The 72,089-nt window shown below is 43.1% G+C and overlaps 3 protein-coding genes across 6 annotated transcripts; 2 read left to right on the top strand and 1 right to left on the bottom strand.

The window, feature by feature from the left end:
* Positions 1-10,826: 10,826 nt before the first annotated feature.
* OR7C19 (olfactory receptor family 7 subfamily C member 19) lies at positions 10,827-14,324 on the top strand. 2 transcript variants are annotated; one of them, XM_059887912.1, is made up of 3 exons: positions 10,827-11,019; positions 11,398-11,450; positions 13,342-14,324. In XM_059887912.1, exon 3 carries the CDS (start codon positions 13,354-13,356, stop codon positions 14,290-14,292), a length of 939 nt encoding a protein of 312 aa, XP_059743895.1. In that variant the 5' UTR covers positions 10,827-11,019; positions 11,398-11,450; positions 13,342-13,353; the 3' UTR covers positions 14,293-14,324. The 2 variants fall into 2 exon arrangements, with proteins under 2 accessions (XP_059743895.1, NP_001377673.1); NM_001390744.1 differs by lacking the exons at positions 10,827-11,019; positions 11,398-11,450 and having other exon boundaries at positions 13,354-14,292.
* An 11,361-nt stretch (positions 14,325-25,685) lies between these two features.
* On the top strand, positions 25,686-26,711 carry OR7C2 (olfactory receptor family 7 subfamily C member 2). The gene has a single exon (XM_002688606.4). The coding sequence runs from the start codon at positions 25,686-25,688 to the stop codon at positions 26,709-26,711; it is 1,026 nt and encodes a 341-aa protein (XP_002688652.2).
* A 7,341-nt stretch (positions 26,712-34,052) lies between these two features.
* SLC1A6 (solute carrier family 1 member 6) lies at positions 34,053-60,103 on the bottom strand. Of its 3 annotated transcripts, none has more exons than XM_024994454.2 (10): positions 59,947-60,036; positions 51,611-51,822; positions 50,351-50,488; positions 48,333-48,537; positions 46,690-46,732; positions 45,934-46,277; positions 40,766-40,999; positions 39,319-39,513; positions 36,645-36,779; positions 34,053-34,403 (listed from the first exon to the last, which is right to left on the bottom strand). In XM_024994454.2, the coding sequence occupies exons 2-10, from the start codon at positions 51,813-51,815 to the stop codon at positions 34,208-34,210; spliced, it is 1,695 nt and encodes a 564-aa protein (XP_024850222.1). In that variant the 5' UTR covers positions 51,816-51,822; positions 59,947-60,036; the 3' UTR covers positions 34,053-34,207.
* Positions 60,104-72,089: the final 11,986 nt, after the last annotated feature.

Genomic DNA, 72,089 nt, shown 5'->3' with positions numbered 1-72,089 from the left:
AACTCAGGTGTCCCTCATTGCAGCGATTCTTTACCATCTGAGCCACCAGGGAACCCCAGATAGGTGAGGTGCATATCAAAGGAATAAAGTCTCATGCTTTGTCAGAATGGATGTCTCCTCAGACAATTCACTTCTGAGTGTTAGACAAAAGCCCACTCTCAGGCCCCAGAGGGGTCCCCCTTCCTGCAACAGATTACTCCTGGAGGCTCCAGGGAAGAATCCATTTCCTGTCCTACTCCAATTCCTAGAGAATACTTGCATTCCTTGACTATCGCCGCATCACCAAAGTTAGCAGCAGTTAAGATTTTCAAATATCTCTATGAGTTCAATTCTTCTGCCTCTCTCATCCATGTTTAGAGGATCACTGATTAATAATCATGGCTGCTCCTGCTGCTACTAAGTCGCTTCAGTCATGTCTGACTCTGTGCGACCCCATAGACGGCAGCCCACCAGGCTCCCCCGTCCCTGGGATTCTCCAGGCAAAAACACTGGAGTGGGTTGCCATTTCCTTCTCCAATGCATGAAAGTGAAAAGTGGAAGTGAAGTCATTGAGTCGTGTCCAACTCTGTGTGACCCCATGGACTGCAGCCTACCAGGCTCCTCCGTCCACGGGATTTTCCAGGCAAGAGTACTGGAGTGGGGTGCCATTGCCTTCTCCGATAATCATGGCTAATTGTCTTAAAATGACTTATTAGGAACTTTATTCAACTAACCACCTTAATTTAAACATTCCTGCTATGTAAAATAACATATTCAAAGATTATAGGGATAAGAACGTGAACATCTTTGGGAAGCCCTTATTCTGCCCACTACACCAACTTTTCCAGAAGTGCATTATTTGGGGTGATTCAAGGGCCCTTTTTTTGCCTTTTCATACTGTTCATGGGGTTCTTGCAGCAAAAATATTGAAGTGGGTTGCCATTCCCTCCTCCAATGGACCATGTTTTGTCAGAACTCTGTACTATAACCTGCCTGTCTGGGTGGCCCTGCATGGCATGGCTCATAGCTTCATTGAGTTACACAAGCCTACTTGCCATGATGAGGCTGTGATCCATGAATGGGACACAAACTGGATGCAGATTTTCACAGCCTCTGGAGTGAATGCACATGCTTTTCTTCAAAATTTCATACAAAGATGATTTGTGATAGAGAAAATGTAAAACTCTGTAGAAGACTCTAAAACATAACCACAGCCTTGTTTACTCAACAATGGTCAAAATCCAGTACCTGCATCATCAACACCATCCAGGAGTCTGTTGACTCACCAGGCAAGATCTGTTGATCAGAAAGTGCATTTGAACCTGCATCTGGGTGACTGGTATGAACACCAATGTGGGAAAGTGATGGTCTAGGTTAGGTTTAATCATTTTCTCACTGTTTTCCTTTTGGGCAGGATCATTATTTGTGTTGGCTGCTGATTGGGCATTATATTATAGATGTTTAGCAGCACCCCTGCAGACATGACCAAATATCACCCAGGGTAAAAGCATCTCTGACTGAGAACCACTGGCCCAGAGTTTGAAAGCTGGAAACAACTGGGGAATTCCAGAAAAGGTCTCATACCTTACTCAGATTATAACTGGCAGATCACTAATCCCTATGAAGCTCATTTCTGCAATGGAAAATGGAGTTCATAGAAGTACTATCCTTCCCTGGAGGCTCAGATGGTAAAGAATCTGCCTGCCTATGCAGGAGACCCAGGTTCAATCCCTGGGTTGAGAAGATCCCCTGAAGGAGGAAATGGCAGCCCACTCCAGTATTCTTGCCTGGAGAATTCCATAGACAGAGGAGCCTGGCAGGCTACAGTCCATGGGGTCATAAGAGTCAGACACGACTGAGTGGCTAGCACTTTACACTTACCACATAGAATGGGGTTTTCTAAAAATTAAGCTGTAGAAACCCCAAAAGGAGGTAAGATCTATGAGTTTCTTATAATTAAAAACATTTTCTAATGCAGAACTACCTGATTTAACTTTTGCACTTAACTTCTGCACTTAACTTTTGCTTTAAGTGCAAAATTGTTAACATTTTTTACAAAACTGTAATGAATTCAAGCAGTGTACTGCCCCAGGTTTTACATTAAAAGAATAAATTTATCCCACTGTTTGAAGGTGAGAATAGTAATTTTCTAGAGATATTAGGGGCTGGGACCCACCAGGAGTAAACGCTTTGATCATGGACCCAGTCAAGACAGAAACCTCGATCTTAGACTCTGGAGAAAATGTGAACTCAGAGTTGGGATAGGACCTTAAGTTTTACTCCCCCAGAAGGACAGGAAAGATCATGGAGAGAAGTAATAAATACTAAATCCATCTGACACTGTCACCTAGAAACAGAAAATGGAAAGAAAATATTCCTATCTGTCCAGACCAGTGTCCCACAGGGATATCAATTATTAGAGATGGTACTAACAGGTGGGAATTATACCTAATGAGCAGACATGCTGCTGCTGCTGCTGCTAAGTCGCTTCAGTCATGTCTGACTCTGTGTGACCCCATAGACAGCAGCCCACCAGGCTCCCCCACCCCTGGGATTCTCCAGGCAAGAACACTGGAGTGGATTGCCATTTCCTTCTCCAAGGCATGAAAGTGAAAAGTGAAAGTGAAGTTGCTCAGTCGTGTCCGACTCTTAGCCACCCCATGGACTGCAGCCTACCAGGCTCCTCCACCCATGGGATTTTCCAGGCAAGAGTACTGGAGTGGGGTGCCATTGCCTTCTCCAATGAGCAGACATGGGGAGCTGTAAATATCTCCTCTGCTGCATCCCTCAGCCTGGGCAACCTTGGAATGGACAGGGCATAGCTGTTGCTTGCAGACTCATAATTCTGACTAGAAGACCAATGCTTGACTCCATCCCATTGTCTTGTCCGGAAACAGAGCCTCTGTCTCCATTATCAGTCATCCAAGAGCACCTGGGACATCTATGTTGCAAACTTCCCCTCAGAGACTCCACCCAGGTGAGTCCAAGAGTCCAGGAAATACTGAAGGAGAAGGTCAAATGGAATGGAGGCAAGAACATTTACCTGAGTTCACCTGAGCCAGTCTGAACTAACTCATAACCAAGATCACTGGGGTTGTTTGTTTACTTGGTTAATTAATGTTTTAACTTATAATGCAAAAAGAAATGTAAATATTGAATTACTGGTGGCACAGTGGTAGAGAACCCGCCTTCAGTGCAGGAGATGCAGGTTGGATCCCTGAGCCAGGAGGATTCCCTGGAGAAGGAAATGGCAACCCACTCCAGTATTCTTGCCTGGAGAATCCCATAGACAGAGGAGACTGGCAGGCTACAGCCCATGGGGTTGGAAAGAGTCAGACATGAATGAGTGACTGAGAAGTGCAAGGGTCAGTGTTGGCCATTAAATGATGGACATAAAGGCTCCATTAAGAGAGTGAGTTGGAGGTGTAAAGCTTCCAGTAAAAGTAGAAACAAAGTCCAAGGATTTTTGCTATTAACTGAAGTAAAGATACTGAGTATTAGCTGTGGAGGGTTGTACAGACACGTAAGGACTTTTATTTTTTAAGATGGAGCCAAGTGACTACAATGAGAGGGATCCAGACAAAGGAATACTGGCAAATATTTCCCTACAAAAGTAGTTCATGAGACATACCTTTCACAGTATCTCCTCCCTCCTAATATTCAAATTAAAGAGTATTTATTATGTAAAAATGGACATGCTAATGAGCTTACTTTGCAATTATTTCATTACCAGTGAGGCTGAATATATTTACATATTAATAAGAAAGTTAGTTGAAAATTGTCTGTTCAATTCCTTTGCTTTTGCATCATGAATTTGGCAGGATTCTTGCTTTTGATTGTATTCTTTCAAAGACTAAAATTTTTTTCATCTTTTTTGCTCTTTGCCTCTTAGTTGTTTTATGTATGTATACAAGTTTTGTGCAGAATGTCTGAGAGTTTATAAATTTTGTGTAGTAAAATCAATGTCAGTTATATTCTGTTCTTTTCATTGCTTTTTAATTTTTTTAACTGAAAGAATAGAGCAATCACTTACACATTCTTCACTGCTTTCACCAAAAATGAAAATGAGTGTTCTTCTGCATTGTGTTGTTGAGGTTGCGTTACTTGCTCAGTTGTGTCCAACGTTTTGCAATCCCATGGACTGTAGCCTGTCAGGTTCCTTTGTCCATGGAATTCTCCAGGCAAGAATACTGGAATGGGTTGCCATTCCCTTCTCCAGAGGATCTTCCCAGCCAGAGACTGAATCCAGGTCACCTGTAATGCAGACAGATTCTTCACCATCTGAGTCATGAGGGAGGGCTTGATGCTAATAAATCATACTTTATACATATTTGCAACTACTTTTCACATCCCTTATTACTTGCTTTTGTTCTTTGTGATTAGACATTGCATTTTTATTTCTTAAAGTTGTACCATATTTCTAAAGCTTACATTATATTCAGCCACCATTTGGAAGGCATTTCTCTTTACATTTGACTAAAGTTCACCTCTATCTTCCATATGCATATTTGAATCTGTATGTTTCTGTGCAAGAGGAAATTGTAATTTAGATACTGCTTCCTCCCCACATTTTAAAAGACCTTCTGTGGTATTCTCTTATTTCCAAGTTTTTGGTAATCTAAAATTAGCCAGTGACCCAAGCTTATATAATTAAAACATGTTGCTGTTCAGTGGCTAAGTCATGTCTGACTCTTTGTGACCCCATGGACTGCAGAATGCCAGGCTTCGCTATCAGTATCTCCCAGAATTTGCTCAAACTCAGGTCTACTGACTTGGTGATGCTATCTAACCACCTCATCCTCTGCCATCCCCTTCTCCTTTTGTCTTCAGTGCTTCCCAGTTTCAGAGTCTTTTCCAGTGAGTCACCTCTTTGCATCAGGTGACCAAAGTGTTAGAGCTTCAGCTTCAGCATCAGTCCTTCCAATGAATATTCATGGTTGATTTCCCTATGGATTGGTTGTTTGATCTCCTTGCATGCCAAGGGACTCTCAAGAGTCTTCTCTAGCACCGTAATTTGAAAGCATCAATTTTCCAGCACTCGACCTTCTTTAGGGACCAACTCTCACATTTGTACATGACTACTGGAAAAAAACATAGTTTTGACTGGACAGACCTTTGTCACAAAATGATGAGGAAAATATTAATAAAACATTTATTACTACACAAAAGATAGTTGTGTATATGTGTAAGTGTTTGTCGCTCATTGGTATCCAATTATTTGCCACCTCATGGACTGTAGCCACCAGGCTCCTCTGTCCGTGGGATTCTCCAGGCAAGAATACTGGAGTGGGTTGCATGCTCTCCTCCAGGGGATCTTCCCAACTCACGATAGAACCCAAGTCTCCTGCATTGGCAGGCAGAATCTTTATTGCTGGTGCCACCTGAGAAACCCAATACATATGTGTCTCTATTTGTATACATTTCTCTTTCAAATAACCATGCTCACACACACATATGTACATGCACACAGAATCATTTATAATCCAATTTATTCTATTAAAAGAAACCTTACAAGACTGTTGGAAGGTAAAGAAATTTTTAAAATGAACATTGCATAGTTAACATGAAGTCCAAGGAAAGTAGAAATTTAAACACAAAGATTTAAGGTAGAATGGGTGATCTAATTAATAATTTTAATTACTTTTTCTATCTTAACACCTCAAAGTTCTCAAAATCAAAACCATATTTACACTCATGCAGTGTGGGATTCCCTGTATCAGTTAACGGAAGCAACTATCTCCAAATTGACTCAAATTTTCTTCATTTAAGGTGGGATTTCAATGGAAAATACTACCTGGAGGAACCTAAGTGAATAAATTGAGAGGCTTAAACTCAGTTTTTTGAACAAAATCTTATTGGATAAAAATATATGATTTATATTTTACTGGGGTGTCCCAGGTGTCAGAGTGGTAAAGAATCCATCTGACAGTGCAAGAAATGCAAGAGAATCAAGTTCAATCGCTGGGTCGGGAAGATCCCCTTGAGTAGGAAATGGCAACGCACTCCAGTATTCTTGCCTGGAAAATCCCATGTACGCTGAAGCCTGGCAGGCTACAGTCCAAGAGGTCCCAAAGAATGGGACACAACTGAACAACTAAGCATGCACGCATGCTGCTGTAGCAAATTATACCATTATAACTATGTATATATGTTATATATGGCTGTGTATATCCAAAGATAGATAAATAGATAGGTAGATAGATAGATGGATAGATCAGTTCAGTTCAGTTGCTCAGTCATGTCTGAGTGTAATCAATGAAGCAGAAGTGGATGTTTTTCTGGAACTTTCTTGCTTTTTTGATGATCCAACAGATGTTGGCAATTTTATCTCTGGTTCTTCCTCTGTCTTTTCTAAATCCAACTTGAACATCTGGAAGTTCTCAGTTCACATACGGTTGAAGCATAGCTTAGAGAACTTTGAGCATTACTTTACTAGCATGTGAGATGAGTGCAATTGTGCTGTAGTTTGAACATTCTTGGAATGAAAACTGACTTTTTCCAGTTCTGTGGCTACTGCTGAGTTTTCCAAATTTGCTGGCTTACTGAGTGCAGCACTTTCACAGCATCATCTTCCAGGATTTGAAATAGCTCAGCTGGAATTCCATCACCTCCACTAGCTTTGTTCATAGTGATGCTTCCTAAGGCCCACTTGACTTCACACTCAAGGATGTCTGGCTCTAGATGAGTGATCACACCAACATGGTTATCTGGGTCATTAAGATCTTTTTGTATTGTTCTACTGTGTATTCTTGCCACCTCTTCTTAATATCTTCTGCTTCTGTTAGGTCAATACCATTTCTTTTATTGTGCCCATTTTTGCATGAAATCTTCCCTTGGTATCTCTAATTTTCTTGAAGAGATCCCTAGTCTTTCCCATTCTATTGTTTTCCTCTATTTCTTTTCACTGATCACTTAGGAAGGCTTTCTTATCTCTCCTTGCTATTCTTTGGAACTCTGCATTCAGATGGATATATCTGTCCTTTCCTCCTTTGCTTTAACTTCTATTCTCAGCTATTTGTAAGGCCTCCTCAGACATCCATTTTGCCTTTTTACATTTCTTTTTCTTGGAGATGGTTTTGATCACCACCTCCTATACAATGTTATTAACCTCTGTCCATAGATAGATATAAATAGATAAATAGATAATGACTTGAAGTTCTATGGATCCAAAGCTCAAACTAGAATGGGTCTCAGGGGGCTAAAGTCCACATGCTTGCAGTGCTGGGATCCATCTCGATGTTCCAGAAGAGAATGCATTTCCCTCCTAAATGACTTTCTGGTAGCCACCTACATTCCTTGGTTCATGGTCCTTTCTCAGTCTTCAAAACCAGCAGCATAGCATATTAAATGTTCTTTGACCTCAATTTTCTTATTCTCATTCAGTATTTAGAGGACCTTGTTATTACATTTCACTAACTTGGATAACCTGGGCTAATCTTTTTATCTTACTATGAAACAAAGTCTTTTTCAGGTGTATGTTATTTGATGACACTGAAGAAACTTCAGGTTAAAGGATCAACTACTGAATGTATCACCGCCTTCATAATAAGTGAAGTGCTTTTCTTTCAAAATTACATACAAATAGCAGAAGAAGGGATAAATAAATGTGGTGTATATACACACACACAAACACACACATAGTGGAATACTACTCAGCCATAAAAAGGAATGAAATGGTGCCATTTGCAAAGGCATGGATGGACCTAGAGACTGTCATATGAGAGATATAAGTCAGAAAGAGAAAAACAAATATCATATAATATTGCTGTTATGTGGAATCTAGAAAAATGATATAGATGAATTTATTTGCAAAGTAGAAACAGACACACAGACATAGAGAACCGACATATAGGGATACTGGGGAGAGAGCGGGGAGGAAGGGGGATAAATTGGGAGATTGAGACGGATATATATACACTACTATGTATAAAATAGATAACAAATGAGAACCTACTGTATACCACAGGGAACTCTACTCGATGCTCTGTGAGACCTAAATGAGATGGAAATCTAAAAAATAGGAGATATATGTATACACATAGCTGATTCATTTTGTTGTACAGCAGTACTTAACACCACATTGTAAAGTGACTCCAATAAAAATTATTTTTAAAAAAGAATAATTGAATCTATAAATTGCTTTGAGTAGTATACTCATTTTCACTATATTGATTCTTCCAATCCATGAACATGGTATATTTTTCCATCTATTAGTGTCCTCTTTGATTTCTTTCACCAGTGTTTTATAGTTTTCTATATATAGGTCTTTAGTTTCTTTAGGTAGATATATTCCTAAGTATTTTATTCTTTCCATTGCAATGGTGAATGGAATTGTTTCCTTAATTTCTCTTTCTGTTTTCTCATTATTAGTGTATAGGAATGCAAGGGATTTCTGTGTGTTGATATTATATCCTGCAACTTTACTATTGTCATTGATTAGTTCTAGTAATTTTCTAGTGGAGTCTTTAGGGTTTTCTATGTAGAGGATCATGTCACAGAGCTAGAACAAATAATTTCACAATTTGTATCGAAATACAAAAAACCTCGAATAGCCAAAGCAATCTTGAAAAAGAAGAATGGAACTGGAGGAATATACCTACCTGACTTCAGGCTCTACTACAAAGCCACAGTTATCAAGACAGTATGGTACTGGCACAAAGACAGAAATATAGATCAATGGAACAAAATAGAAAGCCCAGAGATAAATCCACGAACATATGGATACCTTATCTTTGACAAAGGAGGCAAGAATATACAATGGATTAAAGACAATCTCTTTCACAAGTGGTGCTGGGAAATCTGGTCAACCACTTGTAAAAGAATGAAACTAGAACACTTTCTAACACCATACACAAAAATAAACTCAAAATGGATTAAAGATCTAAACGTAAGACCAGAAACTATAAAACTCCTAGAGGAGAACATAGGCAAAACACTCTCCAACATACATCACAGCAGGATCCTCTATGACCCACCTCCCAGAATACTGGAAATAAAAGCAAAAATAAACAAATGGGACCTAATTAACCTTAAAATCTTCTGCACATCAAAGGAAACTATTAGCAAGGTGAAAAGACAGCCTTCAGAATGGGAGAAAATAATAGCAAATGAAGCAACTGACAAACAACTAATCTCAAAAATATACAAGCAACTCCTACAGCTCAACTCCAGAAAAATAAATGACCCAATCAAAAAATGTGCCAAAGAACTAAATAGACATTTCTCCAAAGAAGACATACAGAGGGCTAACAAACACATGAAAAGATGCTCAACATCACTCATTATCAGAGAAATGCAAATCAAAACCACTATGAGGTACCATTTCACACCAGTCAGAATGGCTGCGATCCAAAAGTCTACAAATAATAAATGCTGGAGAGGGTGTGGAGAAAAGGGAACCCTCTTACACTGTTGGTGGGAATGCAAACTGGCACAGCCACTATGGAGAACAGTGTGGAGATTCCTTAAAAAACTGGAAATAGAACTGCCTTATGATCCAGCAATCCCACTGCTGGGCATACACACTGAGGAAACCAGAAGGGAAAGAGACACATGTACCCCAATGTTCATCGCAGCACTGTTTATAATAGCCAGGACATGGAAGCAACCTAGATGTCCATCAGCAGATGAATGGATAAGAAAGCAGTGGTACATATACACAATGGAGTATTACTCAGCCATTAAAAAGAAAACATTTGAATCAGTTCTAATGAGATGGATGAAACTGGAGTCTATTATACAGAGTGAAGTAAGCCAGAAGGAAAAACACCAATACAGTATAATAACGCATATATATGGAATTTAGAAAGATGGTAACAATAACCCTGTGTATGAGACAGCAAAAGAGACACTGATGTATAGAACAGTCTTATGGACTCTATGGGAGAGGGAGAGGGTGGGAAGATTTGGGAGAATGGCATTGAAACATGTAAAATATCATGTATGAAACGAGATGCCAGTCCAGGTTCGATGCACGATACTGGATGCTTGGGGCTAGTGCACTGGGACGACCCAGAGGGATGGTATGGGGAGGGAGGAGGGAGGTAGGTTCAGGAAGGGGAACACATGTGTACCTGTGGGGATTCATTTTGATATTTGGCAAAACTAATACAATTATGTAAAGTTTAAAAATAAAATAAAATTTAAAAAAAAGAATAATAATCAAAATATTTACATATACATCTTATGATCTGGGATCAATTTTTTCTTGCTGTTCATAATTCAAGAACTAACTAGATTTCAATAGTGATGGGGCTATCTGGTTTTTTAATTATCTTTTTCTTTTAGAGACACATGCTGAAGTTGCTTAAATATTAATAGGTAAATGATACTATATGTGGGAATTGCTTAAAAATAATCATCTCGTGTGAACAGGAGTAGTATGGCCAGGTTACAGGTCAGTAACTTGTGAAACCCATTGATGAACTGATGAGTGTTCATTATACTCTTCACTACTCTTCACTTCTGTATATGTGTGAATTTTCCATAATAAAAAAGTTTTAATTGTCCCAGTGGGAGAAGACACATTCTTCCAATATATACCCCTGAGGACATAACTGCAATTTTTTCCATTTTGATTATGGTCCCCATATTCCTGCAGTTATATTGCCCCAAGCTTACAAAAATAAAAAATTTTAATGAGAAGCTTTGAGAATTCAGCTTCTGGAGCTCAATAAACTTTGCCCCTCACCTTCAGTTCACAAATATGAGGGAAAAAAGACATTCTCTCATGCTTCCTAGAAACATCACCATGGTTCAGAGATCCACATGCTGTTAGTTGTTCAGTCGCATTCGACTCTTTGTGACACCATGGACTGTAGCCCATCAGGCTCCTCTGTCCATGGGATTCTCCAGGCAAGAATACTGGAAGGGGTTGCCATTCCCTTCTCCAAGTGCCTGGCACCATCTCCCTCATGTTAGAGACATGACTACTGGCTACAAGATTCACTTTCCTGGGATGAGTCCATCAGACTGGAAATAACAACACAGAGCATCCTCGGGAAATAGAAGAGAGGAATTTCCCCAGGAGCACTGTCAAGAGTAAGAAAATTGAACAAATCTATAGATTAAAAATGATTCAGAAATGTTCAAGTGCTAACCAAGAAGGAATCCTCAAGTTTAATTACAGCCTCTTCTCTCTCCTCATCTCCCTTGCCTTCTGCTCATTCCCACATTATTTCTACAACCCTCTCCTAACTCATCAGGAACCATCTCTCTCCTAGTTTTCTCTTGGGCTACACTGGTCTCCCCCTAACATTTTACCCAGTAACCAGTCTCCTCCTGCTCACCTTACTGTAACTCGCACATCAGAGGGGCCACACTCTTCATTAACTTGTGCATTTCAGCGAGCACACACAGCCACGTTCAGGTGTCTCTGATGGACATGAATGACAGCACTCTCATCCCATTTGTTTCCAGGGAGATGAAATGAGACCATTCGGGAGAAGAGATTAGCATGATTCCTGTACCTGGTAAATTTCATAAATATTAACTGCTATTTATATCATTTCTTGAGTGCCTTCAATTAGCCAGACTGTTAGTCTGTGTATGTCATATGTGTTAGTCACTCAGTCGTGTCTGACTCTTTGCAACCCCATGGACTGTAGCCCACCCCTTTCCTGTGTCTATGGAATTCTCCAGGCAAAAATACTAGAGTGAGTAGCCATTCCCTTTTCCAGGGGATCTTCCCAATCCAGGGGTCAAAGCTGGGTCTCCCATGTTGCAGGCAGATTCTTTACCGCCAGAGCCACCAGGGAAGTCCTATTTTTGTACAATTTCAAATAGGATTTTTTTCTATTATGCATCTGTTTATTGCTGGAAATGGGAAAGAAAATGATACATGTTTATATTTTGATCTAGTTTCACCAGAAGGACTTCTTAGATGTAATAGCTTTGCAGTTGATTCTAGGTAGCCAGGTTTTCATCTGAAAATGTGATCAATTTACTTTTACCCAAGATGTGACCCTATGATTGTTTTTTTATTTTTTTGGTCATATTGGTTTGAAATTTCAGAACAGAATTGGGTAGTGGCAGTGACACGCATACTTGTGTTCTGTATGATCTTCATGTAGATTTCTCAAATATTTTCATGTGAGGGTTGACATAAGCTGATGACCAAGGAAATTATTTTCATAGTAATGAAACCCATTTAGTTTACTCAGAACTCCTTTCAAGCGGTATCTTTAGCATACAATTAGACTATCCAATTTTTTGGATGATTTTTTTTCTACTTATTTGCTCTACTGTAATAAATACATTACCAATATGAAATGCTGGTTGCTTTCTAGGGTTAAATGTTACCCAGGCATAGTATTTGGTTTGCATGATAAACTTCTAAATATTTTTATATTTTATTGCTATTTTCTTTGGGTTTTTTAAATAATATGCTAATTAGAGATAAGTCTCTGGTTTTTCTTATACCACTGCTATTGTAGAAGGCATGTTGTATCCTGATTAAAATAGCTCTAGAAAATTCACTGGAACACTTATTTTCATGTGCCTCCAGATAATTTTTATGTATTTCAAACAGGTTTTGTGAGATTTCAAAATTAGCAATTTTTCCTGGGAAAAATTGATAACTCCATATCTTATTTCATGATTGTCCATTATACATGTTAATCAATTGAGTAGAAAATACCATGTCATTATTATAGCTTATGGAAATTATACACAGACTCATGCTTTTTTAATTAGCATTTAAAGTAATAATTTAAATAAAATTAATAATAATTAATGGTATTTATTGATTAATTATAAATTAATGATAATTAAATAAAATGAATAATAATTTAAATAAATAATTATTTTATTATAAAGGCATTTAGTAATAAAGTACAATTTAGTTCAAAGGCATCTGAGAAGCCTGGGTGACCAAGGGTCAAGGTAGTCAAACAAATGAGATCTTCTTTGGGTGCAAAATTAGTTTTCATGTGAAACCTTTCTAGCTACTGGTGGCAACACAGGAGAAGATGATGGTATTAGGAGACCTCAAACTGACAGACAAGAGAGAAGAGACCATTAAGCAAAAGCATTGTCTCATCAATATATTGAGTTCAAGCTACAGTGAAGTGAAAGTGAAGTCGCTCAGTCATGTCTGACTCTTTGCGACCCCCTGGGCAGTAGCCTGCACCAGGCTCCTCCTTCCGTGGGATTTTCTAGGCAAGAGTACTGGAGTGGGTTGCCATTTCCTTCTCCAGGGAATCTTCCCAACCCAGGGATAAAACCTGGGTTGTAGACAGACAGCGCATTGTAGACAGACGCTTTACCATCTGAGCCACCAGGGAAGTCAAGCTAAAAGTGACCACATTTCTAAGATGCCTGTTGATTGCCAATTAAATCTTGCTTCTGCTTCTCTCATGGCAGACAATCCTTCACATGCAACCAGGAAACCACTCACAGCTTCCAATATTTCTCCTCCTGGGACTTTCTGAGAAGCCAGAGATTCAGTCTGTTCTCTTTGGGCTCTTCCTCTCTTTGTACCTGGTCACCGTCTTTGGGAACCTGCTCATCATCCTGGCCATCATCACAGACTCCCACCTCCACACCCCCATGTACCTCTTTCTCTCCAACCTGTCATTGTCTGACATCTGTTTCACCTCCACCACCATCCCAAAGATGCTCCTGAACATCCAAACCCAGAGCAAAGCCATTACCTACACAGGCTGCATCACCCAGATGTATTTTTTCACAGTTTTTGGACTTTTGGACAACTTACTCCTGACAGTGATGGCCTATGACCGCTTCGTGGCCATCTGCCACCCCCTGCACTACATGGTCATCATGAACCTGCGGCTCTGTGCACAGTTGCTCCTCCTGACCTGGCTCATCAGTGTTCTGGGGGCCCTTCCTGAGAGTTTAACCATGTCCTGGCTCTCTTTCTGCACCATCGTTGAAATCCAGCACTACTTCTGTGAACTCCCTGAGGTCCTCAAGCTTGCCTGCTCTGACACCTTCATCAATAATGTCGTATTGTATCTTGTGACAGGCCTTATGGGTTTTTTTCCTCTCACCGGCATCCTTCTCTCTTATTCTCGAATTGTTTGTTCTGTACTGAGGATCTCAACAACAGGAGGGAAGTATAAAGCATTTTCCACTTGTGGGTCTCACCTCTCTATGGTCTCCTTGTTCTACGGAACCTGCCTTGGGGTCTACCTCAGCTCCACATGGACACATGACTCTCAAACAGGGGCGTTTGCCTCTGTCCTGTACACCATGGTCACCCCCATGCTCAATCCTTTCATCTACAGCCTGAGGAACAGAGACATGAAAAGAGCTCTGAGAAAGCTTCTCTGCAACACATTGTCTCCCCAATGACAACATTGTCCTGGAGCCTGGACACGTGTGATCAAGAGCAATGGAACAGAACGCTTAAGAGTGTGGACTCTTAATTTTTCAGTGCACTTAGTTCTGAAGTTGGAATGAATCTGTTGAGAGAGGCAAGGGTGGGGAAGCAAGCTAACTGTCCATCCTCAGGACACTGGGAACAGGTGTAGACTAGAGATGGAGAGGTGTGTGTTTTTGGGTGGACAGGTGGAGTGTGTGTGGGTGTGTTCGATCATGTCCGACTCTTTTAGTGACCCCGTGGAGTGTAGCCTCTCAAGCTCTTCTGTCGATGGGATTCTCCAGGCAAGAATACTAGAGTGGGTTGCCATTTCTTCCCCCAGGGGATCTTCCCAACCCAGAGACTGAACTCAAGTCTCTTGAGTATCGTACACTGGAAGGTGGATTCTTTACCACTGCACCATCAGGGAGAGCCCCAAAATTTTCCTGAATTCAAACGGTGATGCCATCTTAGTAGATGGTGATTTTTTTCTCAGTGATAAGATAAATATACTTTACTGTATTTTTTTTTATCTTTAGTAGATTTTTTTCTTTTAAAAAAATTTATTTATTTTTAGTTGGAGGATACTTGCTTTACAATATTGTGTTGGTTTCTGCTATATATAACATGAATCAGCCACAGGTATAGGTATCTCCCCTCTCTCTTGCACCTCCCTCCCACCTCCTATCCCTCCCACAACTCTAGGTTATTACAAAGCATCAGATTTGAGCTCCCTGCATCATACAGTAAATTTCCACTGGCCATTCTAATTTTACATCTGGTAATGTATATGTTTCAATGCTATTCACTCAGTTCATCACACCCTCTCCTTCCCCCACTGTGTCCATAAGTCTGTTCTCTATCTATGTCTCTATCGCTGCCCTGCAAATAGGTTTATCAGTACCATCTTTCTAGATTCAATATATATGCATTAATATATTTGTCTTTCTCTTTCTGACTTACTTCAGTCTGTATAATAGGCCCTAGGTTCATCCACCTTATTAGACCTGAGTCAAATATGTTCCTTTTTATGCCTGAGTAATATTCCATTGTGTATATGTACCACAACTTCTTTATCCAAAGAATATTCAACCCCCATGTGCTTCAGTTGCTCTATCTGAAATGAACTTATAACAAGGCATGCCTCAGAAGGGTGACAAGAGGTTTAAATGGAATAAAATGGTAAAGCTTCAGCATAAGGAATGCAGGTGGCAAGTCCTAAATAAATTTCAGCTCTCGTTACATACAAGAGTAATTTTTGTAATGCTCCAGCTTTTTGTTCCATATTATTAAGCCAATTTCTCCCCCATGTACACTGTCCTCCATTAGGACTAGGTCATAAAGCTCAATATACCCCAGAAAGAAAGAGGATGTGTAATGTGGAGCAGAATTTCTCAACCTTGGCATCACTGATATTTGGGTTTGGGTCATTCTTTGCTATACGGGCTATTCCTGTACATTGTAGGATGTTTAGTCATATCCCTGGATAAGATACATCACCACCCAAGTTGCAAGGACTAAAAATGTCTTCATATACTCCATAAGTGGCCAAATCACCCCACTTGAGAATCATGGGAAAGTGACTTCCAAAGGGAAAGAGAACATATGAAAATTTTCCATGTGCAAAATCCCCATGGGAGTGAGCTAAAGCAGGAGTCCCCAAGCTCCAGAATCTAATGCCTGATGATCTGAGGTGGAGCTGATATAATAATAATAGAAATAAAGTGCACAATAAGTGCAGTGTGCTTGAATCATCCCGAAACCATTCCCCCTCCCCCCGCCACCCCATGTGTGCATGCGTGCTCACTCGTGTCTGACTCTGCAACCCTATGAATGATAGCTCACCAGGCTCCTCTGTCCATGGAATTCTCCAGGCAAGACTACTGATGTGTTGCCTTTTCCTTCTCCAGCAAAATATTTTTCACACATGATAAGAATGGACCATAAAAATGCCTGTACAAATAGAAAAGCAGAGTCCCAGATTTGACTCTATTTTGCGTAACAGTCAAAAGAAGGAAAGGAGACTGGATAGACTACAAGGCTGATGACATTGAAAAACTAAAATCCATTATTCAAATAATATGTGGACAAAGAAGACATTTGGCACCCTGTCTCACTGGGATGATCCAGAGGGATGGGATGAGGAGGGAGGTGGGAGGGGGGTTCAGGATGGGGAACACATGTACACCCATGGAGGATTTATGTCAATGTATGGCAAAACCACTAAAATATTGTAAAGTAATTAGCCTCCAATTAAAATAAATAAATTTATATTTAAAAAAAAGAAGACACTTGGCAACATCATTTTTTAAGACTTTTTTTACATTTATTTATTATTTTTGGTTGCAGTGGACTTCCCTGTTGCACTCGGGTTTCCTGTAGTTGTGGCAAGCAGGGACTGCTTTTCATTGCAGTGCTCAGGCTTCTCATTGCACTGGCTTCTCTTATTGTGGAGCACCGACTCTAGGGCACACAGGCTCAGTAGCTGTCGCTACAATCATTCGAGAGGAGGATGCCCTAAATAGCCTACTGTTTTTATTTGTTTGAAAAATTTTAATATTTGATTTGGGTTATAAAAGTTATTCCCTTATATACTGGTGTTCCTTTTTACTTTTTTATTGAGGTATAGTTTATTAACAATATTACATAAGTTTCAAGCCCACTGAAAAAATGGACAGAAGACCTAAATAAACATCTCTCCAAAGAGAACATATAGATTACCAACAGACACATGGAAAGATATTCAATATCACTAGTTATTAGAGAAATGCATATCAAAACTACAATGAGATATCACCTCATTCCTGTCAGAATGGCCATCATCAAAAAAAATCCACAAAAACAAATGCTGGAGAGAGCACTGGAGAAAGCATGAAGAGAAGGGAACCCTCCTACATTGTTAGTGGGAATGTAAATTGGTACAGTCACTATGGAGAACAGTGTGGGGATTCCTTAAAAAATTAAAAATAGAGCTACCACATGACCCTGCAATCCCACTCCTGGGCATAAATCCAGAGAAAAATATGATCTGAAAGGATACATGCACCCCAGTGTTCATTGCAGCACTGTTTATAATAGCCGAGACATGGAGGCAACCTAAATGTCCATCGACAGAGGAATGGATAAAGAAGATATGGTACATACACACAGTGGAATATTACTCAGCCATAAAAAGAATGAAATAATGCCATTTGCAGCAACATGGAGGAACCTAAAAAGTGTCATACTGAGTGAAGTTAGACAGAGAAGGATAAATATCATATGGCATCTCTTATATGTGGAATCTAAAATGATACCAATGAACTTACTTACAAAACAGAAAGAGGTTCATGGACTTAGAAAATAAACTTATGGTTGCCAGGGAGAAGGGACAGTAAGGGAGTTTGGGAAAGTCATGTACACGCTGCCATAATCAAAATGGAGAGCCAACAAGGACTTAGTGTGTAGCACATGGAACTCTGCTCAACGTTATGTACCAGCCTGGATGGGATGGGGGTTTGGGGGAGAATGGATACATGTATACATAAGGCAGTGGATGAGATGGTTGGATGGCATCACTGACTCAATGGACATGAGTTTGAGCAGGCTCCAGGAGTTGGTGATGGACAGGGAAGCCTGGCGTGCTGCAGTCCATGGGGTCGCAAAGAGTCAGACACAACTGAGCGACTGAACTGAACTGATGCATAAGGCAGAGTCCCTTCTCCGTTCACCTGAAAAAAACCACAGCATTGTTAACTAACTATACCCCAATACAGAATAAAAAGTTTAAAGTTTGCAAAAAATATATTATATAAGTTTCAGGTGTACAACCTAGTAAGTCACAATTTGTAAAGTTTATACTCCATTTACTGTTACTGTAGAATATTGTCTATATCTCTTACTGTACAGTATATATCCTTTGCGGCTTATCTTACGCATGGTAGTTTGTACCTCTTAATCCCTTGCCCCTGTCTTGCCCCTCTCCCTTCCCTCTTCCCACTGTTGGCCACTGATTTTTCCCCTATGACTTCAAGTCCAGACTTCCTTGCTGGTCCAGTGGTTAAGACTCCACACTTCCAGTGGAGAGGGCATAGGTTCAATCCATGCTCAGGGAAATTCTATATGCTGAGCAGTGCAGCCAAAGAAAGAAAAAAATTCTATGCCTGTGAGTCTGTTTCTTTTCTGTTATATTCACTAGTTTGTTGTTTTTTTGTTTTTTTTTTTTTAGATTTCACGTATAAGAGATATACAGAAAACAAAGTCACTCGCTTGTGAATTATTTAGGATAGCCCATTCTCTCTGGACTAGAGTGTTGAGGACCATCCAATGAACTTGACCCTGAAGTCAAGTTTTGACCCTGAAAAGCCACATATTCCCACAGAGTCTGCCTGAACAGCCAGTCAGTCCACTTCTCACACTACTTTTCTTGTTGTATTCCTGGAACCTCCTTCAGATTGCCCTTTCAACAGTGGGAACAGAAGCTGTGGCAAACTCATTGGTCTGGCTTTGTTGGTAGCTGGGTACGACCCACAGCCTTGTTCATAATTTCAAGTTAAGCTGCTTGACATTCACATGATCTTGAAAAATGTGCCATCATGCTCTTGATAGACAAAGAAATTCCATCTCAGATGTTGAGGAAGTGCTTGTGGGAAAAGATAGTGGAGATCAGATCCTGGGGAAAGAGCATTGTGACTAAGGTGCATGGGGAGGGGTGTTCCCATGGGAACAAAGTTAGCAGGAAAGAAGGTCCTTTCTGGTTTGGCTTCCACACTCATGGGAACCAAATTGCTCAGAGAGCAGAGAGCAATGGAACAATTACCTTAATGAGCAGTTGTGAGAATTCAACCTCTGAAGTCACAGAAACAATAAATATGCCCCTTACTCCTCTCAGTACAGCTTCATTGTCCCAGAAAGGAGGAAGTTCAGCGGTGCCCTTTCAGAGAATGGATGCCTGATGCCACCTTCTTGCACTTTAATGGAGCTGAGTTGAGGATCCATCACCCAGGAATGAAAGGATCCAGGGAACTAGAGGCTCACTGAGGACATTAAAGTGTGTGCTGTGGGAAACAGGTATGGAGGCAGGCAGAACTCTCAGAGTATTAACTTGGATGGCACAGATGAGGATAACACAGTTGGTAAGAGTCCATTTACTTAAAACACCCTGCACAGTTCAAGTCCTAAGTGTCTCAAAATCTCTCTTCCACTCAGGTTCCTTCCTCTCTCTTCTGGAACCCAACTCTGAGAATCTCTCACCTTCCTAATGGAAACTGACCTTGTTTAAGCTCCCAACATCTCTTCATATTTCTTACCCAACTATCCTAGCTATTTCTCAGGAACTATGTGCTTCTATTCTCCATCTGATTCTCCTGTATTCTTTTATCTACCAAATCTTCCTTATGTATTCACTCACTCAAACAAGAAGCATTCTCTGGGATTCTTCCTGTTTAGCACTTCATATATGTGTGTGCCACTAGTAAAGTAATGCTCAAAATTCTCCAAGCCAGGCTTCAGCAGTACGTGAACTTCCAGATGTTCAAGCTGGTTTTAGAAAAGGCAGAGAAACCGGAGATCAAATTGCCAACATCTGCTGGATCATCAAAAAAGCAAGAGAGTTCCAGAAAAACATCTGTTTCTGCTGTATTGACTATGCCAAAGCCTTTGACTGTGTGGACCACAATAAACTGTGGAAAATTCTGAAAGGGATAGGAATACCAGACCACCTGACCTGCCTCTTGAGAAACCTATATGCAGGTCAGGAAGCAACAGTTAGAACTGGACATGGAACAACAGACTGGTTCCAAATAGGAAAAGGAGTACGTCAAGGCTGTATATTGTCACCCTGCTTATTTAACTTATGTGCAGAGTACATCATGAGAAACGCTAGGCTGGAAGAAGCACAAGCTGGAATCAGGATTTCCAGGAGAAATATCAATAACCTCAGATATGCAGATGACACCACCCTTATGGCAGAAAGTGAAGAGGAACTAAAAAGCCTCTTGATGAAAGTGAAAGAGGAGAGTGAAAGAGTTGGCTTAAAGCTCAACATTCAGAAAACGAAGATCCTGGCGTCTGGTCCCATCACTTCATGGCAGATAGATGGGGAAACAGTGGAAACAGTGTCAGACTTTATTTTGGGGGGCTCCAAAATCACTGCAGATGGTGATTGCAGCCATGAAATTAAAAGACACTTACTCCTTGGAAGGAAAGTTATGACAAACCTAGAGAGCATACTCAAAAGCAGAGACATTACTTTGCCAACAAAGGTCCATCTAGTCAGGGCTATGGTTTTTCCAGTGGTCATGTATGGATGCAAGAGTTGGACTGTGAAGAAAGCTGAGTGCCAAAGAATTGATGCTTTTGAACTGTGGTGTTGGAGAAGACTCTTGAGAGTCCCTTGGACTGTAAGGAGATCCAACCAGTCCATCCTAAAGGAGATCAGTCCTGGGTGTTCATTAGAAGGACTGATGCTGAAGCTGAAGTGCCAATATTTTGGCCACCTCATGTGAAGAGTTGACTCATTGGAAAAGACCCTGATGCTGGGACGGATTGGGGGCAGGAGGAGAAGGGGATGACAGAGGATGAGATGTTTGGATGGCATCACCGACTCAATGGACATGAGTTTGAGTGAACTTGGGGAGTTGGTGATGGACAGGGAGGCCTGGCGTGCTGGGTTCATGGGGTCACAAAGAGTCGGACATAACTGAGCAACTGAACTGAACTGATATGTGTGTGCGTGCTCAGTCATGCACAACCCTTTGCAACCCCATGGACTGTATAGCCCACTAGGCTCCTCTGGCCATGGAATTTTCCAGGCAAGAATACTGGAGCAAGTTGCCATTTCTTACTCCAGGGGATCTTCCCAACCCCCAGGTACTGAACTCAGGTCTCTTTCGTCTCTTGCATTGGCTGGCAGATTCTTTACCACGGTGCCTTACAAACCCATTCAGCCCATTCAAATAGCTTTGTGATATTAAGTTACTGAATATTTCTCTGCTCAGTTTCCACATTTATAAAATGAGAATAATAATAGTATCCACTTTGTGAGGTTAGTATGAAAATTAAATTAAAAGAGACAATGCACAAGAATGTTTTTGTCTCCATCACCCAGGAGGTATCTATACATATTAATGATTATTGTATACCGTTTACATATATTCATTTGTTAGATCAAAACAATAATGATCATGATAAAATGAGCTAAGGCATACAAAACTTAGCACAAATACTTGACATATGGAGGTCCTCAAGTCATTTGACTTATTTAGTAAATGTATCACTTTAATTTATTGTGTATTTGCAAATTTCCAGTCCCTGTTTTAAGAGACTTACATTTTTGCTGATATGTGAAATGATTGTGATTATTTTCTGAGAGATTTAACTGCACATATGAACACTGCTGGGGTTATTTTTCTCTTGTACCCACTTTTTATGTTAATTTTTATTTTTGAATAATTTTAGAGAAATTTTAAAGAAAGTTACAAAGATAGCACAGAGAGTTCTCATAGTGGTGAAAATGTTTCAAAATTTGATAGAAGCAATGATTGCAAAACATCTGAATGCCACTGAATGTTACTTTAAGGTGACTATTGGTTTTTACATATTTGTTTTGTATCGACTGCCTTACTAAAATCATTTTCAGTCCAAAGAGGTTTTCTTCCTCTAATTAAAAATATTTTTTTTTAAAAAAAGAGGTTTTCAGTTGCCAATTTATTATCTTCAGGCAATCCATCATCTTCAAACAAATAATTGCTTTTTTGATACTTACATCTCTTGTATCTTTTCTCCTTGTACTGCATTAGCTAGAACTTTTCAGAATTGATAATAGTGATGATAAACTTGCTTTTCTTCTTCAATATTTAAAGGGGAAATCTTTTGTTCCTGCCCTCCGGTCCCACAAAGGCATTTTTGAAGGTAAATCTTGTTGTTTGCTTAATTCCCTCCTTAATTGTTGATCTATTATCCTCCATTCTGAATCAACTTTGGACACCTACATTGTCCCAGAAATACATTAATTTCTTAGAGATTTTCTAGTTTTTTATGCCAAGTTTTAAGTAATATTTTCTTGCAAAGTTGAGCGTTTCCTTACATCTATGTTTATTTTTCTCATTCCTAATTTTAGGCATTACTGTTCTCTTTCTTATTTGATTCATTAGACTAATTTTGCGTGTATGTTTGCTTTTACCAAAGAATTAGCTCTGGATTGTCTCAACTTTACACCTGTTCTTCTCTTTAATTCCTTAACTCTGCTTTTACCTTAATTCTCTGCTTTACCTAGTTCTGTTGTATGCAACTTGTATTAAAAATGTCTTCCAAATCTTTAAATGTTTTTCTTGAGGATAGACTACATGTGTGTTCATTTGTAGTTTTTGAAAGATGTAATAGAAGAAAATGAGTTGAAAAATCCAGACTCATTTTATCACTCCAAGATGATTCTTGTCCACATTTTGGTATATCTTGTTAATCATTTTCCTTGGATTTGTGCAAGGAAACTTATAAACAATCTGTACACTGATGTAATTTCTCCAGTCCAGAAATACAGATCAATTATCATCTCATAGCAGTATGTGAAGTGCTATTTCTCTTTCCACTTGATGAAATTTTGCATTCCTAGTCTTTATTTTTCTCAGTGGCTTCTTAATTACCTCAGTGAAAAGGTATCTGAATTTACTTTCATCCTCATAAGTTAATACTAGAAAAAATTCTCAAACATTTATTATCCTTTTTATACTTTTTAATAAATCTTTAATATTCTATGCCTTTTTCCCTGGTAATATATTAATGTTTATATGATTTATAATTAAGGCTTTATAGGTTAAAGGTACTAACTTTTATTAGTCAAATAATTATCTTTTGCATTCCAACTTTCTGCAGGGCACATTTTCTCATTAATAATTTTTCAATTTGTTGTCCAATTATTGATCTTTTCTTCCCATATTTCCATCAAAGACTTTTTATTCATAGAGAACGTCTACTTTTAAAGATTACTTATGCATGTATGTGTGCTAAGTTGCTTCAGTCGTGTCCGACTCTATGCGACCCCATGGACTACAACCTGCCAGGCTCCTCTGTCCGTGGGATTCTCCAGGTAAGAATACTGGAGTGGGTTTCATGTCCTTCTCCAGGGGATCTTTCCAATCCATTGATTGAACCGATGCCTCTTACATCTCCTGCACTGGCAGGTGGGTTCTTTACCACTAGCGCCACCTGAGAAGCCCAAGATTACATATATTCATGTATAAATTATATTATCTATGTATTTTAATTATATTCTTCTGATAGCTTATATGGTCCCTAGCTCCACACCCAACATTTGAAATTTATTAGGGAATATGGGGATAAGATTTAACACTATTTTTTTCTAAATTATTAACCAATTGTGAAACACTTATTTGTATCTTTAAAAGGCCCTCTAAAATATATAGGAATAAAAAAATGCAAGTTAAGATGATAAAATACATAGAGATATATCCTAAATTATGATAAACATCATATTAAATAAAAACTCTAAAATTATTCCCTTGAATAAAGGAAGAATAATAAGAATTCCAACTCAACATAAATTTGAACAGCGTTGTGGAGTTTTATAGCAATGCAATAAGATCTAAAGATAAATAGACGTTGTAAATTAATACTATTTGGAGAAAGCATGTAAACATTAGAAAAAAATTTTAATTAATAAAGAAATCTAGAAAATGCCCATAACACCTTATAAATACAGAAAAGTCTAAGGTTTTCCTAATGTAATAGTGATATCAAAGATACAATGTGAGGGAATATCATTATTAATAGCATTAAACCTAAAATACATTAAAATGCCATGTAGAAATTCTGCTATTTGCAACACCTCAGATGAATCTAGAGGACATTATAATAAGTGAAAATAAGCTGGACAGAAAAGAACAAATAGTGTATGATTCCACTTACATGAAGCATCTAAAATCATCAAACCCATGGATGCACGGAATAGAATGTTGATTGGAATTATTGGCTGGAAGGGAAGGGAAATAGGGAATTCTTATTCAGTGTATCAAGATTTGTTATGCAAAATGAATAAATTCTAGAGATCTGGCATATAATGTGGTGGTGGTGGTGGTGGTCTAGTCTGACTTGCAACCCTATCAATTGTAACCCTCCATGTTCCTCTGTCCATGGAATTTTCCAGACAGGAATACTGGAGTGGGTTGCCATTTCCTTCTCCAGGGATATAACATAGTAAACAGAGTTAATAATACAGTATTGTACTCTTTAAAATATGTTAGAGGAATAGATTGCAAGTATTCATACCACACAAAAGAATACAAGGACATTTTTGGAGATGATAGGTATGTTTTTATGGGCTTCAAAATTGCTCAGTGGGAAAAAAATCCAGCAGCCAATGCAGGAGACTCAGGTTCCATCCCTGGGTTGGGAAGATCCCCTTGGGAGTAGGAAATGGCAACCTACTTCAGTATTCCTGCCTGGAAAATTCCATGGACAGAGGAGCCTGGCGGGCTACAGACCCATGGGGTCTCAAAGAGTCAGACAGGACTAAGCATGCACCCACCCAAAGCTAAAAATAAAAGATGATTTATGTGAAGACAAACTCAATATTTAGAAACTCTAGGAGCCTATATTTAGAAGTTCAACTTTGATTGAATTTATATAGGGACATTGATAATATAAATGAAATATACATGGTGATTAACAATAATATTAGGGTTTTTTCTTTTTTAGCAAAAGGAGCACCCAGGGTCCAGAGGATCTAAGAAAATCTCAATGAGTGAGAAGAGCTGCCTAGAGTTAGGGAATTCCCCATTTCCATAAGCACTGAGCAGAACCACTGAGTGGTAATCCGGGATTGCAGGAAAGGGATGATTGTTTGGGGATGCAGGCAAGCACTAGAGCAGTGCTTCTCAAACTTGTTTGTGTCAAAATTTCCATGAGGGCTTGTTGAAGTGCCAAGTGCTGGCTTCACACCCAGCATAGCTGATTCAGTAGGTCAGAGATGACTCAATGAAAAAGAATCCACCTGCCAATGCAGGAGATATAGGAGATGCAGGTTCTATACCTGGGTTGGGAAGATCTCCCAGAGGAGGAAATTGCAACCCACTCCAGTAGTCTTGCCTGGGAAATCCCATGGACAGAGGGGTCTGGCAAGCTACAGTCCATGGGGTCGCCAAGAGTCAGACACACAACTGAGCACACATGAAGGTCAGATGAGCCTAAAAAAATGTGTATTTCTAACATTTCTAGGGATGGCTGATGGTCCTCAAGAACCACAATTTGAGAAGTGCTGAACTTGAGACAATTTTCCTAGATGTCAACAGTAACCACAATTTGTCATCAAAGAAAGTCAATCCTTAGCCAAAATGAATGACTTCATGATCTCCCTGGGTTTAGGTTAAGGATATTTCTGTCTTTCTGGGGAATGTTTATTTGGGGTAAATTTTGTATTGCTTTTTTCCTCCTTGTTGGCAAGCCCAGCAGACTCATGGAAAGAGGAAACCAAACAGGAGTCAGAAGCTTTCTCCTCCTGGGATTCACAGAGGACCCAAACCTGCAGCCTCTCCTCTTCGGGCTGTTTCTGTCCATGTACCTGGTCACATTCACTGGGAACCTGGCCATCATCCTAGCCATCATCTCAGATTCCCACCTCCACACCCCCATGTACTTCTTCCTCTCCAACTTGTCCTTTGCTGACATCGGTTTCACCTCCACCACCATCCCAAAGATGCTGTGGAACATCCAGAAACAGAGTCAAGTTATCACCTATGCAGGCTGCCTCAGCCAGGCTTTTTTTTTCATTGTGTTTGGATGCCTGGACAATTTACTCCTGGCTGTGATGGCCTATGACCGCTTCATGGCCATCTGTCACCCCCTGCACTACATGGTCATCATGAACCCCTGGCTCTGTGGGCTGCTGGCTCTGGGGTCCTGGAGCCTCAGTGTCACAGGCTCCCTGCTCATGACCTTAACCCTTGTGAGGCCATCCTTCTGCAGAAGCATGAAGATCACACACTTTTTCTGTGATCTTCCTAAAGTCCTGAAGCTTGCCTGTTCAAACACCATCATCAATAACACAGTGGTGTATTTTATGACTATTATCTTAGGTATTACTCCTCTCTCTGGGATCCTCTTTTCTTACTCTAAGATTTTCTCCTCCATCCTGAGAATTTCATCAGCCAAGGGGAAGTACAAAGCCTTTTCCACTTGTGGGTCTCACCTCTCGGTGGTTTCCTTGTTCTATAGCACAGGCCTAGGGGTCTACCTCAGTTCTGCAGTCACTTCATCCTCTAGGACAAGTCTGGTGGCCTCAGTGATGTACACCATGGTCACCCCCATGCTGAACCCCTTCATCTACAGTCTGAGGAACAGGGACATGAAGGGGGCCCTAGGGAGACTAATCAGCAGGGCACCATCTCTTATTCACAGGGTCTTTAGAGGGCTCTCATAAGTAACTGAGCCCATAATATTGAGGGTCAGACATCCTGGCTTCCTTCATTTAATGCTTTTCTCTTTCCTAATACTCATTTTTTAAAGAAAAACTTTCCTTGGGTCTTCACAGCCCTCTCTATTTTCTTTCATACTATATCTTTGGTTCCCTTTTTCAATTTGTAACCATATGAATTTTAACTTCATATAAATTGAACCTGATATTTTCTGTTACATTTAGTCATGATTTAAATTTCTTAAAAAATAAACTAAATCTCATGTTTTTAATATATATCTTCACAGTGAGGGGATGTATACCTATTAGGGAAATGTTGCCCTGCAAACTCATTTATAGAGATGTTTTCTGAGGCTATGTGAATCAAATCAACTGGAAGAAGTGCATTTTTTATGAATAACTTTCAGTCACATCAAAACTTAGTGATGTATATTCATTTCTGAAACATGAAGTCTGGAGCTAAACAGTTCAAAGCTGGCCTTCAAGTACTCAAGATCTTTGTGCTTTTCTGCTCTAGCTCTAGCATGAGTCTTCCACCCTCGTGGTCACAAAATGGCTTCTGCCCTTGCAGCCACTGCAACTGCATCCCAGGAAGGTGGAATGGATAAATACAATATAAAAGATATTCTTTCATCATTTATCATTTCAGCACATTCTGTCTGGCTTCCAACTTTCGTATCTGCATCCTTTGCCTAAGGGATTTCTCTAGCCTGCCCTGCCCATGTTCAGAGAATTAATGTCCCAGGAATCACTCCTTAACCAGAGAGCAACAGGAGTTGGTGTATAAATCACTTGCACATTGGGTAAGATAAGTCTGTGGCATATATGTTTGTACTGGCTCCCTGTCTTTCTCCAGCAGAAGTCCACCAGTCGATTGTGGTGGTAACTGGCTTGATAAACACACCTTTTATGGCTGTATTCTCTTGCCTGACTCACGGCTCTATTTCCTGGGATCACTAAAATCTTTGTCTTAACTGGACTGAGCTACATTTCCTGTACCACATAGGCTTTATAGGAAACATCACAAAAGGTATGCCTACCCAGAACCTGTGAATGTGACCTTTTTAGAAAGAGCTTCTTTGCCAATTTAATTAAGGGTCTTGAAATGAGATAACTTTGAATTACTTCAGTTCAGTTCAGTTGTGGAGTCATGTCTGACTCTTTGCGACCCCATGAATCACAGCATGCCAGGCCTCCCTGTCCATCACCAACTCCCTGAGTTTACCCATATTCATGTTTATCGAGTAGGTGATGCCATCCAGCCATCTCATCCTCTGTCATCCCCTTCTCCTCCTGCCCCCAATCCCTCCCAGCATCAGGGTCTTTTCCAATGAGTCAACTCTTCACATGAGGTGGCCAAAGTATTGGAGCTTCAGCTTCAGCATCAGTCCTTCCAATGAACACCCAGGACTGATATCCTTTAGGATGGACTGGTTGGATCTCCTTGCAGTCCAAAGGACTCTCAAGAGTCTTCTCCAACACCACAGTTCAAAAGCATCTATTCTTTGGCACTCAGCCTTCTTCACAGTCCAACTCTCATATCCATACATCACCACTGGGAAAACCATAGCCTTGACTAGATGAATCTTTGTTGGTAAAGTAATGTCTCTGCTTTTCAATATGCTCTCTAGGTTGGTCATAACTTTCCTTCCAAGAAGTAAGCGTCTTTTAATTTCATGGCTGCAATCACCATCTACAGTGATTTTGGAGCCCAAAAAAATAAAGTCTGACACTGTTTCCACTGTTTCCCCATCTACCTGCCATGAAGTGATGGGACCAGATGCCATGATCTTACTTTTTTGAATGTTGAGCTTTAAGCCAACTCTTTCACTCTCCTCTTTCACTTTCATCAAGAGGCTTTTTAGTTCCTCTTCACTTTCTGCCATAAGGGTGGTGTCATCTGCATATCTGAGGTTACTGATCTTTCTCCCAGCAATCCTGATTCCAGCCTGTGCTTCTTCCAGCCCAGTGTTTCTCATGATGTACTCTGCACATAAGTTAAATAAGCAGGGTGACAATATACAGCCTTGACGAACTCCTTTTCCTATTTGGAACCAGTCTGTTGTTCCATGTCCAGTTCTAACTGTTGCTTCCTGACCTGCATACAGGTTTCTCAAGAGCAGGTCAGGTGGTCTGCTATTTCCATCTCTTTCAGACTTTTCCACAGTTTATTGTGGTCCACACAGTCAAAGGCTTTGGCATAGTCAATAAAGCAGAAATAGATGTTTTTCTGGAACTCTCTTGCTTTTTCCATGATCCAACGGATGTTGGCAATTTGATCTCTGGTTCCTCTGCTTTTCTAAAACCAGCTTGAACATCTGGAAGTTCACGGTTCATGTATCACTGAAGCCTGGCTTGGAGAATTTTGAGCATTACTTTACTAGCGTGTGAGATGAGTGCAATTGTGCGGTAGTTTGAGCATTCTTTGGCATTGCCTTTCTTTGGGATTGGAATGAAAACTGACCTTTTCCAGTCCTATGGCTACCTCTGAGTTTTCCAAATTTGCTAGCATATTGAGTGCAGCACTTTCACAGCATCATCTTTCAAGATTTGAAATAGCTCAACTGGGATCACCTCCACTAGCTTTGTTCGTAGTGATGCTGCCTAAGGCCCACTTGACTTCACATTCCAGGATATCTGGCTCTAGGTGAGTGATCATACCATCGTGATTATCTGGGTCGTGAAGATCTTTTTTGTACAGTTCTTCTGTGTATTTAAGGGAAGCCCCTTAATCATACTCAAATACAAAATAAAAAAAAAATTTAAAGGTCTATACTTCCTTTTACCCATGGGATAAAATCAAATCCAAACCACAGTTACCCCCCCCCCCGCCAAAAAAAAAAATGATCTATCTTTCCCTAGTTTCTTTATTCTTTAAAATGCAGGCTTATAAAGAAAATAGAGCTGGAAGGGGTTCTAAGGATTGGAGGCAATGGGGTCATGGATCCCTTGACAGTATGTCACACTTTGTGTGATGACCTGAGTTGTGTCCTCTACAAAATTCATATGCTGAAGTCCTAACCCCCTATACCTGGGAATGTGGCTGAATTTCAAGATGGGATCTTCAAGCCATAGTAATAAGCTTCCCAGGTGGTACTAGTGGTAAAGAACCTGCCTACCAATGTAGGAGATATAAGAGATGTGGGTTAGATCCCTGGGTCAGAAAGATCCCCAGGAGGAGGGCATGGCAACTCACTCCATTATTCTTGCCTGGAGAATCCCATGGACAGAGGAGCCTCTGGAGCTATGGTCTATAGGGTCGCAAAGACTCAGACACGACTGAAGCAACTGAGCGTGCACGCAAGTTAAAATGAATTCATTCAGGCGGGCCCTACTCTTAGTTTCCTTAAGAAGAAGAGATTAAGACTCAGACACACACAGGAGGAAGACCATGTGAAGACACAAGGAAAAGACAACCATCTACAAGCCAAGGAGAGAGGCCTCAACAGAAACTGACACTGCTGGCATCTGCATCCATTACTTCGCTGTTTGTGTTGTTGTTGTTTTAACACAGTGAAAACTTTTATATTTGGAATTAGCCAGCTGGACTCAGTTTAGACGATCCCAATTTTTTTGGCAACATCCAAACCATCACAGTCAGGAGCCAGTCGAACATATGCCCTCTTCTCTCTGTCAGGCCTGATCATGGCATTGACCTCAGCCACATCAATGTCACAGAGCTTCTTCACAGCCTGTTTAATTTGGTGCTTGTTAGCCTTGACTTCCACAGTGAATACCAGTTATTTTCTTCATGGCTGACTTGGTGGTGAGGGGGAATTTGATGATGGCATAGTGGTCATTTGTTTCCCCTAGGGGCGCTCTTCTGAGGACATTGGGGCTGCCTCCTGAGCAGTGGTGTTTTGGGGCTGCCAGAAGGTGGGTAACACCCAGATCTTCTCTTTTGTATGGCTGTGGACACCTTTCAACACTGCTTTCTTGGCCCTCAAAGCCTTTGCTTTGGCTTCAGCTTTCAGAGGGGCAGGGGCTTCCTTCTTCACCTTTGGTGCCATCTTCATGAAAAGACGTGACTTTATTTATTTGGCTGTTCTGGGTCTTAGGTGTGGCATGCAGGATCTTTGATCTTCATTGAAGCGTGAAAACTCTTAGTTATGGAATGTGAGATCTAGTTCCCTGACCAAGGATAGAACCCAGGACCCCCTGCATTGTGAGTGCAGAGTCTTAGCCACTGGACCACCAGGAAACTCCTAGATCTAGGACTTCTAACATCCACAACGATGAGGGGAAAATTCTACTGTTTAAGCCACTCAATCTGTGGTATGTTGTCACATCAGCCCTAAAGAACTAGCATACCCTGCTTCCACAGGAGCCCTCTGGGGACGTAGAACACTGACCATGGGGTGGATAGAGATAAAAGCTGAAATGCTAGTTTAACACTGGGATCTCAGGCAAAGTTTCCCAAGGTCCATTGTAGAGTTGAATATTTTACAAGTGGATGAGCTTCTTGTCTTCTCATGGAATATTTCTCAACTCTTACCATAATTGTCTCCAATGGTTGTTGTTCAGTCACTAAGTCATGTCTGACTCTTTGTGACCCCACAAACTACAGCACACCAGGCTTCCCTGTCCTGCAGTATCTCCCAGAGTTTGTTCAAACTCATGTCCATTGAGTCAATGATGCCATCCAGCCATCTCATCCTCTGTCGCTCCCTTCTCCTCTTGCCCTCAATCATTCCCAGAAGCACAGTCTTTTCCAATGAATCAGTTCTTCAAGTCGGGTGGCCAAAGTACTGGACCTTCAGCTTTAGTATCAATCCTTCCAATGAATATTCAGGGTTGGTTTCCTTTAGGATTGACTGATTTGATTTCCTCGCTGTCCAAGGGACTCTCAAGAGTCTTCTCCAACACCACAATTTGAAGGCGTCAATTCTGTGGCCCTCAGCTTCCTTACGGTCCAACTCTCACACCTGTACATGACTACTGGAAAAACCATAGCTTTGACTACACAGACCTTTGTTGGCAAAATGATGTCTCTGCTTTATTAATATGTTGTCTAGGTTTGTCATAACTTTTCTTCCAAGGAGCAAGCATCTTTTAATAACACCATTCACAGTGATTTTGGTTCCATGGTAAGATAAATAAATTAAAGATTTATGAAGTGCTTCTCTCAAGTTCTCTCAGTTGCTTATGCTCAAGAATTCTCTTCAAACCTTTAAGAAATGGAGGATGGAGCATCCCAAAACCTACACATGTTTGAATTTCCCACCCTATCCTCCCCCGCCTTTAGTAGAAGTAAGTGCTCAAGTGAAGTTTAATTCGATTTAGAAAAAATTAATATTATATTTCTTAGACAAAAGGATCATGGAGTTGAGTTATATTTATAGCAGTTATAATCATGTTACCTTCTGTTTTTCCTTGTTCTCCCCACACCTTTAGTAAGGTCTCATGTAATTTCCCACCTGGTTCATTAGCCTGCAAGAAAATAATGGTTAAACTCTGACATCCACCGTTACATATAAGGGGCCCCCTGGGGCCAGCCTGGGACTGTCCAGGCCAATTAGTCCCAGGGGTCAAGTGCTGGGGTTACAAGTCCTCACTACTCATCTCCATGGGACCTGCTTCCCCAGTTCCCAACAACGAGGTGTATGAAGTAAAAGGTTTAACATGGAGGATAAGGGGTGCTCAAAGCCTGTACATCCCAAAGAAAGCACTGGCCCTAGACTGCTTCTTGAAACATGACCTCTGAACCCCTGGAATATCCTGCCTAATAAAAGTGTCTTTGTTTACCTGGGGCTTTAATCCATGCCAGGTAGTCTGGTTGATGGTGAATGCCCGTTTTTGTTCACCTGGGACCCAGGGCAATGCTATACTGTTTGCGCGTAGTGGCTCACTTATGTCTGCAGTAGCCCACCAATCCATGGGATTTTTTAGGCAAGAATACTGGAGTGGGTTGCCATTTTCTGCTCCAGGGGATCTTTCTGACCCAGGGATCAAACCTGCGCCTCCTGTGTCTCCTGCATTGCAGGCAGATTCTTTACCCACTGAGCCATCGGGGAAGCCAGGCTTTGTTCACCTGGGACCCAGGGCAATGCTATATTAGTTTGACCTCTGGAGGGACTCAGGCTTCCCTGGTGCCTCAGATGGTAAAGAATTCACCTGCTACTGCAGGAGGCTGCAATCTCTGGGTCAGGAAGACCCCCTGGAGAAGGGAATGGCTACCTACTCTAGTATTCTTACCTGGAGAATCCCACAGACAGAGGGGCCTGGTGGGCTGCAGTCCATGTGTTCACAAAGAGTCAAACATGACTGAGTGACTAACACTGGAGGGACTCAACAATGAGCTGTGAAGGGCAGCAGGAACTCCATGCCTATGTGACACACCTGGATAAAAACTCTGGACACCACGGTTCAGGTGGGCTTCCACGGTTGGCAGTATTTCATACGTGTTGTCACACCTCACTGCTGAAAGAATTAAGGGCTAGTCATGCAATTCCCCTGGGACAGGACAAATGGGAGCTCACATCTAATCTCTTCTGGACCCTTGTCACCTGCATCTTTTGCCTTTGCTGATTTCAAAGTGTCTTTTCAGGGCAATAAACCATAAATGAGAGTATCCCAGCTTTTTCAAGTTCTATGAGTCCTTCTGGTATATCATCACATCTGAAGGTGGTCATGGGGACTCCCCACACAGAGGCCATGGATATTGTTTTAAAGCTAGACAGTGTATTTAAAAAGCAGAGACACCACTTTGTCAACAAAGGTCCATATAGTCAAAGCTATCATTTTTCCAGTAGTCATGTACGGACGTGAGAGTTGAACCATGAAGAAGGCTGAGCACCGAAAAGTTGATGTTTTGGAACTGTGGTACTGGAGAAGACTCTTAAGAGTCCCTTGGACAGGAAGGAGATCAAACCAGTCAATCCTAAAAGAAATCAACCCTGAATATATACTTGAAGGACTGATGCTGAAGCTCCAATATTTTGGCCACCTGATGCAAAGAGCAGACATTGGAAAAGACCCTGATGCTGGGAAAGATCGAAGGAAAAAGCAAAAGCGGGCAGCAGAGGATGAGATGGTTAGATAGCATCACCAATCCAATGGACATGAATTTGAGCAAACTTCGGGAAACAGTGGAAGACAGAGGAGCCTGGTTGTGCTTCAGTCTACAGAGTCACAGAGTACTGAAGAACAACACTGAGGAACAGTAGTTTACCTTCTTGAGTTGCATCACTCTTTGAAAAAATGAGGAACACAAGCTGACCCCTCATCTTGTTGAACCTGAAGCTTCTCTTACCCCTAATCCCAGGGTAAATATCTCCTCCTCTGCCTGCTCATGGCCTCCCCCACAAATATTTCAGTATATTCCCAGAGAGAAACAGACACCTTAGACATCTTTCATTCCTGCTCCTTTATCTCAGTTTCCCCCCAGACGCGCTGGAGAGAACATATGTGTTCAGTGCACAGTCACTCAGGTAGTGGTTCTTCACCAGGAACCCCCTCCCCAACCCCCTTCCCTCCTCTCTGGGTGGCAGAGCAGGGGGCTCTCACATAGCACTCTCGTTTCCTCCCCGTCCCCTGGACGCCCCTTTCTCCTGTGCCATGAGTGACTTGTAGGGCTTCCCCAGGCTGGGGAGGGTGAGTTCAGCTTCTTGCAGCTCCAGCTCCCGCTGAGACAGATGTTCAATGACGGCCGCTCCGATAGAGTCCCCCAGCACATTGGTCATTGTGCGAAGTCGGTCACTGCAGAGGGGAGGGGAGAGAGAAGCTGCCGTTAATCAAGGCTTGAGGCACTCCACAAAGAAGGTGCAGCAGCTGGGGGCTCCTTGTGCCCTGGAGTCAGGGCTCACACTCCAGTCCAACACAGGCTGGACCAAGCTCTGATGTGCTCATATTTGTTCTCAGCAGTGCAATGCTTTTTTTAAATGTAAATGTCTGATATAGCAAATTAGGGGTATGGACATATATATGGAATCTAGAAACATGACACTGATGAACTTATTTGCAGGGCAGGAATAGAGACACAGACGCAGAGAATGGACATGTGGGCGCAGCAGGGGAAAGAGAGGGTGGGACGAGTTAAGAGAGTAGCACTGACATATATGCAAGACCTTGTGTAAAACAGATAGCTAGTGGGAACCAAAAGCAGAGACACCACTTTGCCAACAAAGGCCCATCTAGTCAAAGCTGTGGTTTCTCCAATAGTCACGTATGGATGTGAGAGTTGGACTATAAAGAAAGCTGAGTGCCAAAAAAACGATGCTTTTGAACTGTGGTGTTGGAGAAGACTCTTGAGAGTCCCTTGGACTGCAAGGCGATCCAATCAGTCCATCCTAAAGGAGATCAGTCCTGAGAGTTCATTGGAAGGACTGATGTTGAAGCTGAAACTCCAATACTTTGGCCACCTGATGTGAAGAACTGACTCATTTGAAAAGACCCTGATGCTGGGAAAGATTGAAGCTGAGAAGAGAAGGGGACGACAGAGGATGAAATGGTTGGATGGCATCACCGACTCAATGGACATGAGTTTGAGTAAACTCCAGGAGTTGGTGATGGACAGGGAGGCCTGGCATGCTACAGTCCACGGGGTTGCAAAGAGCTGGACATGACTAAGCGACTGAACTGAACTGAACTGGGAACCTGCTAGGGAGCTCAGCTCAGTGAGCTCAGTGCTCTGTAATAACCTAGAGGGATAGGAGGGAGGGGGAAGAAGGGAGGCTCAAGAGGGAAAGGATATATATATATACCTGTAGCTGATTCATGTTGCTGTACTGCAGAAACAGTGTAAAGCAACTATACTCCAATTTATTGGGAACATGTGTACACCCATGGCGGATGCATGTTGATGTTTGGCAAAACCAATACAATATTGTAAAGTAAAAACATAATAATAATAATAATAAAATAAATAATAATTCATTTTTAAAAAGAAAATTAAGGATTATGAGCTGAACAGCATGCAGAATGAGGAAGGTAACCACTGTGAGTAAATAAGACCCTGCTGGAAACCATCTAAAAGGGAGTGAGATCCAGGCAAGAGCTCCAAGGTGGAGATGAAAGTCCAGATTTTTATATGTAAACCTCCTATTATTAAAAGTTGAGAAAATTTCCTGGCATTCCAGTTGTTAGAATGCAGATTTCACTGCCAGGGCTTGGGTTCAATCCCTAGTCAAGGAACTAGGGATTCATCCAATAAGCTCTGCAGCACAGTCAAAAATAATTAATTAAAAAATAAAAGTTGAGGGGGGCTCCCCTGGGGGCACTAGTGGTAAAGAATCTTCCTGCCAATGTACGAGACATAAGAAATGGGGGTTCAATCCCTAGATCAGGAAGAACTCCTGGAGGAGGGCATGGCAAACCACTCCAGTATTCTTGCCTGAAGAATGCCATGGACAGAGGAGCCTGGCGGGCTACCGTCCATGGGGTCACAAAGAGTCGGACACAACTGAAGAGACACACACACACACACAAAAGTTGAGGGACTTCTCTGGTGGTCCAGTGGCTAAGACTCTTCACTCCCAAAGCAGGGGGTCCAGGTTCAATCCCTGGTCAAGGAACTAGATCCCACATGCCAAAACTAAGAGTTTGAATACTGCAACAAAGATAGAAGACCTGCATGCCCCAGCTAAGACTTGGCACAGTCAAATAAATAAATAAAATTTTTAAAATAAAAGTTGAGAATTTTTTTAAAAAATTTGCAAGTCAGCTCTGCCCCATGGATCACCTTTTTGTGTGATTTCTACATAAGGCATGTACCAAGGGCTTTTCTGGAAGATGGGTAAAGCCCTTCATGGCTTACTTTCCTATTTCTAAAGATTATGGAATTTGAGGTCCATACTGCTTGGGATGTTCTCCAAGGCCCTCTTTTCATTCTAAAATTCTAGAGCTCTGTCCTTGCTGCAATGAGAGCCCATTCATTGGGAGTCCTACAGGGAAAGCAGGGGATTCAAGGAGAGAGAGTAGAAGAGTCTGAAGAACACTCACAGGAACCAGTCCACAGCGATGATGAGCGTGATGTCTTCAGTGGGCAAGCCGACCGAGGTGAGCACAATCACCATGGTGACCAGACCTGCCTGGGGGATGCCGGCAGCCCCGACGCTGGCTGCTGTAGCTGTGATACTGCACAGGGAGAAAGGACAGAGGGACGCAGGCAGGGGGAAGGGAGAAATGAGGGAGTGTTAGGAGAGACACAAAAGAAAGGAAGGGGTCAGATCCCCAAAATATAGAGCAAATTCAAAGCGACTTTTATCAAAAGCAATGCAGAGATATCCCCTCGTCTTTTATTGGGATCTGGCTGGAGTTTCATCCAATGATGGACATTTAAACAGTTCATATTGCAGATGCGAGAGCAGGTGTTTTGTTTTGTTTTGTTTTGTTTTTTTAAGCTGAGTTGTTGTTGTTTAGTTGCTCAGTCGTGTCTGACTCTTTGCAACCCCATGGACTGCTGCCCACCAGGCTCCTCTCTCCATGGTATTTCCCAGGCAAGAATACTGGAGTGAGTTGCCATTTCCTTCTCGAGGGGATCTTCCAGACCCAGGAATCAAACCCCCATCTCCTGCATTGGCAGGCAGATTCTTTACCACGGAGCCACGAGGTACACCCCTTAAAGCTGAGAGTTATGTTTTATTCCGGGACCTTACTGAGCCAGAGTGACAGCCACTCTGATAGCTCTGAGGAAAGGTTCTGGAGACGTTAAGGATGAAGGAGTTTTTGTTGGAAAAAAAAAAGAGAAAAGAAAAACACTTGTCAGGAAACATCTAAAAGATTACTGCTAAACACAAAAATAAAAATTAAAAAAACAAGAGAGTAGCCCTGACATATAGATACTACCCTGCGTAAAATAGATGGCTAGTAGGAAGCTACTGTGTACCACAGGGAGCTCAGCTCAGTGCTCTGCGGTGACACAGAGGGGTGGGATGGGGGAGGGAGAATGGGAGGGAGGCTCACAATGGAGGGGATGTGTGTTTACTTATAGTTGATTCACACTGTTGTACAGCAGAAACCAACACAACACTGTAAAGCAATTATCCTTCAAATAAAAATTAAAAATTAATTTTTAAAATCATCCTCCAATTAAGATTTGAATTAAAAACACCAGACATCTCAAGTCAGTAATTTGAGTGCTTTTCTATGTATGGGATAATACAAGAGTCTGGCCCGTTGATATCATTTCTAGATGTGAACTCTACAGGGCCAGTAGCCTGCTTTGCTCCATCCTGAATTGCCCCCAAGGGGCACCTTTGGGGGCAGCTGCAGCAGCCAATAGCTGATGGCAGGGTGACAACCTTTGTTTACTGAAAAGACCAGAGACACTTTTTTGTCCACAGATGCAAAGGAAAGCAAGCAGTCAGCATGGCATGAGTGTCTAGGGATGTCATATCCATGCCACCCAGCTTCCCTCGTGGCTCAGTGGTAAAGAATTCACCTGCAATGCAGGATTCGTGGGTTTGATCCCTGGGTCGGGAAGACACCCTGGAGGAGGAAGTGGCAACCCACTCTGGTATTCTTGCCTGGAGAATCCTACGGACAGAGGAGCCCTGTGGGCTACAGGCTGGGGGTATCACAAAGAGTCAAACACCTGAGCGACTAAACAACAACAACAAACCCATGCCACCCAGTGCCTCACCCAAAGAAAGCAATGAGAGAGGTGATCCTGACGCCCTTTACAGTTTCCTCAATGTTTCTTTCTTTGCTCCTTTAGTCTTCCTAGGTGTAAAAGCAGGGATTTAACCAGCTGCCTCTGGGGGCTGGAAGAGGGCAGAAGAATCAACCTGGGCAGCAGCCATGAAGCAGAAGCTTGAGTCCTCCATACACACATGTGCTAGAAGTGGGTGGGTCAGTATAGAGAGGTCCTGATGCGAGGAAGGACACTCTGGAAGGTGGGCTAAGTTTAAAATCAAAAGAAGAAACTGTCTATGGCACTGAGTGAGTGAAAAAACATATACACTTACATGTATATGGCTTAGGAAAACTAAAATGTACAACACCTGGAAAATGAAAAAGATGGTGGTCCACCACCAAGTAGAGGGTCAGACTGAATCAAGAGTAGGCTAACGAATTGAGAGAGCAGCATCAATATGTATACACCGTCAGGTGTTAATAAGACATCTAGTGGGAAGCTGCTGGGTTTCCCAGGTGGCGCTAGTGGTAAGAACCCACCTGCCAATGCAGTAGATATAAGAGATATGGACTCGATCCCTGGGAAGATCACCTGGAGGGCATGGCAACCCACTCCAATATTCTTGCCTGGAGAATCCCGTAGACAGAGGAGCCTGGCAGGCTACAGTCCATGGGCTCACAAAGAGTCACACATGACTGAGTGACTGAGATGATACATAGCAAGAGTTTCATAAATGTTGGCCATCATCCTCATCACCAAAACCATTACCACCACCGTCACCACAATCAATACCATCCACATCATCTCCACTGTCACCAACATAATCTACATCATCATCATCATTACTGTCATCAGCATTACTATCATCAGTGTCTCTTCCTTAGACTAGATCTTCCCTAAGTTCAGGAACCATGTCTTATTTTTTCCTGCACCCCTCAATACACCCCCCCCCAACCAATATCCAAATGCTCCCTTCCCTCCAATACCATCCCCGCTCAGGTCTCACCTGTTGGTAGGTTCCAGCCAAGGCCAACTCACCTGATAGTTGTGATCTGGCCCAGGTTGAGCTCGTAGTTGTTGACTTGGGCGATAAAGATGGCGGCCAGGGCCTCATAGAGGGCGGTGCCGTCCATGTTGACAGTGGCCCCCACGGGCAGTACGAACCTGGTGATGCGGCGGTCCACACCAAGGCCCTCCTCCAGACAGCGGAAGGTGATGGGTAGTGTCGCAGAGCTGGGGAAGAGAGCACCAAGGGCCAAGGATAGGGGGTAGCCATGGGCCCAAGGAGGGGTCCCCTTGAGAACATTGGGAGGCAGGCTGGGAACTAGAGTAAGGGGAAGATGGCAGATGTACAACATTTCAGGGGCTGATAACTGAGCATGGGGAGAGGGACTCTACATGACACAGGGAGCACACAGCAGTGACGTCCCCCAGGCTCAGGCCTCTTGACCCACCTAAAGTCAATAGCTTAAGGCTACTTACTACACACTAGTTCAGGTCACTGGTTCATGCCACTAGTTCACTCTAACTAAACACTCCCAGAAAGAAGAGGAAAGGCCTTCTAAGTTCCCACCTCTCAGGGCTAAGAGAAGGGTATTACAGAAGACTCCTATCCCCTACTTCCCATGTTTACCTGGGGATTGACCTCAGCTATACTAGCCTTCTCAGTCTTTCTCCCCACTTGGAATCAGCTGATCCATAAAACATGTGCTCTGTCTGGTCCGCTTTATATCATGCAAAGAGAAGCCTGGACCCACAGAGAGGATGTTTAGGTGTCCATGCCTGTGGCAACCTGGTGAGTTTAATTCTGGGGGTACAAGCGAGCCAATCCTACTTGACCACAGATCAAGAGGCACATTCTTCAGTGTATAAGCAATAAAAATTACATTCTTCTTCCATCTGGTTGGCTCTAGTGATACATCTCAGATTGTTTTGAATTTGGTTGATGGGAGAAAGGGGAGCTTCTTATGAACCCCCTGAAACCACAAAATAAAAGAAGCCAAGAGATCTCCCAGAGGCCACCTCAAGGAAAGATGAGACCATACAAGCTAGAAAATGACTGAGATCAGGAGACATGTTGGAACCTTTGTCCTAACCTCAAAGTTGGTACCTGTTTAATCTTTGTCCATATTAAATAGAGAAACAGAAAAAGAGGGGGAAAGAGTCACAACAGCCAGCGCATGACAAAGATCAGTGCCCAGGTGTTGGGTGCTAAGTCACTTCAGTCATGTCTGACTCTTTGTGACCCTATGGACTGTAGCCTGCCAGGCTCCTCTGTCCAAGGGACTGTTCAGGCAAGAGTACTGGAGTGGATTGCCATTTCCTCCTCCAGGAGATCTTGATCCACCTTCAAAGAGCCACTGACACTACTCAATAGCCCAGATGAGGTTCTGAATTGGTAGAGAGGGCAGGACTCCCAGGAGATCCTGGGAAATACAAAGAGTGGATCTAGGAAAGGTACCAGCAGTGGGGGTCAAGGTCATACCTGGAAGACGTGCCCATGGCTGTGATGAGAGCCTGCAGTATTCCTCCAATGAAGGGGAAAGGATTCCGGTGGGTGATGAGGAAATAGATGAGAGGCAGGATGCCACCGGCATGAACGAACAAACCCACGATGACGGTCAGGGTGTACATGCCCAGCTGACCCCCCAGGACAGCCATGTCTTCCATCTCTAAGATCTTGCCAGCAATCAGGAACAGGATACCCACGGGTGCATACCTGGGCCAAGCCAGACACCCGTCAGGCCTTCCTCATGACCTCCCCTGGCACTAGCAGCCCCAAGCCTTTGCCCATATAGACCCTGGAGCCAGGCAACACCCACCATACAGCACCTGACTCCCCTCCAACCTCCCCCACACAATAACCTATGGGGCAAGGTTCCATGAACATATCCCCTCTTTCCTTCCTGCTTATCCACAGCTCAGCCTCAGTCCTACAACTCCAAGATATACTCTCTTACAATGTAAGGGCACTCCTTCACCCATTCTCCCCTTCAAAGATCTCCCAAAAATCGTCTTCAGGACTTCATCCTGAGGCGAACCCAGATACTCCCTATCTCTGACCCTCTAACTTCCTTGATTTCCCATATTTGTACCTCGTATGCCCCTATTCTCTTCCCTAAAAGTGCATATCCTCACTCATTCACCAGCCCTGAGCTATTTCACCTGGATTTCCCACAGACATCTCAAAACAATCTCTCTCAAATATCCTATGATATCACTTATATGTGGAATCTTTAAAAATGGTACAAATGAACCTATTTACAAAACAGAAATTGTGTCACAGATGTAAAAAACAAACTTATGGTTACCAAAGAGAAATAAATTGGAAGAGTGGGATTAAAAATGCACACTACTATATATAAAATGGATAACTAATAAGAGTCAGACATGACTGAGCGACTGAACTGAATAAGAACCTATTGTATAGCACAGGGAACTCTGTTCAATACTCTGTGATGACCTACATAGGAATGGAATCTAAAAAAGTAGATATGTGTGTGTATATTATATATAACTGACTCTGCTGTACATCTGAAACTAACACAGCATTGTAAATCAACTATATGCCAATAAAATTTAATTATAAACAACTTGTCTTATTAAATTACCTATTTATTCATTTACTCAACAAATGTCCATTGAGCACCTACTATGTTCCAATCACATGGTCCCTGCCCTCTTGGTACTTACATTCTAATGGGTGAAATATGCAGTACACAGAGAAATATGTCATTAAAAACTTCAGTGTGTGATAACTGCAAAATCCCCACTTTTGAGTGGGACTCTAAGAAGGAGTGGTCAGGGAGGGTTTCTCAGAAGAGATGACATTTGCACTGAGACCTGAATGATGAAAAGCAACCATGCATATCTGAGGGGAAAGCACTTCAGGAACAGTGCAAAGACCCAGAGGTGAATGTGAGCTAGGAGTATAGGAGGAGCAAAGAGAAGACCAGTGTGACTGAAGCAGTGAGTGAAAAAGATAGTAGAGGAAACAGAAGAAGCAAGTTCATCAAGGGCTCACCTGTTTTCCCCTCAAATCAGCTCATTGCTTAGTTTTATGAGTTTCTGCCAAAAGTGCCCTAATTAACCCATTACCTGGCTTCCTCTGTTACTTCTCTCCCTTTAGAAATTGAAGTCTACACTTGTTCATTGTCATGGAGGATGTACTACAGGAGGTGAGGACCACTTGGGAAGTTGGTGCAACAGCTTAGGACAGAAATGATGAGACCCAAGCTAAGGTGGAAATAAGAATACAAGGAGACACCTCCAGACACTTCTGGGCTCAAGGATAGGCCTGGTGGGTGATTGCTGAATTGTCCCCAACTCTATGTCTATGAATATTCCCAAACTCCTCACCTCCATCCTTCTTTCTCATCCTCTGCAAAATTCCTCAGCTCTGGATCAATTGTACATGATTTCTTTCCTTCCATACTCAGCTACCTGGCACATACAGTGTATGTGCGTGCTTGCTCAGTCGTGTCTGACTCTTTGTGATCCCATGGAATGAAGCCCACCAGGCTCCTCTGCCCATGAAATTTTCCAGGCAAGAATACTGGAGTGGGTTGCCATTTCCTACTCCAGGGGATCTTCCCGACCCAGGGATTGAACCTGCAACCCCTGCATCTCCTGCATTGGCAGGCAGATTCTTTACCATTGTGACACATGGATATTTTCCCAAACATGCCAAATACCACTATAAAACTCATGGTTCCCAATTCAGTTGAGTTCTCAATACTTCTTTTCAATCTTCTTGCTTATCCTTGATAAGCTTCCCCTCCAAGCTAAGTTGAGATCCTAGAAAAGCAGCTGGAAGGGTCCAGGGCATCAGACCTCATGGGGTTAACTGGACCCAAGTGGGTAAGAAAGGGGAGAGGGGGACTTTTCCCTCCTGCACAACTTCAGAGCCCCAATTGTGAATACAGTGGAGTGACCTTACTGGCCCCACAGTCCCTGTCCCCTCCACTTCTGAAACTTGTTCCTAATGACAAAGTGGTTATGTGCAATGCATACAAACATACTATGGGTCTTCTGGTTCAGTACTGCATTCCCTTTAATATATTTTATGTTGCAAGTTATTTTGCTTCCTTCTCTTGTACTTTCATCCTGTTTTGCTTTCCTTCTTGGGTTTTGTTTTGTCTATTTTTTTGTTGTAACCTCTTGAAGTAACAGCACTTTAAAAAGGGTGACAACTGGGGCTTCCCTGGTGATCCAGTGGTTAAAAATCTGCCTTGCAATTCAAGGGACATCAGTTCAATCCCTGATTCAGGAGGATCCCACATACTGCGGGGCAACTGAGCCCATGGGCCACAAGTTATGAGCTGGCACTCTAGAGACTACAGGCTACAATTACTGAGCCCAACGGGCCACAACTACCGAAGGGTGTGCAACGTGCCCTAGAGCCTGTGTTCTGCAACAAGAGAAGCCACAGTGAGAAGCCTGTGCACAACTGCAGAGTGGCCCCCACTCGCCACAACTAGAGAAAGCCCGTGTACAGCAACAAAGGCCCAGCTCAGCCAAAAATAAATAATTTTTTTTCAAAGAATGACAACTGAATTACAAGACGGAGACCACCTTGAGCCTGACTGGGGAGACCACTCTGTATCCATGACTTTTGTTTTTAATCAGAAAATTTTGTTTTAACATTTGCCCTTTAATTTTCACTTGAAATCAATTTTTTAAAATATTTTACCTGTAAGTTCTGAATAGTGAAGATATAGTAGATGCTGTGAGCACTCAGTACTGTCTCCCACTCCCTCTCCCCACCCCAATCCCCAGGCCTTGCCTCTTTGCTTAAGATACAAACAGGCACTCTGCACCCTGCTGCTTTCCCAGGCTCTCAACTTAGCCTCTAGCCCCTCCCGGCCACTTTCACCTGATTTGGGATGATGTACAAAGTCTTCCCCAATTTGGGAAGATAGCCTTGTTCACATCTTCCACCACTATTCCCAACGTATGCTCCCGCCTTCTTGAACTCCTCACCATTCCTCAGACAACTCAGATTCTTTCAAGCTTTGCATGTCCTGTTCCCTCTGCTTGAAGTACCTCTTCCTTCTTCATGTCCTGTTGGACTCCTACTCACCTTTCAAGACCCAGCTAAGAGGTGGACTTCTCCATGACTTTCTCCTCACCTTCCCAGGCAGAGTTCACTGCATATACCTCACTGGCGGCTTGCTTTTCTGTATTCCCTATACTATTTTTTCCTTTTGAACCTTTTATTTTGTACTTGGGTCTAGTCGATTAACCATTTCGTGGTAGTTTCAGGTGAACAGCGAAGGGACTCAGCCATACGTATACATGTATCCATTCTCCCCCAAACTCCCCTCCCATCCAGACTGCCACGTAACATTGAGCAGAGTTCCCTGTGCTCTACAGTAGGTCCTTGTTGGTCATCCACTTTAAATAGAGCAGAGTGTACATGTCCATCCCAAACTCCCTTACTATCCTATCCCCCTGACAACCATAATTTGGTTTTCTAAGTCTGTGAGTTTTTTTCTGTTTCGTAAGTAAGATCATTTGCATCATTTCTTTTTAGATTCCACATATAAGGGATATCATGTTTTTCTCTTTCTCTGACTTACTTCACTCGGTGTGACATTCTCTAGATCCACCCATGTTGCTGCAAATGGCATTATTTCATTCTTTTTAATGGCTGCATAATATTCCATTGTGTATAAGTACCACATCTTTATCCATTGCTCTGTCAATCATATTCCCTACACTTTTTAAATGTCTCTTGACTCTAGAACCTTCCACCTTGTATCATATTTATCTAATATGCATCTGTCTCCTCTAAGACTTTGTGAGCTCTTTAAAGACAAGGACTGAATTCAAGTTATCTCTGTATTCCAGAGTTCGAAACAAAGTCTGCCTGCGAAAATGTCTGCTGAAAGAGTGATTGGATTTAAAGAGTGAATGAATGAATGAATGAATGTGTCAATTAATAAATAATTAGCAAGTGGATAAATGAATAAGAAAATGAGCAAATGAAACATGAATGATGGGTGTGTGAATGAATGAGTGGGTTAAGCAAACAGATGAATGAATGCAGGGGATATCTGATTGAATGATAGAATAACAAATGTAGAGATGAACAAGTCAGTCAAAGAATGAGTCTGAATGAATAAATGACTTAGTGAGAAAATCGATCAATCAATTAATCAATGGATTAACTAATGCATGGATGAGTTTGTGAATGAATTGATGAGTGAATGAATATATGAATGAGTGAATTAACTTATGCACAGACAAATGAACAAATGAGAAAATGAATAAACCAATGCATGGAAGAATGACAATAAATAAATAAATGAGTGAATGGATAACATGGCTAATCCATAGAAGAATGAGCAGAGGAATAGATGAATGATGGAGTGAATGAACAATGCACAGAAGCATGAGTACAAATGAATAGATGAGTGAATACATAGATGAATAGGGGAGTGAATGAGTGAATAAACCATTGCACAAAGGATTGAATGAATGAGTGAATGAGTGGGTGAGTGCATGAACCAATACATATATAGATGACTTTGGCCAAAGGCTCCCCACAACCATTTCAGTAGCTAACCCACAGCCTGACTTCCCGATCCTGACATCCTTCCCATGTACCATCACCATCACTCCCTGCCCCCGTCACAGCCCAGCACTCACCAGATAATGATGCCCACCAGCCTCATAATAGCCTCATTGAGGCTGTCGAAGAAGTCCCGCAGGACTCGGCCCTTGTGTTTCATGCCACCAATGACCAGCCCGAAGGCCACTGAGAAGACCACAAGGCCCAGGGCATTGATACCATTGGCCGAGCCAGGCACAGGGACGGTCTCTTCAAAGCTCAGCACCTCCTGCAGGGTGCCCAAGGCTCGCGTGACGTTTTCCAGGAGGCCGGTTCCATTCTCCAGTGAGGATAAAGGCGGCATAGAGGTGCCCAGCTCAGATCCATTATCTGTCCTCACGACGGTCCTGGTTACCAACCTCGTGCTGTACTGTGTCTTAAACTGAAATATGGAGATATCAGGCCACAGATGAATGCATAGTAGATTGAGTGCACCGATAAATAAATGAGGAAGTGCACAACCAGTGCATGGGAGAATGAGTATACATTTTGCATGAGCAATGTTCAGACAGATTTGGGGGGCCTGTCTCCTCAACAATTTATGATCAGAAGCCCTGGTTCCTTCTCCATTACCATCCCCAGGCAGCCTTGGGTTGGCCTAAGTCCTTGTCTCTAACCTTCCCTGATCACCACCCCATAGGAAGCACAGTCTTCCTTTCAGACTCTTCCAAAAGCCCTGAACAGTGCTCTGTCCCGTCCTTCTTCCCATCCCTCCCTCCTGGACCATTCACTCAGCAGCAAGCTCCCCCAACCCCCCAAAACCTCCTTGATCAGACAATGTCTTTCCCCCTGACCTGTTTGAAGCAGGCCTCCACAAGGTTGGGTGGAAACATATTTCTGCAGAAAAATATCAGATAAATGGATGTGGTTAGACTTTGGAAGAGAACCTAGAGTGATCATAACAATAATAATAACAACAGCAACAACAATAATAGCAGACAGCATTTGAACACTGAGCTAAGTGCCTTACCTCTAGGATCTGATTTAAACATCACACTAACTCTGGAGAATCCCATGGACAGAGGAGCTTGTCAGGCTACAGTCCATGGGGTCAAAAAGAGTCAGACATGACCAAGTGACTAAGCATGCATGCAACCCTAAAAGTATTACTGATTCTCCCCATTTTACATACAAAGAAACCAAAGCAAAAAGAACTTATGTAAGTTACCCAAAGCCACACAGCTGCTAACTTGGGGGGAGGGGTAGATGGACTTCAAATTCAGGTCTGTCTGAGCCCTAGGTTAGGACACTATGCCATCTCAGGGACTTCCTATACAGTGATGTCTCAAAAAAAAAAAAAACACAGAAAGCTCCTGAACTCTTCGAACACTGCTGCTACTGCTGCTGCTGCTAAGTCGCTTCAGTCGTGTCTGACTTTGTGCGACCCCAGAGACGGCAGCCCACCAGGCTCCCCCGTCCCTGGGATTCTCCAGGAAAGAACACTGGAGTGGGTTGCCATTTCCCTCTCCAATGCATGAAAGTGAAAAGTGAAAGGGAAGTCGCTCAGTCGTGTCCAACTTCTAGCGACCCCATGGACTGCAGCCTACTAGGTTCCTCCATCCATGGGATTTTCCAGGCAAGAGTACTGGAGTGGGGTGCCATTGCCTTCTCCCTTCCAACACTAGCTTTCCCCAAATTAAGTCACTAGGGGAGACTTGTGGCCAATCTTGACGCTGGCAGGCAAAATCTTGCTACTCCAAGAGAATTATTCATCTTCCAATGCATCTCTGCATTGGAACACCATTTGTCCTGAGCCCATACCAAGAAGGTGCAACTATAGCCTTCTGAGCCTAAGGATCAAAAGATATCATTTTGGAAGTAAGCAAAATCAATCTCAGGGGATCTGTGGGCTTCCCTGGTGGCTCAGTCAGCAAAGAATCTGCCTGCAATGCAGGAGACCCAGGTTCCATCCCTGAGTCAAGAAGATCCCCTGGAGAAGGAAATGGCAACCCACTCCAGTGTTCTTGCCTTGGAAATCCCATGGACAGAGGAGCCTGGTGAGCTACAGTCCATGGGGTCACAAAAGAGTCAGACACAACTTAGCGACTAAACCACCACCATCACCCAAGACAGAAACTGGGTGCCAAGAAAACCCATGTGGGCACTAGTGGTGATGAATCTGCCTACCAACTCAGGAGACATAAAAGACGTAGGTTTGATCCCTAGGTCAGCATGATCCTCAGGAGAAGGAAACAGCAACCCATTCCAGTATTCTTGCCTAAAAAATTCCATGGCCAGAAGAGTTTGGCAGGCTACATACAGTCCAGGAACTCACAAAAAGAGTCGGACATGAGCATACACTATTATTCTAAAACTAGGCTCAACTTGGGTGCTATATTTCCTGACTGGGTCCGCCTGTCTCCCTATAGGTCTCCCCATGAGTAAAGGTTGTTACACGTAGGGCTGGAATTCCCATCAACATTAGAAAGGACGTCACCTGACCAGGTCCATGAAGGCATCTGCCGTGGGGATGGTCTCGATCCGACCCTCTCGGTGCAGCCCCTCCTTGGAGCCTTTCCCAGGGTGGATGATGGTGACCATGAGGATGCCGATGAAGACCGCGATGACCGTGGTCACCATGTAGTACACAGCTGCCCGCATCCCCATCCGCCCCGTCGCCTTGTTATCCAGGGACGCCATACCTGGAGGACAGGTGATGCAGCCCCGAGGAGCCCCATCCACACCCCACAACCCCCTCTCCCATCCACTTGCTCCTCAGTCCCCATACTGCCACAACCAACCCTCCTCCCATGACCCAGCCCTCCTCCCGTGACCCAGCCCGTCCTTCCACCCACCTGGCCACCCTCCAACTCCCATTCTGTGTTCCAAATACACCTTCCACTCCATCCTTTATCCCAAGCACCACTTCACTAACCTTCCTTCTACTCCAAGCCAACATTTTCAACCCCTACTCCATCCTCTAATTACCCCTATTTTGCACCATAACTTCATTCGCATTCCTCTCTTTATCCTACTATCCACCCCAAGAATCACACCTCCCTTCAACCCACCTCACTATACACTATCTGTATGTAGTATATACGCTTGGTACCCTATCCAGACACCCTTTACCAGGCTGATACACCAATCTTTCCACAGCTGAGCCTGCTGGCTGCTAACGACTCATACTGGCCCCTTCTCTTGAACGTTGCTCTCAGCACAGCAGGAGCTTCAGTCAGTTCAGTTGCTCAGTCGTGTCCGACTCTTTGCGACCCCATGAATTGCAGCACGCCAGGCCTCCCTGTCCATCACCAACTACTTACCCACAAAGGCCTCAGGGGAGGCTGGGAGAAATGACTGATTGGTACAGGATTTCAAAGGCTCAGCTTCTTTGATTTAGAGGGAGGCAGAGTTGTGGAGGACAACTCTGTAGTTTTATAAATTCTCCAGAACTCTCTATGGGATCAGGCTGAAGCCATTTCTGCTTAGCTTCTTTATCCATCCCATCCTGCTCATCTCACTTCCTCATAGGTTTCTCTTGAGAACTATTTTATCCCTCAATAAATCACTTGTGCAAATATTCCCATCTCAGACTCTGCAGCTAGGGAAACCCAACCCAAGAAATCATTCTTCTATGCCTTTATCATCAACCACCGCCCCACCAAAGCTGGTGCTTGGGAACTGACCACTCATGGGCCAAATATGGCCTGCTGCCTATTTCTATAAATAAAGTTTTATTGGAACACAACAATGCCCATTTGTTTACTTACTAATCTGCTGCTGCTTTTGCATAACAAGAGAAGTGAAGAGTTGCAACAGAGACCACATGGCCCTTGAAACTGAAAATGTGTTCTACCTGGCCCTTTATAGAAACAGTTTACCAAGCCCTGCATAGGCTGTCTATACTTCCATCCTACCCTCCACCCACCAGGGCTTCCCTTGTGGCTCAGCTGGTAAAGAACCCACCTACAATGCAAGAGACCTGGGTTTGATCCCTGGGCTGGGAAGATCCCCTGGAGAAGGGAAAGACTACCCACTCCAGTTTTCTGGCCTGGAGAATCCCAAGAACTGTATAGTCCGTGGGGTCGCAAATAGTCAGACACAACTGAGTGACTTTCACTTTCACTTTCTCCACCCACCATTTTGTAACCTCCGTCTCAAACACCTTCATCCACAGCCCACTCCATGACCATCCACACCATATCCCAGGTACCTTTCCTGGTGGCCCCACAACAGCCTTCCCTTCATCTCTAAGCCCCCAACAGGCTGGTATTTTACCTCCAAGGAAAAGTACAGGAACATCACTGAGATAAGTCATCTAGGTCATACGGGTTCTAGAACCCAGGTCTGATTGGGACTGGGGCTTTGGTCAAGGACTCAGAGCGAGTTGTATGCTCCCTGTTTGAGGTCCTGAGTTGGGGAGGTGGTCCCATTCTTGGAACAGCCTTGGCTCAGGGTGTGAGCCTGGACTTTGGGCTGGGTCTTGGAGGCCAGCCCCAGCCTGGGTTCTCTCACCTGTGACCAGGCTGGAGACAATGAGAGGCAGCACCAGCATCTGCAGCATCCTCATGAGGAGCTCTCCAGGGAAAGAGAAGTACTTGATCTGGCGGTAGCTGAGCTGGTATGGGCGCAGGGCAAAGGCCAGGCTGACCCCTAGGGCCAGAATGAGGGGTGCATAGAGTTGAATTTGGTCACTGAGCCCCGAGGATGGGCCATCCATCCCAAACAGGGTCTGTGTGTGTGTGGATGGAGGTAAAAGAAAAGAGAAACATTTGATGAGTGTGTGTCGGTGTGTACATTGTGGAATGCATGAATTTATGTGCTACTGCTGTGGCATGTGTGTGTATGTCTACACACACTCCTGTGTACCTATGTACACATATGTAACAGTGTATGCTCACTTGTGCACATGTATCTGTGCCTGTATGTGAGGGCCCATGTACATGATATGTACATGTCTTTCCTATGTGTGCATATAGGTGTTACTTGTATGTGTTGGCTTCCTTGGTGGCTCAGTGGTAAAGAATCCACCTGCCAATGCAGGACATGCAGGTTCCATCCCTGGGTTGGGAAGATCCCCTGGAGAAGGAAATGGCAACCCACTCCAGTGTTCTTGCCTAGGAAATCCCATGGACAGAGGAGCCTGGCAGGCTACAGTACAAGAGTTGGACATGACTTAGCTACTAAACAACAACATGTTCACTTGTGCACACGTATCTGTGCCTGTATGTGAGGGTCCACATACATGAGATGTGCATGTTTTTCCTACATATGCACCTAGGTGTGACTTATATGTGTGTGTTACTATTTTCAAGCATGAGGGTATACATGTATTTAGTGACCTTTTCAGTGAGCCATTGTGTGGGCAGAATAATGCATATGTGTGTGTGAACATGTTTGTAAGTTCTACTATAGGTGTACAAATGTGTGAGTTTACGTGTTTGCACCTGTAAATTTTGTGCATGAATAAAAATGTGTTCGTGTCTGTGTTCACATGCAGAAAGTGTACACTGTGTGTTCATATGCAGATAGTGTGCATTTGAACAGTGTATACTTATGCATGTGCGTACACTTGCATATCCATGAGACGCTGCACATACAGCTGTGTTTGCAGGAGTGTGTACCATTTGTCTATATCATGGGGAGGCGGAATGGTGGATTTGGGCACGAGTGCAGGTGAGAACAAGTAAGTGGAGGGAAGAAACGTGAGTGCAGAGGGTGTCCCTCGAGTCCTCACCCTCCAAGGGCAGAGCCCGCCCCTCCCAGATGACTCACCAATGACCACGGCACTGACAGTCAGCAGGATGAAGGCATTCCTGCGCAGGAACCGCAGCACGTGCTCACGTGTCATGGTCTGCAGGCGCAGGCGCATGCGCAGTGCTCTCTGCTGCAGGCTCTCCTGCAGCCGCTGTAGCCAGCCCACCCGGCCCAGCCGCTGGCCACTCTCCCGCAGAAAGAGGCTGTTGCCATGGCTGCTCATCGTCTATCTGTAGGGAATAGAGGGAGCAGATCTGGTGAGGGATGAGACAGAAGGCGAATGTGGGTAGAAAGGAAAGGGCAGAAGCTGGTGAGGAACTCGGGGAGAGAGCCGGTCCAGTGGGGATGAGCCCGTGCTGGGCTGCCTGAGAACACCGCCTGGAGTTCAACGGTGATGTCCTGGCAGAAAAAGGATCAAGGTCTCCAGAACCATTCCCAGGCATGTGGGAGAGACAAAGAAGCAGATCACAATTTCAGGGACGATTTTGCCATTCTGTATCTCTGGCCCCCCTCCTTAGTTCATGAAAAGTGAAAGCGTTTGTCGCTCAGTCCTGTCCAACTCTTTAAGACCAGATGGACTACAGCCCACCAGGCTCCTCTGTCCATGGAGTTCTCCAGGCAAGAATCCTGGAGTGGGTTGTCATTTCCTCCTTCAGGCAATCTTCCTAACCCAGGGAACATCTTCCCAACCCATTGAACCTGGGTTTCCTAAATTGCAGGCAGATTCTTTACCCTCTTATGAGATCCTTACAAGAAATTGGGAGCTTCCCCATCTCACAAACCAGACTAACAAGCCTCTGCCAAGCACCAGTTTCACACAGAGCCTTAAACAAGGTACTTTGGGGCTAGCACCCCAAATTAATACGATTTCATGTTTGGCCTAGTTGCTGTGCTGTGCTCAGTCGTGTCCGACTCTGCCACCCCATGCACTGTAGCCTGCCAGGCTCCTCTGTCCATGGGATCCTCCAGGCAAGAATACTGGAGTGGGTTGCCCTTTCCTGCTCCAGGGATCTTCCTGACCCAGGGATTGAACCCATGTCTCCTGCATCTCCAGCACTACAGGCAGACTCTTTACCACTGAGTCACCTGGGAAGCACGAGAGGTGCCACCAAATGGGCTTTCCACAATGATGGAATCAGCAGATGCCTGCATTTACTGGTGCCCAATAAATGGAGCTCCTCTGCATGAATGCCCAAGTGAGCAACAGGGAGAGGGAGAGTCCCATGGGATGAAAATGGTGATCTTTCTTGACACCAGCACCTCTTCAGGATCCACTTTTGAAAAAAAAAAATGGGATGTTCAGAGTCACCCTGGGATGCCAGATACTGTTTCCCAAACTTCAGATTTCCGTGTCTTCACTTTACATTCAGCCAAATCCATGTCACTTCCCAGGTGGCGCTAGTGGTAAAGAACCCATCTGCTAATGCCAGAGACGTGGGTTTGATTCATGGGTTGGGAAGATTGCCTGGAGGAGGGCTCAGCAACCCACTCCAGTATTCTTGCCTGAAGAATCCCATGGACAGAGGAGCATGGTGGGCTATGGGCCATCGGATCGCAAAGAGTCAAACACGACTGAAGTGACTGAGCACATGTCATTTTACTTACTTATCTAAATAAACGAATCTACAAGTGAACTCACAAAACAGAAAGAGACTCACAGACTTAGAGAACAAACTTACAGATGCCGGTGGGGAAAGCTGGGGGGAAGGGATAGTTAGGGAGTTTGGGATGGGCATGTACATACTGCTATATTTAAAATGAATAGCCAACAAGGTCCTACGGTATAGCATAAGGAACTCTGCTCAATGTTATGTAGTAGCCTGGATGCGAGGGGAATTTGGGGAAGAATGAATACATGTATGGCTGAGTCCCTTTGCTGTTCATCTGAAACTATCACAACATTGTTAATTGGCTACATTCCAATACAAAATAAAAAGTTAAAAATATATATATAAACTGGAAAATTTAGATTATTACTTGAAATGCTGATTATATTTTAATACACATTAAATAAAATGCATATAGAAATTAAAACTTGCCTATCCTTTTACCAATACCATATATGCACAGCGCAGTCTGGAAATTGTGATTTTCATGATCTGAGGAACATTTGTCTTTGTGGTCCCTTACTCCATTGAAACATACATCAAAATTAACCTACAGGAGTGTGATGGGGTGGGTGGGAGGTTGAAAGGAGGTCCAAGAGGGAGGGCACATATGTATACCTATGGCTGATTCATGTTGATATATGGCAGAAACCAACACAATATTGCAATTATCTTTTAATTAAAAAGAAATAAATTTCTAAAAAAATACTTTACAACTGCATTGGTATAAAAGTGAATATAATATTTTGGAGCTTGATAAAGGTGATTGCTGTACAATGTTGCAAATGAACTAAATGCCACTGAATGCCATTTTTTTTTGAATGCCATTTTTAAATGGATGGTTGTTCTGTGCACATTTTACTCCAGTTTTTTAAATGAATATTTTAATATTATGTATTAAAACATTTTTTTCAACCCAAAGTTGTATTCTGTATTGTAATTTTAAAAGAAGTACAAACAGGAATTTCAGTGGTTAAGACTCTGCCCTTCTACTTTTGGGGGAGCATGGGTTTGATCCCTGGTCAAGGAATTAAGATCCCACATGCCATGAGGCTCAGCAAAAAAAAAAAAAAAAAAAAGGCATAAACGTTTGCATGGGTCCTTAAAAAGTATTATGGGCCCTGGGCACCTCCTAATCTGGAAAGATAAGTAGATTTGCCTATATGACCTCACAGCAAGTGGCAATGTCCCTACTGTAGGCATACTGGAAATTCTGTTATCCCTCTAGATTTATTTCCAGGCAAAAGGCTAACCACTAGAGATAGCATTGCCCAGGCTGCCCTGCCATTTCAGTCAGGCCAGTGGAAAACAGCAGAATGGAAAGTGGGAAAAGATGGAGATGGAGCATTCTTCCAGATCCCCCTGCCAGGCTCGTGTTTGGCAGGGACTGGCTTCCCAGGTGATGCAGTAGTGAAGAACCCACCTGCCAGTGCAGGAGACGCAAGAGGGTTCGATCCTTGGGTCAGGAAGATCCCCTGGAAAGAGGAAATGGCAACCCACTCCAGTATTCTTGCCTGGAAAATCCCCTAAACAGAGGAGCCTGGCATGCTACAGTCCATGGGGTAGCAAAGAGTTGGACACAACAGCACACACACAGGCACGTATTCCTCTACATAAGGCCACAGCTCCCATCAGACAATCCTCTGCAGCTGTTGGACATTTGGACATCTTCTTTGGAAAATGATTATTTAGTTCCTCTACCCATTTTTCAGATTGATTTTTGTTGCTGAGTTGTATGAGATCTTTATATATTTTGGATATTAACCCTTATCCAATGCATGATCTGCAAAGTTTTTCTCCCCTTCTGTAGGTTGCCTTTTCATTTTGCTGTTGTTTTGGTTTTGGGTTTTGTTTGTTTATTTGTTTTGTTTTGTTGTGTTTTTGCCATACAGAAGCTTTTAAGTTTGATGTAGTACCACTTGTTGATTTTTGCTTTTGTTGTTTGTGCTTTGCTGTCATATCAAAAAAAAAAAAAAACTCATTAATGGGACCAGTGTAAAGGCACTTCTTTCTAACATTTTCTTCTAAGTTTTATGGTTTCAGGTCATATATTTAAGTCTTATACCCAATCAATCCATCCGGTCCCATCACTTCATGGCAAATAGATGGGGAAACACTGGAAACAGTGAGGAACTTTAGTTTGGGGGGCTCCAAAATCACTGCAGATAGTGAGTGCAGCCATGAAACTAAAAGATGCTTGCTCCTTGAAAGAAAAGCTATGACCAACCTAGACAGCATATTAAAAAGCAGAGACATTACTTTGCCAACAAAGGTCCATCTAATCAAAGCTATGGTTTTCCCAATAGTCATGTATGGATGTGAGGGTTGGACTGTGAAGAAAGCTGAGCACCGAAGAATTGATGCTTTTGAACTGTGGTGTTGGAGAAGACTCTTGAGAGTCCCTTGGACTGCAAGGAGATCAAATCAGTCCATCCCAAAGGAAATCAGTCCTGAATGTTCACTGGAAGGACCGATGCTGAAGCTGAAACTCCAATCCTTTGGCCACCAGCTGCAAGAACTGACTAACTGGAAAAGACCCTGATTCTGAGAAAGATTGAAGGCAGGAGGAAAACGGACGACAGAGGATGAGATGATGGTTGGATGGCGTCACCGATTCAATGGACATGAGTTTGAGTAAACTCTGGGAGTTAGTGATGGACAGGGAGGCCTGGTGTGCTGCAGTCCATGGGTCACAAAGAGTCGGACACGACTGAGTGACTGAACTGAACTGAACCCATTTCAAGTTAATTTTTGTAAGTGGCATAAAATTGTTGTTTAGTCGCTAAGTCACATCCAACTCTTTTGTGACTCCATGGACTGTAGCCCGCCAGGCTCGTCTGTCCATAGGATTTCCCAGTCAAGAATACTGGAGTGGGTTGCCATTTCCTTCTCCAAGTGATCTTCCCAATCCAGGCATCAAACCTACATCTCTCACATTGGCAGGCGGATTATTTATCCCTGAGCCACCAGGGAAGCCCAGTATAAAATGGGGGTCAAATGTTATTATTCTGCACGTGTTTAACCAGCTTTCCCAACATCATCTGTTAAAGAGATCATCTTTTCCCACTGAGTGTTTGTGGCTCCCTTGGCATGATAAAAATGCTATTGCTACAGTGGCAATCATGTTTCTGTGTTGGCCCAAAAGTTCGTTCAGATTTTTCCATGATGTCATATGGGAAAACCCAAAGGAACTTTTCAGGCCAAACCAATATTATACAACATATAAATATATCAAAACAGCATGGTGTACATCTTAAAATGTATCCAATGTTATGTATCAATATATATTGCAATTAAAAAAATAATAAAGACAATTCTTTGTTACAGCCACAGCTCTCTCCAGGTCTCCCTCCTGCTCCCTCCCTGACACTCCCTATTCTTGCTGTTCTCTGAGTGTTGTACCAACTTTACTGGTTTAACCTTGTAAATAGGCCTTAATTTTCAACTCCCCTTTTCGAGTATGCTGTCAGTTTCCTGACAGACACACTAGATTCATCTGACTCCTAGAGGGAAAAAAAAAAAACTCTCCAAACCAAAGGAAGGCAGTAAATATTGTATCCTGTGCTGAGCTGTGCATATTCAGGTTGCCTGGATGGCTGTAGAACCTGGTCTTCCTCAGCTACTCTCTGATCATGGTTTCAAATTATTCTCCTTGCCACCCTTTTCCCAAGCCCTAATCCCAAGCCCAGTGTCTGAATCCATGCAGATCAAGTGGGAAACTATCAGAGATAGGCCAATAGGTAGTTCCCTGAACTTTTTTGGGGGTCGGGGGGAGCGGTGCTGTCACTAGCTGAGCAGCTACTTTTCTGAGCTCACTGCCTTTCTTGTCCTCTTATGCACCCCGCATATCCCAGGGACAGGGTATCCGCCTCAGCTTTCCAGGCTCTCCTTCCTTCAGCTCTAAATCCTAGTTCCAAAGTCAAATCCCAGTTAGGATCTTGCTCCAAAGGATCCTGAAATCACGATGGTACTTTTCAGCTGGCTGTCAAAAATCCGATAGGAAACCAAATGTGTGATTACTCTCTCACCTCTAAGATGCATGTTCCCAGTCACCAAGAAGTATTATGAAGCTTGCCCATGGGTTGAAAGGAGTTATTCAGCTGAGATGTTAACTCATCACAAAAAATCCAGAGTTAGTTTGCCTATTTCCTATGTCATCCTTAAGAGAAACAGCAGGGATGGACAAGCCATTGTCCAAGGGTCAACTCTGGCCTGCTGCTTGTTTTAGTAAATAAAGTTTTATTGGCACATAGCCATGCTCATTTCTTTATTCTCTACAGCTACTTTTGTGCTACAATGGTGGAGTTGGGTTGTTGGGACAAAAGAGATTTTATGGATATCCATACACTACTGCTGGTCCTTTACTGAAAATTTTTGCAGAACCCTGACCTAGAGGAAGAGCATGCATGAGCTCTTTGTTTCAAATCCAACTCCACCTTGCAGGACCTGGTCACTTTCTATGCGATTTGATGACTCGATTCATGTGACACTTAGAATATTACCTAGTGAGCATGAAACAGATGACAACCATGGTTAATAAAAAGCATCAGTCCAACAGACATATGACTGAAGACAGAGAAAAACACTGACAGGAAAGAGAGTTTTCTCATCAGTCTTGCTCAGTCCTAACTGCATTACTTGCCAAGCAATGTTTGACTTGAAATGTTTTTCCCAGGAATGTGGCCTCCACTTGGCCCCTTCTCAGTCTCTCTTGGACCCCTGGGGGCTTCTGCCCTCACAGCCGGTTCTCTCTTGTCTAGTCTCTCCTGCTCCTGGGCTTTCTCTTGGCCCTGCTTCTTAGGTTCCTGATAAGGAAATGACCCTCCCAGTGTCCCCAGTATCTGCAGGAGTTCAAAGACAAGTGCCCCACCTGCTTCCCCCAACCTCCAGACTTGCAGATGTGATGAGATATGAAAGCCACCCTTCTCTCAGGACCAAGGAGAAGAAGAAGGAACTTCTACATTCTAAAGCTGAAGCAAACTGCAGTGGGCAAACGAGGATGCTTTCCACACATTTTATCTCAATACTCTGCTAGCCTGAGGAGTGAGTGAAGGGAGAGGAGGAGGAGGAAATCACATACATTACACACACACACTTGAACACACAACCTCACACACCTCGTGTGTACAACTGACATATACACAACTGCACAAAGACACACAGTCTCACACACACAGAACTGTTCGACATACAACACACACAACTTCAGAAATGCAACTCCAGGCATTATACTAAGTGAAATAAGTCAGACAGAGAAAGACAAACACTGCATATTACTTATATGTGGAATCTAGACAACAACAAACTAGAGAACGTAACAAAAGAGAAACAGACTCACAGGTATAGAGGACAAATTAGTGGTTACCAGTGGGGAGAGCAAAGGGGGGAGCGGCAACTCAGGGGTAGGAAGTTCCATGTACAAACTATTGTGTATAAAATAAGATACAAGGATATATTGTACAACATAGGGAATATAGCCAACACTTCACAATAACTATAAATGAAGTAAATCTTTAAAAATTGTGAATCATTATTTTTTATGGGTGCTCAGTCACTAAGTCGTGTCCAACTCTTTGCGACCCATGGACTGTAACCCACCAGGCTCCTCTGTCCATGGGATTTTCCAGGCAAAAATACTGGAGTGGATTCATTTCCTTCTCCTGGGGACCTTCCTGACCCAGGGATCAAACCCGCATCTCCAGTTTGGCAGACAGATTCTTTACCACTGCGCCACCTGGGAAGCCCCTATTGTATTGTATATCTGTAATTTATTTATGTAATATGTATATCTGTAATTTATGTAATTTATGTAATATGTATTTACATAAATTATGTAATTTATGTAAATGTAATTTATGTAAAAAATTATGTAAATTATGTAATTTATGTATATCTGTAATTTATGCAATATTACATAAATCAGCTTTACTTCAATTTAAAAAAAAAAAAGAAAAGGAGCTCTATTCATGCAGCATGTCATACAATTCCTACACACACAAACATACACACACTTGACATTCATGCACACCATCAGACACAAAACCCCACAGTCCTCCTCAGACACACAGCTGCATATACACACACACACACCTTCAGGATCTTGCACAACTCCCCTTGTAAATGAAGCTCTATACAGGCAGGTGCATAATACACACACACACACACACACACACACACACAACTTGGAACACAAGACACAAAACTTCAGACATCGAAATTCCTCCCCACGTTTAAACATTCAGCCTCATACATCTCTGTGGGTTGGCACTCCTATTCAAAATTCAGTCTCACACACACACACCATTACCACCACCACCCCTCATAGAACTTCGGACCCAGTCCCCCCACAGCGGTGACCAACGTCTCAGTCACAATCAGGTCCCTCCGGATTGGAGGAATAAACCTCCTGATAGGGAAGGGATCCAAGCCTTGGAAAGGGACCAGGCATCAGGCAAAGATGGAAACCTGCCCACGGGTAGAGGCCACGGATAAGAGGGACAGGATGGACAAGAGCGGAGATGGGTAACCAAGGAGACAGGAAACTCACCAGGGCTACAGGAGATGAGCGGAGGCTACGACTCTACGGGGCAGGGAGCAGCTGAGACAAAAAGCAGCCAAGAGATGAGAACGTGGGCGAAAGAGGGGCCCCACCCGCCTGACCCCATGATAGGCCCAGCCGGCCCGGGATCCCGCCTGCCCAAAATCTCAGAGCCCCCGCCCTCGCGGAGCCGCGGGGCTCGCACTCACCAGCGCCAGGAGCGGCGGGGGCGGCCTGCCCGCGCGTCCGCCTGCGCGCTGCGCGGGGATGCAGGTGCCGGAGCCCAGCGAAGCGCCCGGCCGGGGCAGCGGGGACCCGCCAGAGACCGCGCGGCGCCTGCTCCAAAACCAAAAAGGCCGAGGTACCGGCGCGGAGCCGCGACGCGCTGTGCAGCTGGTGGGATCCGCGCCGGCCCCGCGTTCACGTGGGTGTGGGGGCGCCTGGCCGTTGGAGGTGGGGGGGGGCGGGATCCCCTCCGGGATAACCCCCGCCTCCCCCGCGCCCAGCTCAGGCTCAGCAGTGGAGCGGGAGAAAGGGCACCGCGTGTTTGGGGAGGGGTGAGTGGCTTCTCTCGCGTCTAGCCCCCGCCCCCAGCTCGGAGCCGCGCCTCCGAGCCCCGGCCTCCAGCCGCCTCCCGGGCCCTCCAGGCTCCTGACCATCCCTGGAGAGCGCGGGGACCAGGCCTCGGCATCACTGGGCCCGCGCCCGCATCCTCAGCGGAGGTCTAGGGAAGGCGCGGCATGGACTCGGCTGCCCGGCTTCCCCCTCCAGGTGCACGTTCCATCTTTGGCCACATGGCCGCTGTGTGAGCTCGGGTCAGCCCCTCTCCCTCTCTGAGCCTGGTCTCCTCATTTAAACAATGGAGGTGACTCTGCCAACCCCACAGAAGATTAAAGCTGAGAAAATTAAAAGTGCGCCTGAGCCTGGAAATCCTCCGTGCAGAATGAAGCCTTGTGCAAGTGGGAGGCAAATCACTGCTGGTAGCCTTGTAATTAATATTATTCTTTGCTCTCTTTAGGAAACCCCGGGCAGTGTTGATTTTGCTTTTCTTCCCAAATGGCACTGATTTGGTCCCTTCCAGTATCTCCTACTAATTGCCATTTTTAAGAGCTGAGCACAGAGCTTGGCGTGTGATTAAAACCCCAATATGTGTTCTCTATTATTATTACCGAGCAATTGTTTATGGCAACCTCCTAGTCTAGCCAGGCTTTTTTACACGTATTTAATCTTCACACTCCTATGTAGTAGCTATCACTACCCTCAATTTGCAGATGAGGGTACAGGCTCTCAGAGAGGTTCAGTAACTTGACCAAGATTACACAGCCAGAAAGCAGTCACGCCAGTTCCAACTCTGGGCATATAGCCCCCACTTTCCTTCTTGACACAGCACCTTCTATTAATAGATAAGCAGTTCTCAAACTTAGCTGTACCTTAGAATCACCAGCTGTTGTTGTATAGTCACTCAGTCGTGTCCAGCTCTTTTGTGACCCCATGGAGCCCGCCAGGCTCCTCTGTCTGTGGGATTTTTCAGGCAAGAATACTGGAGTGGACTGCCATTTCCTTCTTCAGGGGATCTTCCCTGGCCCAGGGATGGAATCCACATCTCCTGCATTAGCAGGCGAATTGTTTACTACCGAGCCACCAAGGAAGCCCACTTTTACACCTGTGTGCTCAGTGGCTCAGTCATGTCTGATTCTTTTTGACCCTTTGGACTGTAGCCCTCCAGGCTCCTCTGTTTGTGGGATTTCCCAGGCAAGAATACTGGAATGAGTTGCCATTTCCTTCTCTGTGGGATCTTCCAGACTTAGGGATTGAATACAGGTCTCCTGCATTGGCAGGTGGATTCTTTACCACTGAGCCACCTGAGAGATACTAATAATAGGGGAATAATAATAGGGGAAATTTGGGGGGTGGGGGTGAGAGGATATGGAAATTCTCTGCACTCTTTTAGGAGAAGGAAGTGGCAACCCACTCCAGTATTCTTGCCTAGAGAATGCTGTGGACAGAGGAGCCTGGTGGGCTGCTGTCCATAGGGTCACACAGAGTCGGACATGACTGAAGCGACTTAGCAGCAGCAGCAGGAGCTGCACTCTTTTCAGTTTTTCTGTAAATCTAAAACTATCCTAAGAAATTTTGTCAACTGATTAAAAAGATCATGGAGAGGAGGACATCCCTGGAGACCCCTGGAGGTGGTCCAATGGTTAAGACTTTGCTTTCCAGTGAAGGGGGTACAGGTTCAATCCCTGGTTGGGGAGTTAAGATCCCACATGCCTAGTGGCCAAAACACCAAAACATAAAACAGAAGTAGTATAGTAACACATCCAAACAAAGACTTTAAAAATGGTCCACATTAAAAAAAAAAAAAAAAACTTTATTAAAAAAAGAACTAAAAAAAATTATGGAGTATTCCAAAGAGTTCTTGTCTATATGTTATACTTACTAATCTTCACTGTGTTGGAAATTAAAACTGAATGTACTTAAATATTCATTTTAGGATAAAAATAAGCTCATTACATGTTAACATAAATAGCAGATTTTTATGAAAAATAACTATATTTTCCAAAACAAGGAAAAAGCTATGAGAGTAGCAATATTTTACAGTTTCACAAATTGCTTTAATGTCTAGCTTAATAAAAAACAAAGCAAGCATTATACTTTGCGTACTCAGCCACTCTATGTCTCATTTTTAATTGAACATTAAGGGAATGTAGTATTTTACAAGGGCTTCCCTTGAAGCTCAGTGGGTAAAGAATCCTCCTGCAGAGCAGGAGACCCGGATTTGATTCCTGGGTTGGGAAGATACCCTGAAGAAGGAAGTAGCAACCCAGTCCAGTATTCTCACCTGGAGAATATCTTGGACAGAGGAGCCTGCCAGGCTACAGTCTTTGGGGTCACAAGAGTCGGACACAACTTAGTGACTAAACCACCACCACCAATATTTTGATCATAACTCTGCCAATATCTATCTAGAGGCTTGTTGCCATTTTTGTCTTTTCTGAAATTTTTGTCACCAAGAAAGGCAGGATGACATTTTTTTCCTTCCAGATTGAGTTGGTGTAGTGTGTTCTTGGTTATCAAATGCTCATGGTTTTGAGACTTTGAAATGATAAATATTCATGATGTGTGAAACAGCATGATACATAACTACATGATCTCAATTACATAATAATGGATGCTTAGTTGTGAAAATACACAAATGAGATTTAGCAGGACACATCAAACAAGCCTGTGACTGTGAATGACTGTTTTTTGCTTCTTGTGTTTTTTTGGTTTCCTATTATACACATGTTAACTTTTAAGAAATAAATGTTATTTTAAAAACCTTTAAAAAAAAAAAAAAGAAGAGAAAAGAAAGCAAGATTCTCATACAGTTGATACAGTTGACCCTTCTTGTGTAAGAATTCCATATTTGTAAATTAACCGACCTGCTAAAAATTTTATGTACCCTAAATTCAATATCCATGGCAGTTTCACGGTCATGCACAGAGTGATGAAAAATTTGAACTGGTTAACATGCTGAGGTCAAATATACAGCTACAGTCAAACAAGGCCACCCTCTACCTTCTTGTTTCAAGTGTCATACCATAACAAATGTCCTTTCCAAATTCTGTTTAGTGCTGCATTTTTCAAATTTTTGTGCTTTTTGTTGATTTTGCTGTTTCGAAGGGCCCCAGGCCTAGTGCAAAAGTGCTGTCTAATGTTCTTTAGCACAAGAAGACTATGTTGTGCTTCATGGAGAAAATCTATGTGTTAGATAAACTTCATTCAAGCGTGAGTTACAGTGCTGTTGGCTGTGAAAGCAATGTTAATGAATCAACAATATGTATCAAATAATGTGTCTCTAAGCAGAAACACCCAGACAGTTGGAGAAGATAGGAGTATTTTAATCAGCTTTTTAGGTTATTATGCCTATTCTTTGAGACTGTACCGAGGCTTGACATGTTTTAAAGGATAGTTGCAAAGCAGAATCTGAAAGTATCACTGAACCTTTACTACTCTATTAACATTACAATCCATGGAGTGCATCTTTTTACCTATGGATGATTTTGAAACATCATTCACGAGTCACCTGAATTACACAGATCATCCAAGTATTAACACATTTCATTATTCAGTATCAAAAAGTAACATTTGTTAGTATGACTACCAATCTCATCAGAAAAGTCTTTAAATGTTGGCAAGTTGTCAAGATTACAGTAGTAAACACAAGTTTTTCAAAATTCTAATTTTCCCTTAAAAGTCCAGATTTTATCATGGACAACAAACACTGTTTTCCTTGATGCTACAGACTCTTTCTTTCACTTCTGTGAAAATGTAGGCTTTCTCTTCCTAACTTATTTTACTTAGTATGATAATCTTTAGTTGCAGCCAAATAATATTGCAAATGGCATTATTTCATCCCTTTTTATGGCTGAGCAGTTGAACTGTACTCTTTCAAATGGTTAACTTCATGTTGTTTGAATTTCACCTTAATTTAAGGAAAAGTAAAGAAATGCCCAGAAAAACTCGAGTATTAAATGAAGTGTTTTTAAAAATAAAATTAATGCAAAAATTCCACAATGAACAAGTTATCAGCATTTCAAATAAAGACAAGATCAGAATTCCTGATTTTTCCTTGTGCTTCAGACTTCCATATAGCTCAACTTAACACTCTTCCTGATTCTGTCTTTAAAATAAACATTTTGATATTTTGCTTACCATGGATTTTTGCATTAATTTTGTGTGACTTTTTTTTTTACTGCACCCAGTTTTAGTCACAGCACACGAGATCTTTAGTTAAGGCATGCAGGCTCTTACTTGTGGCATGCAGGATCTAGCTCTCTGACCAGAGATTGAAACCGGGCCCCCTGCATTGGGAGTGCAGAGTCTTAACCACTGGACCACCAGGTAAGTCCCTGTGTGACTTTTTAATTATTAAAATTGGAATATTATTTATCTTTTCTGTCAGAGAACATCCCTATTATCTCTGAATGGGGAAAAGATAACATAACCATATCTTCAAAGAATAATTTTTTAATTATTTAAAAAATTTTTTTAATTATTTTATTGGAAAGTAGCTGATTTACAATGTTGTATTAGTTTCAGACGTACAGCAAAAATAATCAATTATACATATACATATATCTACTCTTTTTAGATTTTCAAAGAATGATTTTTAAAGAAAAAAATCTGACTTATTTCCCTATTTCAAAGTTACAGATACACACAGACTCCTTTTGTGTCTCATTGCCCTGTTCATTTCTCTTAACTATTTTATTGAGGTATAACAAGAGGGAAAAATCTGAACTAAACAACATCAACAGAGACCCGTGAAACTATCACCACCATCAGGGCCATAAACATATTTATCACTTCTCAAAGTTAATATTCCAGTAATAATATTCTGATATGATTTTTCTTAATTACAGAGGTTTTCTTGGATCCCCCTAACAAGTTGGACTTCCCAGGTGTTTCAGTGGTAAAGAATCCACCTGCCAATACAGGAGATGCAAGAGACGAGGTTTGATCCCTGGTGGGGAGGATCCCCTAAGAAGAAAATGGCACCCCACTCCAGTATTCTTGCCTGGAAAATTCCACGGACAGAGGACCCTGGTGGGCTACAGTCCATGAGGTCAAAAATAGTCGGACACAACTGAGCAACTGAGCATGCAAACACACAACATTTCACAGACAAGTGCCTTATTTTCCTCATTCTTGCCCTGTCCCTGTGAGTATCTCTTCCATCCTTTTTTCATGTGTGTGTGTGTGTGTGCACGCGTGCGCGCTCCAGGTCTTAGTTGCAGCACTCAGGATCTTTAGTTTCAGCATACAGGATCTAGATCCCTGACCAGGGATCAAACCCCTGGCCCTCTGCATTGGGAGCACAGAGTCTTAGCCCTGGATCCCCAGGGAAGTCCCTCTTTCATTCTTTCAAGAAGGGAAAGTCTGTTGGCTCCCATTTATAGTGGGAAAGTGGGCTCAAAGAAGTTAAGTCACAGGCTGAATTGTTAATAAATGGTGCAGCCAGAGTTTGAGCCCACCCCAGGTCCACCCTGACCGGAGTATCCAGCTCTGGCCCCAACACTAGGAAGCCAGGCCAACCCAAACAGAGCATCCCCAGGTTGTCCCAGACGATTGCTCCAGTGGTGAGATGGGGCCTGAGCAGGGACTGAGCCACAAGGAGCATGAGATGGAGGAATTGAGGCTAATTACTCTGCAGGAAGCACTCACTCCCTATGAATTAATTAGGGCAGAGCTAGCCTGCGGCATCCCCGAAGCCCCCAGAGTCATTAAGGGAGAGGGAGTGTTTCATTACGGCTGGCAGCTTGGGAGGGGGAAGAGGAAGGCCAGGCGCCCCCCTCCTTCAACCCCACCCTCCTTACCAGAGTGGCCTGCTCGGCAAGCCAAGTGTCTGCAACCACAAGCAGAATTTCAGGGGAGCAAAGAAAAAAGTCAGAGATGAAGGGATAAGTTACCTACCTCCAAAATTCAGTCAACATTTATATTTACGTAAGATATCTGGCTTCCCATGTAGCTCAAACGGTAAAGACTCTGCCTGAAATCTGGGAGACCTGTGTTCAGTCCCTGGGTCAGAAAGATACCCTGGAGAAGGACACGGCAACCCACTCCAGTATTCTAGCCTGGAGAATCCAACGAATAGAGGAACCTGGTGAGCTACAGTCCATGGAGTCGCAGAGTCGGACACGACTGAGCAACTAACACTTTCACACAAGATATTCATAGTAGGTAAATCTGGGACTTCCCTGGTGGTCCAGTGGGTAAGATTCTATGTCCCCAACGCTGGAGGCCCAGGTTCCATCCCTTGTTAGGGAGCTAGATCCCACATGCCACAACTAAGACCCAGCGCAGTCAAATAAATAATAATAAGAGATATTCAGAATAGGTAAATCTATAGAGAAAGAAAGCAGACTAGTGGTTACCAGGAGCTGGAACAAGAAGGGGATGGGGAGTGATTGCTTTATGGGTATGGGGTTTCCTTTCGGGATGACGAAAAAATTTTGGAACTAAATAGTGGTGATAGCTACAAAAAACACGAGTGTACTTATCACTAACTTATGCCTTTAAAATGGTTACAACGGCTATGGTGGAAATCATTTTGCAACAAATATATGTATCAAATCAATATGTATATTTATCAAATCACATTGTCCACCTTAAACTTCTACAGTGTGTGTGTGTGTGTGTGTGTGTGTGCGCGCACATGCGCATGCACACACACATGTGCAGTCCTGTCCCACTCTTTACAACCCCATTAACTGTAGCCCACCAGGCTCCTCTGTCCATGGGATCAAACCCACATCTTTTGCATCTCCTGCATTAGCAGGCAGATTCTTTATCACTGTGCCACCTGGGAAGGCAAAACTTCTACAATCTTATATGTCAATTATATGTCAATAAAAATGGAAAAAGTGGTTACAATGGTAAAACTTGTGTGTTTTACAATTAAAAAGTCAGTCTCCGTGTAGATCATGATTATTTATTCAACACTGATGAACACCTTTGGGGGTTTTATTTTGTTTGTTTTAATATTTATTTTTACTTATTTATTTATTTGGCTATGCTGGGTCTTAGTTGCAGCACCCAGATCTTCGATCTTTGTTACAGCATACAGAATGCAATGCAAACTCTTAGTTGTGGCATGTGAGATCTAGTTCCCTGACCAGGGATCAAAGCCAGGCCCCTGCTTTGGAAGTGTGGCATCTTAGCCACTGGACCACCAGGAAGTCCAGTGAACACCTGTTTGGTGCCCAGCATTGTACTGGGTGAGGAAGCCCAGCCCTGCGCTCAGACCTCAGGCTCAGTGAGAAGTGGCACCATGCAACTTCCATACAGCCTCCTGAGACACTCTCCATCCTCCTCTAATTCTGGTCTCAGGACACTGACCCTCATGGATCATACATACAGGTTCCTTTGCTCTCCGACTTCAGGTTGCATGCTCAGCAGCTTCAGTCATGTCCAACTCTTTGCAATTCTACGGGCTGTAGCCCACCAGGCGCCTCTGTCAATAAGATTCTCCAGGCAAGAATACTAGAGTGGGTTGCTGTGCCCTCCTCCAGGGCATTTTCCCAACCCAGAGATCGAACCCGTGTCTCTTACATCTCCTACATTGGCAAGCAGGTTCTTTACCACTAGCGCCACCTGAGACTTCTTGTTGGGCTCAGGCAAAGGGAGCCCCTTGAAGGAGGACAGGGGTTGGAGAGTGAGATCTCAGTAGTTTTTCCCTCAGGTCCGTCCCCACGTGCTCACTGCAGATGTCTGTGCCCCCAGACTGTAGAACCCAGGTCCAGGCAGGTGGCTCTTTCCAAATTCTAGACATAATTGTTCCCTCCTCTCCAGAATGTTCTTCCAGGTATGGATAACTTCTCCCAGGTGCGACTAACTTTGATAGTGTGCCATCCCATATGGGTTCCTAGCCCTCCTCCCACACCTTCACCAGTCTCTCCTCAACTTGTCCAGTTGTATATTTGCATTCTGCTGAGACTTGTTCAGACAGGTATTTAGAAGAGGCGACAGAAAAATAAATGGGCAATGAACAGACTGAAGTTAGTACTACCTTTAGTAGTATATCCAGGAACCGGGGAGCCCTAGCAGAATTGTTGCTATTGTTCAGTCACTGAGTCGTGTCTGACTCATTGCCACCCCATGGACTGCAGCATGCCAGGCTCCTGTATCCTCCACTATCACCCAGAGTTTGCTCAAATTCATGTCTGTTGAGTCAATGATGCCATCTAACCATCTCATCCTTTGTTGCCCCCTTCTCTTTTTGCCTTCAATCTTTTCCAGCATCAGGGTTTTTTCCAATGGGTCGGCTACTCACATCAGGTGGCCAAAGTATTGGAGCTTCAGCATCAGTCTTTCCAATGAATATTAAGGGTTGATTTCCTTTAGGATTGACTGGTTTGATCTCCTTGCAGTTCAAGGGACTCTCAAGAGTCTTCTCTAGCACCATAATTTGAAAGCATCTATTTTTCAACACTCAGCCTAACTCACATCCATATATGACTACTGGAAAAACCACAGCTTTGACTATACAGACCTTTGTCAGCAAAGTGATGTCTCTGCTTTTTAATGTGCTGTCTAGGTTTGTCATTAGCTCAGTTGGTAAAGAATCCGTCTGCAATGCAGAAGGCCCCAGTTTGATTCCTGGGTCAGGAAGATCTTCTGGAGAAGGGAAAGGCTACCCACTCCAGTATTCTGGCCTGGAGAATTCCACGGGCTATATAGTCCATGGGGTCGCAAAGAGTCAGACATGATTGAGCGACTTTCACTTCCACTGGGTATGTCACAGCTTTCCTTCCACAGAGCAAGTGTCTTTTGATTTCATGGCTGCAGTCACCATCCACAGTGATTTTGGAGCCCCAGAAAGGGAGAGATAAACAGAGGGTAAATTTTTTAAAGACGTTTTTATTGTCAAGATAATGCATATTCATTGTAGAAAAACTGGGGGAATGCAGAAAGGGTAGAAGGAAACAAAAAAAATCACCAAATCCTCTTCATACTCACCATTAAAATGTTGGTGGATTACTTTCGAAGTGGGGATATTTTTCCTAGTTCACAATTAGAATCATGCCTATGTGTTAATGTGGATGGACCTTGAGGACATTATGCTAAGTGAAATAAGTCAGAGACAAAAGAACAAGTATTTGATGATTCCACTTATATGAAGTCCCTAGAGCAGTCAGATTCATAAAGACAGAGTAGTAGAGTGGGGGCCAGGGGCTCGGGGGAGGAGGATATGGAGTTCATGTTTAATGGGGACAGTTTCAGTTTGGGAAGGTGAGTCAGTTCTGGAGATGGATGGTGGTGACAGTTGCACAACAGTGTGAATGTGCTTATGCCACTGAACTGTACACTTAAAAATGGTGAAGATGGTACATGTCATGCTGTGTATGTTTTGTGTGTGCATGTGTGTGGTCACTAAATCATGTCCAAAACCTCATGAGCTGTAGCCTACAGGGCTCCTCTGTCCATGGGATTTCCCAGGCAAGAATACTAGAGTGGGTTGCCATTTCTTCCTCCAGGGGATCTTCCCAACTTAAGGATCGAGCCTTTGTCTCCCGTGACTCCCGCATTGGCAGGCAGATTCCCTTCCAGTGAGCACAAGGATAGGAAATGTTACATAGAGACAGGCAGCAGTAGGCAGGGGACCCCAGACTTAAAGGGACAGATATCATTATGCGAGTCTTCTAGGGCTACCATAACAAATTATCACAAACGTGGTGGTTTAAAAGAATAGGAATTTACTCTCTCACAGTTCTGAAGCCCAGAATTCTGAACCAAAAGGTTGGCAGGGTCATGCTCCCTACAAAGGGTCTGGGGAGGAACTTCCTTGCCTCTTCCGGCTTCTAACGGTTGCCAACAAGCCTTGTTATTGTTCTCGTTCAGTTGCTAAGTTGTGTCCAACTCTTTGCGACCCCTACGGTTTGTTGCCTGCCAGGCTCCTCTTGTTCATGGGATTCCCAAGCAAGAATACTGGAGTGGCTTCCTTCTTCCTTCTCCATCTTCCCGGCCCAGGGATTGAACTTGTGTGTCCTGAATTGGCAGGTGGATTATTTACCACTGAGCCATCAGGGAAGCCCTCCAGTAAGCTTTGGCATTCCTCAACTTGTAGGCATCACTCCAGTCCATGCCTCTTTCTACACATAGCCATCTTACCTCTCTATGTCTCTGTCTCTTCACATAGCCTTCTTATGAGGGTATCAGTCATTAGATTAAAGGCCCATCCTACTCCAGTATAACATCCCCACCCTACTCCAATATAACCTCATGTCAACTGTTTATATCTTCAAAGACCCTATTTCCAAATCAAGTCATATTCATAGGTACTAAGAGTCTGAGTTTCAACATAACTTTCGGGGGAGACACACTTCAACCCACCACAGTGGGCAAGGTCCTTCATCTGTCCTACCTACCACCTAATTTGGGTTCCCTCAAAAGAAAGATGCTTAGGACTTCCCTGGTGGTCCAGTGGCTAAGACTCCAAACTCTCAATGCAGGTGCCCAGGTTCAATCCCTGGTCAGGATACTAGATCCCACCTGTTGTAATCAAGAGTTCACATGCTACAACTAAGACCCAGTGCAGCCAAATAAATAAAAATAAATATTTTTTTAAAAAAATAAGAAGGGTGCTTCGATGTTGAGCAGCCAAAACAGGAATACCCATGGCAGAAGCACCAGAAAGTCCTTTGTTCGTCCACACATGGACTATGTCCAGGTATGGTAGGGCCACAGTCATTCAGTCATTCAACAAACAAATATTAAGAACCTGCTTTGCACTAGGAACTGGGCTATGTATCAGGGATTCAGTGATGACTAAAACAGGTGAGCTCCTGGTAGATGATGGGGTTGCAAAAGAGTCAGACACAACTGAGTGACTAAATAACAACAACAAAGGACAGGAGAGGTCCCAGCCAAGGACCTGGTATTTAGAAACGGAGTTGAGAAAATCACAAACTGATGCAGGAGAGATGCAGTAAAACATGCAATGTGATTCGTCAGATGGTCAAGGAAAGACCCTTTAGGAGATAATACTTGGGCAGAGATCTAAAGGATGAGAAGGATTAAACCATATAAAAATGCAGGCGAGAAACATCTCAGAGAGGGAAGAATATTCCAGAGAGGGTGAATGCGACTGCAGAGACCATGAGATTAAATAAGCTTGATGAATCTGAACACAGCATAGCTGATCCTTCATGAGCCAAAGATGAAGTGATGGCATATGGGAAAGGAAAGGTGGACAGAGGTCACCAGGTTGTAACTGGAATTCTTTTCTATTCAGTTCAGTTCAGTCACTCAGTCATGTCCGACTTTTTGCAGCCCCATAGACTGCAGCATGCCAGGCTTCCCTGTCCATCACCAACTCCTGTTCTGTAGATCATGGTAAGAAATGTGGATGCTATCCTATACTTGAGACTCATCTCACTAAACCTACCGATTGGTCTTAAAGTCACAGGCATCCTAACCGAACAAGTGATACTCAAATCCACTAATGTGGATGAGATTTTCTAGGGAGAGGGTCATGGAGAAGTTGAAGGAGAATGGATGATGGAAATCTAATATTGTTCAGTAGCTCAGTCATGTCCGACCTTTGTGACCCCTCAAGGACTGCAGCATGCCAGACTTCCCTGTCCTATACTATCTCCCAGAGTTTGCTCAAACTCATGTCCATTGAGTCAGTGATGCCATCCAACCATCTCATCCTCTGTTGTCCCCTTCTCCTCCTGCCCTCAACCCCTCCTAGCATCAGGATCTTTTCCAGTGAAAAAGACCTCTTTGCATCAGGTGGCCAAAGTATTGGAGCTTCACCTTCAGCATCAGTCCTTCCAATGAATATTCAGGGTTGATTTCCTTT

The sequence above is a fragment of the Bos taurus genome, chromosome 7 (genome assembly GCF_002263795.3).
Source record: "Bos taurus isolate L1 Dominette 01449 registration number 42190680 breed Hereford chromosome 7, ARS-UCD2.0, whole genome shotgun sequence".
NCBI classification, from domain to species: Eukaryota; Metazoa; Chordata; class Mammalia; order Artiodactyla; family Bovidae; genus Bos; species Bos taurus.
The sequence above is the reverse complement of the archived record's forward strand: the minus strand, read 5'-3'. Positions and strand labels throughout refer to the sequence as shown.

Excerpts from the sequence above, each read along its gene's own strand:
- OR7C19 (XM_059887912.1), top strand. The coding sequence starts at position 13,354 with ATGCAACCAGGAAACCACTCACAGCTTCCAATATTTCTCCTCCTGGGA.
- OR7C2 (XM_002688606.4), top strand. The coding sequence starts at position 25,686 with ATGTTTATTTGGGGTAAATTTTGTATTGCTTTTTTCCTCCTTGTTGGC.
- SLC1A6 (XM_024994454.2), bottom strand. The coding sequence starts at position 51,815 with ATGAGCAGCCATGGCAACAGCCTCTTTCTGCGGGAGAGTGGCCAGCGG. Across the intron at positions 36,780-39,318 it reads GGCCAGATCACAACTATCAG|TATCACAGCTACAGCAGCCA; the intron begins GTGAGTTGGCCT and ends CTCCCTGTGCAG. Across the intron at positions 34,404-36,644 it reads ATCGCTGTGGACTGGTTCCT|TGACCGACTTCGCACAATGA; the intron begins GTGAGTGTTCTT and ends TCCCCTCTGCAG.